This window comes from Thalia democratica, chromosome 4 (assembly GCF_965202585.1).
Source record: "Thalia democratica chromosome 4, ktThaDemo2.hap1.1, whole genome shotgun sequence".
NCBI lineage: Eukaryota > Metazoa > Chordata > Thaliacea > Salpida > Salpidae > Thalia > Thalia democratica.
Genome location: NC_139168.1, coordinates 35,733,922 through 35,806,010, shown reverse-complemented (window position 1 = coordinate 35,806,010; position 72,089 = coordinate 35,733,922). Strand labels below are relative to the sequence as shown.

Genomic DNA, 72,089 nt, shown 5'->3' with positions numbered 1-72,089 from the left:
CTTGCAATTCATTAAATGGCATAACTGTTTAATAGATTTATTTAGAAAGGTTATATCTAAAAATTACTACTTTTAATACATATAATAAAAATGTTAAAGTTTGCATATTGTTTATTTTAATTCCATTGTATAAAAAGGTCTGTGTATTTTGAAAAACAGTTTGTGCAAGATCTTATGCTGAAAATAGAAAATAACAGACTATAAAGTTATAATAGATTAGCCAAGAACTATACAACGTTTTCGTTAGACTTACAGCATAGCTTATAGACTGTAATATGAAGATCTTTGTATCTTAATATTACATTTTTAAACGTTTAGATTTAAAAAACTTTTTAAGTTTAATGTTAAAAATATTCTAATTATGTAAATTTCAAGAACATATAATATAGATATAGTTATTACAGCTTATTTAAAAGTTCTACTAAGCAAATTTTAAAAAAGTTGTCATTTAGTTTAGTGAATATGACAGTCATTTTAAAAAGGGTAAAGTTTAAGACATTTTTCTTGACTTAAAAATTTAAAAACACTACAATGTTTTTGTTCTTAAAGTATATTTTTACAAAATTTAATACCTAAATAATACAGCTATAATGAATTTTTTTTTAAATTGGGTTTAATGGGTCGGTCGGTGCAAAAGCCCATAGAAAAAGTGGAAAATTATAGCTTTTTTTTTTATTCTGCGTAGCAGATCTCAAAAATGCACATAATATTTTGCTAATTTTATTTATATTCTTAAGTGAAATTTTGATAGTCATTTTGTTTTCATTTAACTTAATATTTTTGGGATATTGACCATTTTTGTTTTATTTTAGTTTTTGTTTTTAATTAGAGCCTCCTTATTAAGTCGAATAAAAAATTAAGAAAATTTAAATTCACTGACTAGTAATCTCTTTAATATACAATACAGCAGTGATAACAACACCTCATTGCACATAATTTAACTAAATTTACACAAAAGTTAAAATAGACCAACTTTATAAATGTTATTACAATTTATTACAACTTTGTAAAATAGTTAAAAGTATACTTTTTAAATTTAAATCATCTGATGGTATTTGTTTAAAATAAAAATCACAAACAAAGTTTATTTCTCATAGGCCGACACGCTTTTTCTTGCATGTTTACAAAAATAAAGATCAAAAAACTAGCAGTAGTCTTAACATTTATTGGAGCATAGAAAAAACTTGTAAAATTGTTTAATTTTCCTTTAAGCGTTACGTATTTTTGTAAACTTTTTTTAGAAAAATCTGTCATAAGGTTATAGTACTGCGGTGCACTAATTAGTAGCGTAATTGTTGAGTCTAAACTCTTATGAAGTTAATGAAGTTATAAAATTTTTCCTTATGGAATTTTTCATCAACATCGGTGCGCACTTTCGCATCAAATCAGTATATTGGGTAATTTCCCTAACTTGTCACTAATTGGTATTCAAAATTTCGTTTAGCTTTTCGAATACTAGATAAACATACTTAAAAAAAGGCAAATTAAGCAGAAAAAATAAACAATAAAGTATAAAGATATTACATTCCTTTTTGGGTGGCACGCATGCGCCAGTGTCCCTCCCCACGCTACGCCCCTGGTACATACATTATTAACGCAACATAAAATGTACGGAGTAATAAACACTATCAGTATTAAGGTCAAAAGTTCAAAAATATACGGTAGGTGCAAACAACCAGCGTACATTTAACAGCTCTTAATACTATTCATTAAACGACAAAAAAAGCGATAAAATATATTTGATCTTAGACGTGGTGTGCAAAAACATTTCGGTTATCGACTCGTACTCTAATTGGATACAGTTTAATTTTCCAGGACAATAGAAATATTTTTTTTTCAGTAGAATTATTAGTAATTTATTATTTGTACTACAATTGTAGTTAATGCAAACTTAAAAAACAAATTATTAATTTTTAAAAATTACAAAAAAAAAACATCATTTATAAGTGAACATTCATAATCATTTTGTCCAAAAACCTTTGTATTCAGTTGGTAATTACAATTTTTGAGAAAATATATTAATATTATCACTTTAACTAAAAACACTGGAAACGGGTCACTTTTGCACGAAGCGTCACTTTTTCACGAGGACATTTTTGCACGACTGTCACTAAAGCACGAGGAAACACTTTTGCACATGGCTTCACTTTTGAACGAAAAGTCATTTTTGCATCAGTAGATACTTTTGCACGGCGACTCTTTTGTACGCAAGGTCACTTGTGCACAGCGTCACTTTTGCACGGCTTTTTTTTTTGCACGACGTCACATTATTACGGCGAAAATTTTGCACAGCAACTTTTTTGCACGGAAGGTCACTTTAAACGTAGTGATTCGCAGTACGTTGTTCTAGGTGAAACTTCAAATGAAAACAAAAACTTTACCTTAAGATTTAAAAAAAGCTATCACATTTTGTTTCAAAATAATTTGCGTTTAAAAGCGAATAATATTTAAATTAACTAAAAAAAGTTATACTTGATTTATTTAAATTTTGCTTTTAAAATTGAGAAACGTGCAAAACGGACGTTCGAGCAAAAGTGAAGCTCCGTTTAAAATTGGCCTACCGTTTCAAAGTGTCGCCGTGCATAAATATTTCCGTGAAAATATAACTCCATGCAAAAGTGACGTCGTGCAAAAATGTCGCAATGCAAATGTAACGTAGTTCAAAATTGTCGCCGATCAAAGATGTCATCAGCAAATGTAACGCCGTACAAAAGTGAACTTTCGTGAAAAAGTGACCCTGCGTGCAAAAGAGTCGCCGTGCAAAAGTTTCCCCTAGTAAAAAAGTGACGCTTCGTGTTAAAGTGACGCTCGTGCAAAATTGTCCTCGTGCAACAGTGACCCTTCATGCGAAAGTGACAACTACCCAAAAACACTATATAGGTTTTTTTTAGAACGGTTATTTTCGTTGAAAATTTATTTTAAACTAACAACGTTTTGCTGCTCATAAAATATACATAGCTCTAACTAATTACAAAGGCAAAATTAAAAAACATTAGAAACTTGAATCGGTAGATTTGTTTATGTTTACTAAGCAAAAAATCGTTGTTGGCTAATAAAGTATTTGCGTGCGGTAAAATATTGTTTATTTTTTTAAGAGCTTTACCTATTTGGATCTTCAAGCCTTAGGGTTTAAAGCGTTATTAGGTTAAACTTTTTAAATGTTTTTTGTAGTAATTTTATTTTAGCTCTAATCTTACATTTTAGCATTTTAAATTACAGTTTGAATATGTAAGCACTTTTAAAACTCTAGGTACATAACAAACAAACTGTTTTGGATGTTAAGATTTACAAGACTACTAGAGGGATAAACTATTGTAATTTTATTAATAATCGAAATTAAGTAATTAATGTTAATTAGATGTAGAATAACGGGTTTAGCTATTCTTAATAAAAACTATTCTACATTGATACTCGGTATTTCGTATTATGCTAAATACAATTATTTGTGTTGACTATGAAAAAGTGTACAATTTACTGGGTAAGGGGCTTGTTTAAAAGTAATCCAATTGCGAATTAACTATTCCATTTATTACCAGGTTTCAGTAAGAAAAAAATCCGACCTTATCAAGTACTAATAAAAAAATAAATATGTTAAACAAAAGTGTGAAAATAAAGTTTACTTTTAGTTAAGTTTTTATTAAGAGTAAGTTTACTTGAGTTATAAATGCATTATATATGCGTTATACTCGTTGATTGGTAAACAAATAACTAAAGAAATGCTTGTAATAAGAACTACCAGAACAAATTACTTTTAATTTACTTTGGAATTTTTGCCTAACTTGGCCTAAAATAGTACTAAGCTTCAAAGTATTAAATAAGTTAAAGCATACAAAAACTGTAGGTACATACAAAAGTATAACTAAGTTAAAAATTTAAATTATTAGAAAAGAAAACTGCACTAATGCAAAAATTAAACTTTGATATAAACTTTCATCAAAAGTTAGAAAAAGCAAAATGTAAAATTTAAGTTATTATAACAACTACTAATTATGGTATAAATATATACTTTTTGATATAAATAAATTTTGATTATATCATTTCGACAATCAGACAAAACTTTTCAGTAGACTGAGATCTGGGTTTCGTTCTTTTTGAAACTCATCAGTCAGTTTTAATATAAAAAAATCGGTTGATTTTAAAATAAAAAACGTTATATTATTTTACCATGAAACTACTGTTTGCTGTTATGATTATTAACGTAGCCTGATAAGCAACAACGTATAATACATTGTCAAACCTAGCAAGACAGCTGAAACTTTTGTTTGTGATAAAATCAGTTCGAAAAGTTCTAACTAAAAGAAAACACCGAGGAAAGTAATCAGAACCAAAGCCTAGAATTCTATGTGACGAAAGAAAATAAAATCGATACCTTGATCTCAGTCTACCGATAGACTTAGTCTGATGATCGAAGTAGTATTATTAAAGTTTGTTATATTCAAATTTTTGCTTGTCTCACAGCAAATGCAAATCCAAGTTTTGGCTGTAAAGACTTTCGCCGAGATTTTCTTTATGTCTAAAATAAACATTAAAGTACATTTAAGAAAGTGGTTATGAGAAGATAAATAACAGTTTTTAAAATTATTAAGTGCTGAAAAGTATATAAATTTATAACATATTACTTCTACTGATAAGTTTTCATTAAAATGCACAGATTTTTATTATTTTTTAAACTGCAAAGCATACTGGCCACTTGCAAACATACTAAAATTAGTTACGTAGTAATTTTATTTTTGAAGTAGGACTGTTATAAATAAGACTAGTTTAAATTTAGCGGATCTAAAACTATTATTTTGTATTTTAATTTATTATGAATAAATGCGTAGTAATCAAAATGTATGATAACTTAGCAATCACAGCCGCTAAGCTCACAAAAATTTTAAGTTTTGGCAACCCTGCTACTAAGAATAATTACAATTCTATTTATTCTAATACAAGTTATGAATTACAAATTGATAAAATGACAAAACTCTCATGCATTCTCAAATAACAAAATAAATTAACACTTAATAATTACTTAGTTTTCTTAAAGTTATCTAAACTATACTTACTTTTAGTATTATGATTAATAGTTTTAATATGGACGTTTCAAATTACGACAATTCAAATTTTGACAAATCAAATTCTGACAACTCGTATTCCGACAATTTAAACTTCGAAGATTTGAATTCCGTCAATTTCAATTCGGACCACTCAAATGCGACAAATCAAAAATTTTAAAACGATGATTAAATTCAGAGAAATTAATTTTCTACAATTCAAACTAAGCCAATTCATATTTAGATATTTCTCAAAAAAGTTTATAATATTTATTAAAATAAATATTAACTGTTTTTTCAACATTTAAAATAGTCGGTATAAAAATAAAATATAATAAACTTCTATTTATTAAAGTTTTTATATTGCGATATAAAAACTATTTTTATTTTATTTGGTGTATAACTTGTATTTAAAAAAAAAAGAATAGTAAGTACTCTTGGTATCAGGGTTGCCAAAACTTGAAATTTTTGTGAGCTTAGCGGCTGTGGTTGCCAAGTTATCATACATTTTGATTACTAGGCATTTATTTATAATAAATTAAAATACAAAATAATAGTTTTAGATCCGCTAAATTTAAACTAGTCTTATTTATAACAGTCCTTCTTCAAAAATAAAATTACTACGTGTTTAATTTAGTTTTTTTGCAAGTTGCCAGTATGCTTTGCAGTTTAAAAAATAATAAAAATCTGTGCATTTTAATGAAAACTTATCAGTAGAAGTTATATGTTATTAGTTTATATACTTTTCAGCACTTAATAATTTTAAAAACTGTTATTTATCGTCCCATAATCATATTAAAAATGTTCACTCCTTTTTGAAGTTTATAGCATGTCTTAAAAAGTTGTTTGTTGTTTTCACGCTTGTTAACAAATTAAAAAGCCAGTTAAATGCATGAGCTGATTTACTAACATATGTACATTTATACATAAACTTCTCTATACTATTAAAACTTTGTTATAGTACTTCTTTCGGATAGCACATTTAGTGATAAGTTACAAGCCTCAAACGACTATTAACATAAAGTATTAAGGCAAAAAGAGTATAAGCTGCTAAAAAAAATTATAAAAAAAGTGTTTAAACGAATTGTAAATTTAAGTTAAAAAACCAGTAAAAGTTTTATAAGAACAATTTCAACAAAGCGTAGACAGCGACAGCAGAAAACAGCCTTATGTTTTAGAAAAATTTTCCGACCTGTTGCAAAGGTCGCCTTCGCAGCAGAACTCGTCTCGCTAAACAAAAACTAAACAGGCAGCTACGTTCACTTCGTCCGTCAACTCAAACTTTCGGGGCGAAGCCCTTCTCGACAACTTCCTCGCCCCCAAAAATGGTCACCACTTTCATGCACATTTCAAGTCCCTCGTGGCAAACCTCTTTTGTCGCATTGTAGCATTTCAATGCGAACACCGATTTAAATAGGAACACGAGAGTAATTGTAAGAAGAGAAAATTTCATTGTTATGTATAAAGTAAACTTTAATGCACTGTTAATATAACAAGACAGTATGTTTTGCTCTTACAGGTAAACAGAACTGATTTTTAATTATCTTTATTTAAGATAAATAACAATTATAAAAACAAATAAAATGTTTAAAAACCTCATTGCTTTTAATAATAACGACTTTAAATTTATTACGACTTTTTATTATTACGTGGTGTACGACTCGATAACTGAAACGTTTTTTCGTACACCAGGTCCTTAGACAAACATTTTGGAGCTCTTTTTTTATCGTTCAATAAACAATGTTAAAAAACACTAAAATTCGAATATTTTCCTTTTATATGTTAATCTTTGTGGTTTAACAAAAACTTTGGAAAAACAAAAAAATCTTATTAAAAGTGACTAGAAAAAAAACTTTTGACTTGATTAACTAAATTAAATGAAGCTATAAAAGTTTGGTATTTACTTTTTTTAGTCGTCAAAATAATTTATAATATGATTTTTTACTAAAGTAATTGTTAATTTATCAATAGACATAAGAAAGCTACCAAAGTTACTGTCTAGTTTGTTAAAGTAATTTACAATAGAAAACTAATAGTTAACTGTTAATTTTTTAGAAAGTTGTTTTTGACAGAGGTAGTATAATATTTTCTACAGACTGTATATCAAAATCAAAACCAATCCTTATATAAACTATTAAAAGTATAATGCTAATTATTAGATTTACTCAAATTAAAACATTTAAAGTCAATGCTTCCCTAACTATTTTCAGCTCAATAAATTTTATAAAATATAAAGTGTAAACTTGATAATTAAATTAAAAAAATTTAAGTTTTCAAAGCTGAACAAGCTTAATTTTTAATTTATTGTATTTTAACGATGACGAGAATAAGCATTGATATTAATTTTTATATTAAGATTCAAATAATAAAAATTTCTGTTTAGTTTAAAGTTTATCTTTTTAGAATAAGTTATGTTTAGTTTAAATAGTTTTTATAAACATAATTTTGTTAATTCACAACTTTGTTATCATTAACTAACACATATTGTTACTATTTAGCAATACAGAAAAATTGATTATTCAAGTGTTTGAAAATTTTCCAAAAAGCCTAACTTTTCCGTAATAGTTATAAAGAATTAAATTGTTTTAGTAAAAACAAAAACTAAACAATATAAATACCTTTCAGAGTTTAGCTTATAAACTGTTGCAAAACTTTAATTAAGTTTTAATCTTTTTTAACTAACTGGTTTTAATAAACTAATATTGCTTTTTCCACAACACCTTTTGTACCTAAAATAACTGAAGTTATTAAAAGTAAAACACATACAAGTAAATTATGTTCTAGAATGTTCCGTGTAAAAATACAATAAACTTGCAATATCAAATATTCAAATTTATATTGCTAACAAATGTTTAGTAAGAAATTTATCTTTTTTGACAAAACTTTTTATTGTTTAAACTTTTACTACCATTGTAATTTTCAGTAGATGAATATTAAAAGTTCACAAATTTAAAAAACTTTAATTGCATTTGTACTAAGCTCAGTATAACAACAATAAATTTTTCCTCCTTCATTTATTTTATAGTTTGAATTTTTTTAAACTAGTCTTGGTTATAACAGTTTTGGTAAACTTAAACTTATTTAGTTTTTAAAAAACAAAAAGGTTTCAAATAATAGAAAACTAAACTTCATCACAAGTTAAAATAAATACATTTATTAGGTTTATAAATTTAAAAAGCAACTCTTAAAAAGTACTTTCTTGGATAATCTTGAAAATTTAACTTCAAACTTTGTTTAAAAGAACTAAAAATTTATATTATAAAATAATGAAACTTACGGAAAAAATAACTGAGTTGCTATTCATCGAAATTTTCACATACAGAATTGTCGCGCATGAAAATTAGAATTATATCTTTAGTAGTTTAAGTACTATATATTAATCTTTTTAAAATTTTGTTAATCAAAAAATTTCCTATAATTGATATACATACTAATTTTAATCTAATCTCTTGGACCTTGCATCTATGATATATGGTTGTTTGCTTCAGTTTTGTTAGCCTTTGTGCTCGCACTAAATATTTTATTTAACTTCTCAAACAACGGTATGTGTATTTTAGTCGTTGTTATAAAAAAAAGTTTTATTATTAACTTTATTTTACTTATATCTATATAAACTTTAGTTTAAATTTTAGTAATTGTTTAAAGACCAAGTCACCATATTTTTTTTAAGTTTTAGACATAAATAAATTTATTATAAGCTTAACTTAGAGAATTTTTGTGTATTATCTTGGCATATATTAGTTTTTTTATAAAGTAAGTTTTATCAAGATGTAAAAAGCTTTTCTATTCAAATATACGCATTTAAATTTATGTGTACAAGTTTTTAAACAAATTATCGACTAACCAAAAACAATTTTTAAAGTAACATGACTTTTAATGTTATAATTTTAATAATAATTTAGAAACTTTTGATTTTTCAACAAACTTTTTTAGTAACGTTTTGAAAATGATTGTTGTAAGATCCTATCTAACTGAAAAAAATTACCTAAGAGGATGTTATTCAGACTTTTTGAAACAAGAAGCAAGCAGAGTTCTTGCTCGATAAAGCAACTTAGTGCACTGGCGTTTGTCTCAGCAGAAGATTTAGCTAGAGCATACCTCTTGCTTAGACAACCTGATCAATTTGGTCAAAAAGCTGTGACCTTTTTTTCCATGTTTTGAAGATAATTGGGTTGAAGATCCCGGAAGCAAACTGCTCCACTTCATTATGATACGTGTTCCTTTAAACATTGTCAGAAGAGTACCAAATTAAAATGCTATTGAAGGCAACACAGAAGTTCTCAGAGTAAGTTTAATTGCTCAATTCCCGGTGTTTTTAAGTTGAGAATTGAGGAGAGAGCAAGGACTTACCTCTGCTAGAGATGTTGTGGAAGAGGTGAGATCCCTCTTCCTCGTACGAACATTCGCAGACAGGAAAGAATAAAAACAGTTGTGAAAAAATGTTTTAAATGTAAAAAAATGAACTACTAGAGTGGAATTGATAGAAAGTATAAACTTTGACCATGACGAAAAATTATGTATTCCAAACTTTATTTATTTTGTTTATAACAGTTTCAAGAGCTTAGAAATGCGTATGTGTAAACAGAGTTTTTTAATTGCTAAAGCTATGTAACTTATTACCTAAACCCAGTTAGATGCTTTCTTATCAGTTCTTATTTGATTATTTTAAATCTTAGTCAACGAAACTTTTTCTAGTCAATGCGTAGCACCAAAATAAACTTATTTTATACTTAAGTCTAAATAAAAAATAGAATTCTCCCACACTAGATTGATTGTTAAACGTTTTTCATTGACTACTTATTAAATTATACATTTCAAATATTAGGAAAGAAAGTCACATACATAGAAACTTATGCTGTAAAATAAGATTTAAAGATATGTTTACCGCTTTATTACACTGAGTAAATCAAATTAAAGGTTTTCCTTGCCTCCAAAAACTTAGAAATTTGATATATATTCAGGAGACATTTATATAAGGAAATTTGCATAGATAGAAACTTATGCTGTGTATTTAGAAACTTAAATCATATCTGGAGTTTAGTTACACAAGGTCGATCAATTTATGCTTTTTATTGCATCCGAATATTTAATAACCTGATTGTTTTGAATACTTTAATTTAGGAAATAGCGTAAAGTGAAAGTATGCTGTGTATACTTAGATATTGTTTACTTTTACATAAAACACTAAATTTAATTGACCTATAAATGCTTTACATCGGCTACATTACTTTAAGTTTGTTTAACAATAAACAAAATTGAGTGCTCAAAATGTTTGGTATAAAGATCTGGTGTACAAAAAAATTTTTCGGTTGTCGAGTCGTTCACCACGGATACAGTTTATGTCTTGTCAACGATTTTAAGGTTTGGAGAATGTTAAAAACATGTAGGTTCTTCTAAACTATTTTTCTCGAACTCTATACTATGTAACTCCTAACGTTAAAATTTCATAATTGTCGGATTTTAAGAATTATATTCTAAATTGTCCAAATTTGAGTTGTAAGAATTTTTGGAGTTTAAAAAGCCATGTAAACCTTTTAACAGCACCGAGACTAATGTATTACATTTATAAAACCCATTTTTGCATAGTCAGTCAACTGGTCTAACTTTAATACATTTTTAGTCACACTGACAAAGTTTTTTTGGCTTTTGTTTACCAGAGTAAGTTGTAGTAAATTTCATAGCTTTTTTGTTATTATCACAAAAATAAAGTTTGAGATTAAATGATATTTGCGAAACTCATGTAACAAGTAGTAAATTTTGGGCTTGACTTTAAATCAAAAATTTCAACATTTTAGAATTACTCGTTATTAGCATTTAGTAATGAATCACTTTTGCCAACACTTTTAATTGAAACTTTATTAAAGGCAACTTCGACTAATTTATTTTGACGTTGTAGAGTGTCGTTTTCTAGCAGTGAATTTAGAATATCTATAAAAATAATGGTTTTAAAAATTAATATGTTTAGTGTTAACTTAAGTTAATTACTTTTGGAATCGAAATTTAAAAATGAGTGATATTCTAATTGATTATTAGTAAGTACTGTATTATGTAAACAAAATAAATACAATTATTATTACTTTATAATCAGATATAATTAAAGCAGGAGACTTTAATGCAATCAATTATAGCGCATATAAATTGTATAATTATTGTAGCTGCTTCAACTTTGTAGTTAAGACTAAACCTCAGATACTAAAAAATTAATAAAGCTTGAAGGCACAAAAAAAGAAGCATATTATGTCTTTCAATAATCATATATAATTGTTATCAAGCAAATATAACTTAAGTTATAAAAAAAAATTTAAACGGATAAGTTATGTATTTCAGTTTTAATTTATTGATAATATAAATACTATTAAACACGCTAAAAAAAAATAAGTCAAAAAAGACATTTAATTTGGTAATTTTTTAGTAAAAAATGCTGCGAATATAAAGACAAGTATGAAAACTCTAAGTCACAGTAAATGAAAAAGACAGTGTATAAAAGTGAAATTAAAATTTACAACAATATAAAATTATAAATAATATGAACCATTTTAAAATCAATTTGTAAAAAGTATTTAGCTTAAATTTTGGCGTTACAATCACAGTGCTAAAAGCTTTCACAGCTCGGTATTTCATTATTATTGCAAGAATCAACAGTGTGTTCAAAAATAGTTTCTTACTTCTTTGTAGACATCATGTGTTAAACAACATTGTGATTCTTTCAAGTGAAGAACCACAGTTCTTCCTCCTCTTTCTTGGTGTCCTGGTTCTTCTTCTTGGTGCTGTTAGTCTTTCTCTGAGGCGGCTCAGAACGGAACACCAGTCGCTTTCCAACCTGGTTGGGTGATAGATACTTATACAATCTATTAAAATCATGAAACAAATAAGAATAATGGACTTAAAATTAGTTTACAAATTTGATACTAAACAATAATTTATAAAAAAAAAAACATCCTGTAGGGCTCTAAATTAAGTTATAACTAAATTAAGAATATTCTAAACAAAAGTAATGAAGACAAAATTTAGAAACTATAGTTATAAAAATAATAATAGCTAATAAAGACTAGCGAAAAACTTACAGCTAATTTGGGTAGGACTATACAGGAAATTTGTTAACAAGCTATATTAAAGGCTTGAATACTAGCAAATAAAAAATATTCTAGGTTGAATAAATATACAAAAACAACAAAGTTGTCTTACTAAAGAGAATCAGAAAAACTCTAACACTAACAGACATTTTAAAATTTTATATAAAAAATAAACTGTACGTTTTTTTTTTTAAGGAATTGTCTTAAATTTACAAACTATATTTAAAAGACTAATAAAGACTAAACGGGAGTTTAAATCTACCTCAGTTAAAAATATAAATACATTTGTAAACTAGTGTATTTCTTAAGCATACTTTAAATAAAACTGTAAATAAAATTTATTTATAAACTATAATAAAATTTTAGCTTTATTTAACATAAAAGCAGTTTGAGGTTATTTCAAGTGTTATAAATTAATTTAAAACAAATATTTTTATTAAAAAAAATTAAAACATTCAGTTTGAATAAAACAACATAATGATGTTATTATTGAGGAAAAGTTTACAAAAGTTAAGTTATTTAAAACAAAGTAACAAAAACGGCACCTTTTAAAATAAAACTAAAATAACTTTTAGCACCAGAAGCCAGGTAAGTAGAGCTTAGACAGAATAGAAATTATTTACAAAGTATAATAATGCCAAAGTCACAAGAAAAAAAAAATTGAGACATAGATTATTATTTAAAAACAAACAGACTCTATACTTTTAATTTGGGCGGATACAAATAAATTTTAAATAAAAAATGATAAAAACTGCAACAGGGTTTTTTTTATAAATCATAATAAAATACTCAGTATACTATTATTGTTAAATTAACTCCTTGAGCAGTTGCTAACTGCATTAATGCAAAAGTTTTTGTGATGAAAATAGTAGAGCTCTCGTGTCGCATTTAATTTGGACCATCTAAAATAGGCATGTTGAGCCCGTATATTGATATTCCAATACTTATAGCTTTTAAACTGAGTAAAAATAGCGTTTGTGTGATTTCGTTTTTATTTAGTTCGAATGAAACCAAAAAGCTTTAAATATCTCAATAAAAAACTACTTTCTAAACAAACCTGCATAAACGTTTAAAAACTATTTTTTTAATTTTAAACTTCAATTTAGCCCAACAAAATATCTATCAAAAATGGCCATTAAAATTACAAACATTTACCTTCAACTTGTTGTTTGCCTTGCTCCTCTCCATGGCCTTCCTGGCTCGCTCCTCCTGCACCAGCTTCTGCATCTTCAGCTTTTCCTCCCGCATCCGCATCCTCCTCTCCTTCTCCTTGCTCTTCTCCGCCTGCTCCACCAAGTTCGCCGGCATCTCCTCGATCTCCGAGAACAATTCCTCCAACCTGGCAAACAAGAAATAAAAAAGATACAAAATGAACAGAATTTGTCAGCAGTTAGTGCATATTGGTATCCTTAGAAAGTTTTTAAATCAAGTTGATTCAATTTCCTAAAATCAATAAATATGTTGTAATTTAATTAAATATTAAATAACCTTATAAGAAACAGTTTAAACGTATGTTAAACATTAATAATTATCAAAGCTCTTATTGTCAGAAGGTTTTAAGAATTTATTCACAAACAACACAACTTTAATTTGATTAAATATTACCTGTTTTCGATTGACGTGAGCATTTGAAGAGAATTGATGTAGTTTGCTGTGCTGTTGTTAGCGTCCTCTTCTATGCACGATCTGAAAAAATATTATATTATAATTTTTATTTATTTATAAACTTAAATAGTAACAAAAAAGCAAATAAACTATTCTATTTATCCCACCGAAGCTTGGTTATAAATAGAACTGTTTGTTTGCAATTTCGTTATTTTATACATAAGCTTTTTACTTTACAATAAATTGAGCAAATAAATGTTTTTAGTCAAGACAAACAAACATATTTATAAACTTACAAAATATCCTGCACTGAAATTTTTCTTTAAGTATGCTATAAACTTAACGATATAAATTAAAGCTATATTCTAAAACAAAAGTAATTTAAAAGTAACAACTGAAATAAAATTTTAAACTATTTGAATCACTATGTTTTTAAAAACTATTTGATCTTGCTAGAATACTTTTGAAACAGTTTAAGAATAGCCCATTATGTTTTCATAATTTTCCCAAAAAAAAACCTTTTCTCAAAAGCCTTTTTCCCATTTTTCAAAAATTAAATCATAAAGGGAAAACTTGACTTAAAGCAATATTTCACAACTAAAACTCATTTAGTTAACACTTGACTGCAGAAGACTACAAAGATAATTTCGTATCTAATAAACCACAAATCAAACTTGTACACGTGTTCGATCTTCTTGTTCAGCGATTCGAGCACCTTGTCCTCCTCACCCTGGTTGAACTCGCCCAAGTTGAACATGTTGCACTTCACCTCCAGCAACTCCGCCTTCTCCTCCTCACGCTCGATGTTGGCGGTGAGGAGGTCGATCTGCGACTCAAGCTGCTCCGTCTGCTTGCTCCTGTGTTGGCGAGTGAGCTTTTGACAAAAATTGTATGAAGTTTATTTAAATGTTTACTTAAATATTATAAAATATAACACCACTAAAACTATATATATATATATAATAATACTTCAATTAGTACAAGAGAGAATACTTTTTAATTTGTTTAACTGCGATAAATATTCAAATAGAACCTAGTTTGGAATTAATATCTAATCTGTTCAAAAGGGGTTAATACCTTTATAAATGAAATTTTTAATTTAGATAATAAAAATGAATTTGAAAAAAAAAGTTTAAATTATTGTGATAGTAAACAAAAACAGAGGAAATGCAAATTAATAAAAAAGTATATGTAAAGTAAACTTTTTTTAGATTTAATTAAAGCTTAAACAACAGTAAAACATTGTAAAAATGCTCCTACAATTTCTTGCTTGTTTGTTGTAAATTAATTTTGATTTCTTCCATAGCTTCTTCAGTTTCTTGGGAGTTTGTAATTAGTGATAAATTATTTTCTTCCAGCTCTTGAAAAACATCAAGTAGTTGTTGAGGATCCGTAAAATACATTTTGACTTCCTAATGAAAAATTGTTATTTATCAATTTATTCAAATGCAATATCAAATTTGAGAACTAAACTTTATAAAATATTATTCACGTATTTTTTATTAGCCTTTGTTGCAATATCATTATCTAGATTATTTTTCAAAACTTTAAAATACTTGATTTGTGAAATGGAACCTAAAAGGGAGCTTACCATACAAAAAAAAAAGGACGCTATAGTTGCTTTTACGAACTATAAAAATAACTTAAAAAATAAACACAACAAGAAATGAATTTGATGATAGAAGTTTTATACTTAAACAGGATGTTGAAAAAAACAATCCAAACAAATTGCGCTCATAAAACTCAATTCAAGAGAAAACAAACTGACTTCGTCATCGCTGTCTTCTTCATCAACAGAGAAGTCTCTGGATACGTTGCTGTCAACTTCCACCCTCACTCCGTGCCGGCTGCTGCTCACGCCCACATGATACCCGCTCCTCACCGAGTTGGCGCTCTTCTTCGGTCCATGTACGTTGCGGCTGTCTGTTCATTTCTATATGGTCATGAATGTCGCTTATTATGCTAGATGTGCAAGCAACACATGATGTTTACTCAGGAAAATAATTCTTTGTAAGATTTATTTTAAGCAGTCTAAAAAATGATGTCGTCATGCAGCAAATAGTCAATTAGGTTTTTTATATACTGAAACTTACAACATAGAAGCTTAGAAAAGAAAACCTTTCTTATATTGATTTATTAAAATTATCTATTATTGGTATCAGCTAAACCACATTAAAAACTAAGATAAAAAATTTTGATTTAAAGTTAATAATAACAAATTGTACAGTATTCTTTTTTTATTACACTAACTCATGTTTCTGTGTGTTAACGGATTAACACACTTCAACGGAGCTCTGTAAAAAAATAAATACTGTAAGGAAAGAGTAGAAGCTAAAGTAGGTGTATACATGTGTCTATTAAAAATAAAATATTTATATAGATTTAAAGTTATAATTATAAGAAGCATTCAGATAAAATAAATCAAAATTTAAGAGTTATCTTGAAAAACAACTTCGTTTTTTTTATCTATATAAAATAACAATAAACAGGGTTGCCACAGACCAAAGTGAGAAAAATTTCCTGACTTTTTACTAAAAATTTCCTGACTTTTTAAAATCAAACTCTTAATTTAAACTTATTCGAAAATACATAATCTAACACTTAAAATTATATAAAGCTTTCAATCTAATTTTAATTCAGGTTAGAACAACAGTTTTTTTTTTTTCTTGAATTCAATCATCAAACTTCCATTACATCACTTGAACCATCTGTGTACATTGATGTATTTGCAATAAACAGCTCTATCAGCAAAATACTTGTTTATTACCTTATGAAAACAGATTGTCTGAAAAAAGACACAATTTTTTAGCATTTTCTAACATAAATGTATTTAATACACGAAACCACAAATAAGGAACTTTTACAATTAAAACCTTAAATTAATAACAAACTTTCACAACTAAAACCTTAAACAATAACTAACTTTTACGATTAAAGCCTTAAAACAATAAAGAAATTAATCAAACACAGTTTTTTTACTATATGTACTTAAATTTATTTTCTCTGTTTCTTTATTAGCACTTTAGCCTATTCATCTAATGAGATATGGTTTCCTTTATCTGGTCCCCTCTCTTTTATAACTTATTTTACAAATCTAAACAACTTTAAAAAAACTATGGAGAGGTAAAGTATACACATCAACTTGTTACATAAAATACTAAACTAACTGCTTAAATATAAAGAACTCAATTATTTCCTTAAACAAAAACACTTGGATTTTAAAATTATGCTAGATAAACTTGTGTGTATATATCACAGTTTCACTATGAAAGTGTCCTTGCTACAGATCATCAATACTAATAAGTCTACAAAAATTGCTTGTTCAAGTAGGGTAGTTGTTCAATGTGTTAATAGAAAAATTTTGCAGTTTTATAAAGGCTATATTATTTTTTTATACCAGATGAAGGCATTAGAAATAAAATAACTTTGTAAATTTCTTAGAAAATTTTGCAATTTTAGTCTGACTTTAAAGGATTTTTAATTATTTTTTTTATTATTTAAAGGCATTAAAATTTTAGGAATTTTGTAAATTTAAACTGACAAAATCTGAGTTATTTTAAATTTTGTTAAATTTCCTGACTTTTTTTCAAAAACCCCCATTTTCTCCTGACTTTTGTCACTTTGAAAAATTTTTCTGACCTTGTGGCAACCCTGAATAAATGTTTTTCAATAAAAGTTTTTATATATTTTCACTGCAGCTCATCAGAAACTTACTGCAGACATTTGAAGTAAAACAATAGTTTTTTCAACTAAAAACAGTAAATTTAAGTAAATTACTTAAGTGTTTAATTAGATTGCTGTAAATAAACAATCAACAAAAATCAATATTTAAATTGAAAAACCAGATTTTAAAACAAACAAAGACACTTTTAAGTAAATGAAATAACCAAATAATTTTTTAATAAATTACCCAAAGACACTTTTAAACAAATAAAGAAACATTATAGTCAAACTTTTCCGCTTACATAGTTCAGGTTTATTTAAAAATATTGAGATTGCTTCTAATCTAACCAAATCGATGGAATTTGTATAATTGTTAATAACCTTAAATCTCGATAAATCATAGTTGTTTGCCCAATCGACGTTGTTAATCAGTTGTTCTGCTATCGAAGATCTTTTTGTCGCATTTATAACAGTTTTCGTCTTGTTATTAGTGTTTTCTTTTATAAACAGGGTTGCCAAATGTTTTTAGCAAAAAAACTAGACAATCTAAATAAATAAAGACAATAAACCTAGAATCTAAATTGGTTGATGAGTTATCTTTCCAAGTTCTTTACATAAGGTACATGGACGGTTGTCTAGTGATTTCACAAACAGAGAAAGTATATGAGACTTTGTTTTGTAAGTTAAACGTGTTACATGAAAAAAATTTATTCACTAAGGAAATAGAACTCAATAACCAAATTCCTTTTTTTTTGGATATACTTATTACAAAGATTAAAGCGAAATTCCTTACCAGTGTGTATAGAAAGGGCAATATTTGCATTTTCAGTCTTTTTGTACCAAAAAAAGAAAAATAAACCTGATAAGAACCTTATACCAACGGGTTTGTATGATTTGTTCTCCTGAACTGCTTCATACTGAAACACAAAAGATTAAGGAAATTCTAGTCGGAAATGGTTATTCATTAGAGCTGATAAAAAGAGTAATAAAATCACACGATGACACCGTAGGAAGCCTTAATTGTTTGGACTGGAGAAATTTCCTGCGGTTCTTAGGCTGCCATATTTGGTAACGTATCAAGTTTATTTGAGAAGAAAGTGCAAGAACTATTACAGTTGACTTATAACCAAGTAAAGCCTAGAGTAATATTTGTTTCTAAACCAGTTCTTAGATTGGAACTGAAAAACCCAATATCCTATCTTGATAAAAGTCGTACTATTCACAAATTTAATTGCTTCTGCGAGACAAGTTATATTGGACAAACATCTAGGCATCTAAAAACAAGAGTGAATAAACATATACCTAAATGTGTATTAAACTTCATAAAAGAAAAGACTAATAACAAGACGAAAACTGTTATAAATGCGACAAAAAGATCTTCGATAGCAGAACATCTGATTAATAACGTCGATTGTGCAAACAACTATGATTTATCGAGATTTAAGGTTATTAAAAATCATACAAATTCCATCGATTTGGTTAGATTAGAAGCAATCTCAATATTTTTAAATAAACCTGAACTATGTAAGCAAAAAAAGTTTGACTATAAGGTTTCTTTATCTATTTAAAAGTGTCTTTGGTTAATTTATTTAAAAAATTATTTGGTTATTTTATTTACTTAAAAGTGCCTTTGTTTGTTTAAAAAAAATTGTTTTGTAATTTAAAATGTTTGTTTTGCATTAGTTACTTTTTTACATTAATCTAGAAAAATTTAAAAAACTATTTTTGTTGATTGTTTTTTTATAGCAAGCTAATTAAACACTTAAGTAATTTACTAAAGTTTATTGTTTTTAGTTAAAAAATTATTGTTTTACTTCAATTGTCTGCAGTAAGTTTCTGATGAGTTGCAGTGAAAATATATTAAAACTTTTATTAAAAAACATTGATTGTTACTTATATAGGTAAAAAAACTATAGTAGGTTTATATTTTTGATATTAAAAAAGATTTATTATAACTTGGTTTTTATTAAGCTAAGTACAGATGAAATATAGCAGTTTGGATCAAAACTATTCTAATTAGCTGTAAATGAAATATTTATATCTTTTGATTTACAAATATTTCAATTATTTTATTTTTTAATTCATTGTAAAGTAATACTTAAAGTACTGATTTTATTCCGCTATAATATTTAATAAAATAAACTTAATTTGTAACAACAACTGACTAGTTTACCAAAATTTTTGTGCATTTTCAATCTATCATACGTTCAAGAATCATATCATATTACCGCAGTTATCATATCTAACTTTAAGCTTAGTTATAAAGATTATTTTAGTTTTATTTTGTTGTATGTAGCAACAGTTGTTGTAAAATTAAGAGTAAAATTTCAATTTTATAAAGTAGTCATCAGCGGTGGTTATCAAAAAACTGTGCCAAGTAGCACTTAAATAAATCATTGCAAACTTAATCATACCAACTATGTTAATTTATTAAAAACTTTTATATGGGTATATTGTAACATTGTACTGATTAAAATATCTTAATAACCATTTAAAACCGGTTAAAAAGTAGAGTTAAAAATAACATTTCATATTATATGTACTCTTAAGAAACATTTTTATTTCTCAAGAATTTTTTGTTGTGAATATAAAAACTTCGCTTTTTTTACTTTTTAAGCAACGCTGCTCTACATTTTTAACTAACTAACTTTTTTTGATGTGAATAGAGCTGGAAGTAGTTGTTCTTGAATGATGGTTTTTAGGTGTCTGAAATGAAATTTTGATATCAAAAACCAAAATAAAGTCATCACTGTGGTTTTTATGAAATATACTTAAAATTATTGAACTGTTTGTGAAACGTTGCATTTAAATATGGTATTTAAAACGAAACACACGTTTGTTTTGAAATTCCATTAAAAATTGCATAAATATAATATAGAACAAATTTATTAAAGTCTCATGTTATAAAATGATTTAAAAAGTCCTTGTACTTAATAAGTTTAAATAAAAAACGAGTAAAAAAAAGCAAGAAATGTCATAAAATATTATAAGTTCTAATGGGCTGTGTAAAAACCTCTGATAAATAAAAAAGTCTTAAACTCTTTTGGTCGTTTTGTAGGATTGTTTAAAAGTAGTGAGCAAATAATTTTAAAAAGTTAAGTAACTAACTGATTTATTTTAATATCATATAACATTAAAATATTCTAAACTTAATGTACTAAAATTGACTTGCCCTCCCCACTATGGCTATAATAATTGGAAAATAAAAGCTGTTTTATGAAAATTTAAAGTATGAATTATGAGGTGCATTTAGTACAACCTAAAAACTCTAATTTACATAAAAAAAAACAAGACTGAAAAGTTTTTTAATAGTAAATTTATTCAATTTTTTCTCTAAACTTTAAAATTATATCAAAAACCTGCATGATCTAAAGTAAAAAAAAAAAAAAATCTAGAATATAAATGTTTTTCAACTAAAAATTTAGTTAAGCATAAATTTAAAGAAAATTATATAATGTATATACATGTACATTTTTAATGTGTTGGAAAAAGTATATTTTTAGTTTAGATACACTTCAATTTACTACATAAAAATTACTTACATGACGATTTTTAGATTTAATTTTTTCTTCTTTAACTTTAATCTTTAATGATTTAGGCTTTAAATTTGCATCTTTCCATTCTTGGGGAGTTAACTTTTCTAAGAAATCTTTGTACATTGTGTATTCCTTAAAACCAAATAAAATGTATTGCCGTACACCATTAAATAATTAAAATAAAGTCGCAATAACTAATTAGTAGTAATCAAAACTAACTTTAAGTTGTTCTTCTTGTTTTGATATCTCACTTTTTATTGCCATCAGTTTTGCATTGCTTTTCTTTATTTCTTGTACTTTTTCTAACTTTGCTTTTGTTTCAGCTTCAGCTCTATTAAATGATAAAGAAAACAATATTATTTGGGTACTGTATATAAAGAAAAAAGTAAATTTACTACATTAGTTTTATTCAAATATATTTTATAAAAGTATGCAAATTAAAAATAGAAAACTTGGACTTTAAAGTTTATGTAGTTTACTAAAATGAATGATTTACTTCTTAAAATACTAAAACAATTAAGAAAAATATAACTCAATAAAAAATTGTTTACATTGAAAAAAAAGTATTAAAAATGATACTGTTAATATATATATAACTATTTTTCAAAAACTTATTTAGCACTAGAGGCGAATAAAAATTAAAACTAATTTGTTCTCCTTCCATTAATAAAACAGACCTTGAGTTGTTTTATAATAATCAGACCTAAAGTATAATAATACTTCTGTTAATATGATCAATTGAATTAACTTTTGAAGCTGTTACCATTTCTAAAAGCCATGAGAAGATTGAAGTTCTAGCATACAAAATAGTTGAAAATATATAGTACTGTTTAAAAAAAAACTTGATCAAAATTATGATACTTAGACTAGTGGTTCTCACGGTGTGCACCTGTACACAGTGGGTGGGTATCACTTTTGCACGAGGTGACACTTTTTCACAAGGAAATTTTTGCACGGCGACTCTTTTTCACGAAGGGACACTTTTGCACAGCGACTCTTTTGCACGAGGGGAAACTTTTGTACGGCATCAATATTGCACGCAGGGTCTTTTTTGCACAGGAGACACTTTTGCACGGAGGGTCACTTTTGCACGAGGGAACACTTTTGCACGGCGACTCTTTCGCACGGAGGGTCAATTTTGCACGGAGACATTTTTACACGTCGAAATTTTTGCATGGCGTCACTTATTGCACGACGTTACATTTGCATGGCAACATTTTTGCAAAGCGTTCGTTTTGCACGCTACAAATTTTATTTTATTAAATATAAATTCATTTTCATCAACTTAAATTAAATTTGCCTTTAAACGCAAATTATTTTGAATAATAAAGTGTGATAGTTTTTTAATGAAATTTTAATGTAAAGTTTTGTTTGAAGTTTTACTTAGAACAATATAATAATGTACTAAAATTTACTTTAATCATATTTATAATCTTAATTTAAATAAACTAGACAAGCACAGTTTTTTTTTAATCAAAACAATTTTGAATACTTAAAATAAAGATAAACTGAATTTTGTAAACTTTTAAACAGAAATATAAACTAAATCCAGTGGCAGTAGGGCTTTAAAACACTAATCTTGAGACTGATCTTTTACTTATATTCTCTGATATTTAAATTAGTTTTAAATAGTTGACTAAAAAAATATTTTAAAGTTGTTTAGATTTTAAACAATTGTTAAATTGAAAAAAAATATTTAGTTAATTTATGAAGTGTAAAGGTATTTCAGATTTTACTTGATGTTAATTTTTTAGTTTTATGGAAAGTTTTTTTTTTTAATTTTGCGTGAGAATAAAAAGAGCAATAAAAAGAGCGCATTTTTCATGACTTAAACTTGGATCATTTCATCACTATAATGTTGCATGATTATGAAATAAGCCAATGAGAGAGTAACACTTGGAAGTTTGAACTTGTGATCATCCAAAGTATCAAGATATATGCTGCAATATTTCTTATATGTCTTACCTTGATAGACTAACAAAACATATTAAATCATTATAATACAGGAGACTTGAATTTGACCTAATTATTTTTTCAAACTATTTAACGGTGAAACTACAATTAATATACAATAAATTTTGGAACATTATAGAACTAATTACTTACTGAGAGAAAAAAGCAAAAAAATTACATGTAAAAATCATTTTAATTTTGAGGCTTGGCATAATTAATTTTTTCATCGGTCAGTGAAATATGGAACAAACTTAAAATGAATAAGTTTCTTGCAAAAAAGTTAAAGAATTTCGGTTAAACTTAAAAAAGTTTGATTTGAATTAAATTTTTGTTAGTAAAATTAATAAGTAATTTTTATTAACTGTTGATTTATTTTTAAGATTTAGCTTAGTCTAGAGTCTAGACAATGTGTTTAATGATTATTTATTTGGACAGTCTATTGTTAATGTCCTGGGGGCGTTAAGTTTATATTTTTGTGTTAGTCAATGCATTTATATATTTGATATTGATCGTTCTACATCAAAACGTAAATAAGTATAAGTTTGTGATTAAAAACTTTTGCTTTTTATGTTAATCTACAAATTTTATAATAAGTTATGTTTTTATCTTTGTTTTAATAAATAAACTTTTAGTTTTACTTTTTTATTCTTTATGTGTCTTTCGGTTTAAGTGGCCTAGGTCCATCATATGGACAATAAACTTGTAATAGTAAAGAAAAAAATATAAAAAGGCATAGTTGTAAATTAATAAGTAAGAATTCAAAATAAACTAGAACGACTCATCTTACACTTTTAGTATTTTTTTATCTTAGTTTCTAAATAAATTTAATTTTATGTCTCTGGTATGAATCTTTAAAAAATATTTTTTTTATCTTTAAATTATTTTTGGTTTCTAACATTAATTTTTACTGTTTAAGATTTAAAATCTTTGATATTATATCTTTGATATGTGTCTGTTATAAAATTTTAGTTTTCAGTTTGTTTTTATGTTACATATGATTTAGTACTAGCTAAAAAACATTTAATCGGCCTGCATGCAAGATTTATGTTTTGTGCAAAAAAGTCATCGTGCCAAAATGTCGCTGTGCAAAAATGTCACCGTAAAAATGTGAGGTCGTACAAAAGTATCGTTGTGCAAAAATGCTGCCGATGTCGCCGTGCAAAAGTGACCCTCCGAGCAAAAGTATCCCCTCGTGATAAAGTTACACTTGTGCAAAAGCGTCCCCTCGTGCTAAAGTCACTCTCGTGCAAAAGTATCCCTTCGTGCAAAAATGACCCGTTCCCGTACAAAGTAGTGTGCATAGAAACTATTTCACTGTGCTCAGAAAGTTTGGTTTTTATTTTTCTTTTATTTTATAAATGATAATTATTTTGCTTGTTTTTTATTAGAAAAAGTTAATTATATTATAAATTAACAGTTCACAACAAGTTACAATCCAAGATAGTCAAAAAAAAATTCTTTAGTGCACAAAATAAAGTCGAAGTAATTTAACATAACGCAGTTTGAGAACCACTAACTAAACAACCAACATTTTCACAGCTTCAACCGAGTTGCGGTCGTTTTCCTTGAGAAACTCGTCGAATAAGGTGGCGTCGTCTTCCAGCAGCTGCTCGGCTTTTTCTAGTTTTTCCTCCTCCTTGCTGGCGAGCATGTCCAGCTTCTTCATCTCGTCCTTCTTCACTCGCAACGAGTACTGCACGTGAAACATCTCCCGCTTCTTGTTGATGTACTCGTTCAAATTTTCCCTGTCCACGTTGTAATCGTCTGTAATATTTTTTAAGGATTTTATCAGAGTGGTTAGTGTTGCTTGGTTATGATAGTTTGGCCATCAGTCTTTTTGGTTTTGTACTGGATTGCCGTAGGTTTTTTGATTTTTTTTTCAGGGATTATAAGTTTTTACCATTTTTTTGTAAATAGAAGTTTTTTAATCAACTTTTAGTACAAAATTTACTTCAAGGTAAAAAAAACTGTCTTAAACAGTATGAAAATATTTTTATAACAAATGAAGTTCTAAATGTAACAAAAAATATTCATTGTATATCATAGATTTTTTGTACCTTATCAAAATTTCACTATTTTAAATGTAAAAATTGTTAAAGACTCCAGGTAAGTTTTTTTTAATTTCTCAAACTTCAGTTTTTTCCAGGAGTTTAGGTTTTATAGCAACCCTGTTTTATCAAAAAAAAATTTTCAAACATACCAAGCTGTGTAAAAAAAAAAGAAATTGACTATACTATTGCCCTATTTAATTATAATCCACTTTATGCTTTTATTTTATATTTTTAAAATAATTGTTATGGTTCAAAATAGATAAATGAAATTAGTACTACTTATATATGGGAACGGGTCTAAATTGCGCGAAGACAAAAGTGCGCGAGGTTACTAAATTGCACGCGGGGACTAAATTGCACGAGAACAAAATTGCACGAGTGTACAAAATTGCACGAAGATACTTTTGCACGAAGACTAATTTGCACGCGGGCACAAAATTGCACGAGGGGACAAAATTGCACGAAGACTATTTTGCACGGAAGGTCAATTTTGCACGAGTTACAATTTTGCACGGAAGGTCAATTTTGCACGACAGACAGTTTTGCACGGAGGGTCAATTTTGCACAAAAAATATCAACTTAAAATAACTAAATAAAAAATATAATAAAACCTTTATGTTTTATAAAAAAAATATTAAGCATGTGCTAGTGTAGTTCATTCTAATTTAACCAGGTTTAAATTAATTTTATCTGATTTTATTTTTAAATATGTATAACCTTTTTTTAATTGAAACTAAATTAATGTGTTTAAAAACTATTATAAATTAAAATTTTATTTTAATAAAAATAAAACTAGAATTTTATCATACTTAAAATAATCCTTATTTAAAAATAGACATGTATTGATGTAAACATAAATTATATTATAATTATACTAAATTTAAATATGAAATAAAACAAGATTAAAAGATAAAAATAAAAAAAATTTTACATGGGTAGGTGTTAAAATTGCGCGAGTGTACAAAATTGCGCGAGTGTACAAAATTGCACGAGGGGACAAAATTGCACGAAGATACTTTTGTACAGAAAAAACGAGCATGCGAAATAGTGAAACAATTAAACAAATTTAGAAAAGAGAAAATCCGTCTTTTGAAATTTTTATTGTGCATTGTACAAAAAGTTCTGTTACGGCTTTGTACTTCCATAAATTATACTTAAAATTGTACTTTTTTGTTTTATATAAAAGTTTTAAACCTAATTTATATATCATTATTTTATATTTTTCTAAACTTTATCTTAGTTGCATCAGTATTTGCACGCGTTTTAGTAAATTAGCTCTGAAGTTTCTCCTGCTCTGTATTTTCTCTTTATCTAACCAAGACTTGCGAAAAAGCACTGTCAGAAGCAATTTTATTTTTACATTTTTAGAAGAAAAAGGAAATATAAGCTTTTTACTTAAATGAAACAAACAAAATAATACAACAGCTACAATTAGTTAATTTCTATTTTTAACAAAAAAAAAGTTTAAACAAAACTCTTTTTTTGGTAATTAAATTTTAATAACGGTTAGAATCTAATTTTATAATCTAGTTATTTTTATTTATATAAATTTTTTTGATAGATTTTTGTTTATTATTTAAATTGTTCATTTTGACTTTTATATTTATTATTATTTCATTTAAATTTATTTAGTTATTTATTTCATTTAATTTGACTTTTTATATTAATTTTATTAACTTTTGTTTTGGACTTTTGTTTAATGTATTTATTATTTAATTTTTAATTTTTGTAAATCTTAAATATTTTTTGATTTTTCAAAACTTATTTATTATTAAGTTAGTTGATTTTTTATATTCTAACTATTTTTATTATTTAAAAAAATCTAATTAACATTTAATTTTTTTTACTTGAAAATATTTTTTTTTACTTAAAAGTACTATATATCTTTTTTTATTTACTTAAATTTTTCACTATTTTATTTTTTATTTTTTACTTAATATTTTTTTCTTAATTTTTCGTTATTTAGTTATTAAATTTTATTATTCAGATTTTTTTATTTTTTTGAATATTATGTAATTTTGTTTTGTATTTTTTGTTATTAAGTTATAAAATTTTTAATTCTGTTTTTTCTTTTATTTTTTTAATTTTTCGTTATTTATTTATTAAATTTAATAATTTAGATTTTTTTATTTTTTTAAATAATATATAATTTTGTTTTGTATTTTTTATTAATAAATTATAACTTTTTTGATTCTGATTTTTATTTTTCGTTATTTAGTTATTAAATATTATAATTCAGATTTCTTTTTTGAATATTATATAGTTTTGTTTTGTATTTTATATTATTAAGTTATAATTTTTTTAATTCTGATTTTTTTATTTTTAAATATTATTAAAAAATTTCGTGCAAAAGAGTCTTCTCGTGCAATTTTGTCCCCTCGTGCAAAAATGTCTACGCGCAATTTTGACCCGTCCCTGGGAAGGAAACAAAACCCGTGCAAAATTGACCCTCCGTGCTAAGTTGTCACTCGTGCAAAAATGACCCTTCGTGCAAAAGTGTCTGCGTGCAAAATTGTCTGCTCGTGCAAAAATATACCCTCGTGCAAAAGTGTCTTCGTGCAAAAGTGAGCCTTCGTGCAATTTTGTCTGCGTGCAATTTTATCTTCGTGCAATTTTGTGCTCTCGTGCAAATTAGTCTTCGTGCAAAAGTATCTTCGTGCAATTTTGTGTTTTCGTGCAATTTTGTCCCCTCGTGCAATTTTGTACGCTCGCGCAATTTAGACACCTACCCCTTATATATAACTAGTAAAATACGTTATCTATAAGCAGAATATTTTATTGAATGTCATAGCTTTTAGTCGTTTAAAGTCTACAAACTTCTTGTTACATTCAACGTCCATTTTACATCGCCCTCTTTCTCATCTTCAACCGCCCTGTCTCCTGCGTTGTCATAGAACATGCTCTTTCTGGTAGCCGCTAAACTTTTGTTGCTTCTAGACTTGTAAGTGTGCTTGTCCCATACTGGTCTCTTGAGTTCTATTTGCCTGGCCTGTTTTTTAAAGTAAACAAACTACAATTCAAGATTTTAAAACTATAAAAGTTATTTGTTACTAATAGTAATTTAAAATGACAGCTTTTGTTGTGTACAACTGTTCTTGAATAATCATAAGGAACTTTTTTTAGGTTTTCTAAAAAAGATATTAGTCTATCAAAGAATAATTAATTACAGTAGACTACCACTTAAGTACGCAAATTGAACCCGACCAAAAAGTGCGTACTTAGCACGGGTAGTGCGTACTTTTTGACGACATAATATAATATGAAATTTAGTTGTTTGTTTTCTTTCTTACAACTAGCCACAAAATAATTAAGCCAAATAAACAAGTCTTTTTAATTTAAATAAAATAAAAAAGTAATACATTTATTTTAGTTTTCCATTAGCTAAAAAGTGTTTAAATTTTTTTATGAAAGAAAAACGTTTCAGGACTGTTTTTGTAAGAAAGTTTATATCAGTAGAAACATTTATAGTATAAGTGCATAATGATAAGATGCTCATTAAATTTGTTTTAACTTTACTTTTTTGTTGCTGTTGTTTCTTTTTATATGTTTATTTTGACTTTATAAAATTAGTAACTAGTTTTTATGGTTAACTAGTTTGATATTATGTCACATTAATATTAGCCTTTCCTTTGCAAATATTCTGAAAGTTTTTGAATAAAAAAAAATTAAGACAAGTTAGAAAAATTTAGAAAAATGGATGAAAAGCGTCAGAAAATGACTCTATTGAACAAGTCTAAGGATAAAGGTAAAGTCGCACCACCAAAGCCAACATATGTGATAATATGAGGGAGCTTCTTAGGGTTTTCAATGCTGAAATGAGAATGAATTCTCGATTTTGTCTTTCTGGATAAGTGCGTACTTAAGGCGGGGTGCGTACCAAAAAAAGTGCGTACTTAAGCGGTAGTCTACTGTAGTAATAAACTTAATTAAGTAACCTAGTACTAATAAAATAATCATAGTGAAAAACTTAAATGTATGTTTCACAATGACTTAGATATAGACTTGTGTATTTTTTTTAATATAACTTTATTTTAAATCTAGAAAGGTTTGCTAAGTGAAACTTTAGCATTTTTTTTTGAAAGTTATCTTCCTGAAATGACTACATCAAAAATATAAATTTTTAAATAATTATTGCTTTCATCATAAAAAGTTTATATAAAAAATTACAACTAGTTTTATATAAACATGCAATCAATTAAAAATAAAATTAGTATAGAACACGATAAAGAATTTGAAGTTAAGAATTTAGTCAAAGGACGTGGATGCAAAGAGATACCTATAGATATAGAATATTTACCACTTAACCACTTATTAACTCATCAATATTTTATGTGTCGTTATTTAATATCGAAATTTATAAAAACTTTACAAATTTTGCAGGACCATTATAAATAAGGTTCTATTCAGTCTAGTAGTTATAAAAACTTTTTTGCACTTTATCTGTTAAGACTTAATGCATGACATTATAAGTGTACGAAAGCACATAAACCTCAACTACTAGATTTACAAAAACCTTAATCATTATAAGTTATAGCAACCCTGGTAAAGACTATGTCAAACTTTCTATAAACATAATACTTGTTTTTCTCCAAGTATGATTATAAGATAAAATTCAAAAATACAAACATTAAATAGTATACTATTATTTTTTATAAATTTTTCGAAGTTATTTTTTTACCTTAGAAATTCATTAAAAAAAAAAAAGTTGAAAGATTTTATGTTTTAGAAGGTACTAAATTTATTGAAACTATGAAATCCCTCAATTAAAGATATTAAAGCTAATGTTAAAGATTTAAATTCTCAGAAAATGTTGGTAATTACAAAAATAAATATTTACAAATAACTTTTTTTTTGTTCAAAAAAAAACAAATTCAAATAAATAAGATAAACAATTTTCGAAAAAAGATGACAAAAAATTAGTACTATTCGAAGAAAAAAGTAACGACTGTATTAAAATTAGTTAGCTTAAATAACCAAATGTTAAAAACTTAACTTTAAAATATCATTATTGATAGAATATAGCAAAATATTATTAAAGTTAGTTTTAGTTGTGTGAGTATATTTACGAACTTTTTTTCTTTGAGTTCTTTCTTTGTCTCTTAACATGAAGATGTCTTGCTTTTTGGGAAAAACAAAAGGATTTGAAGTCGATTGTAATGAATCTTCATCTAAATTTAAGGCATCTAATTTGAGAGGTACATCATCACCTCTAGAATCAATTTGTAGCTTTATAGAAGATTGGTGCTCATTTTCTTGTTTTTTGCTAGTAACTGTTATAGAAATTTATTAATTGTAATACAGTTTTATCATAAGTAACAATAAACTATAAGAGTAAGTAAAAAAATTCATTATATATAACTTTCAGAGAGAACATGAATACAATAATTGTAAACTAAAACTTACTTTTTTTGTTAAATAATTCAAAACTTAAAAAATAAATTAACTCTAAAATATAGAAATACCCTGCAAACTAAAAATAACTCATATTTTTATATAAAATTTGATTAACAAGAACTACAATATTATTATTACTTTATTTATTAGTATTGGATAAAAGTATAATAATGTAAATGTAAAATGTGTTATTTGAAAGAAACAATATATGAACAAATAGAAAATCTAAGTAATAATCTAAAACTTCCTAACTATAGAAACTTTTATTTGTTGTCTTTAAAAGTTTGCAAGTAACTACAAATAATGTAACTACAAATAATTAAAAAAACAAATGTAGTATTCTGTAAATTAAATACTAAGTAGTACATAAATTTAGTTAATTTTTAAATACGAGAACAAGAATTTAAAAATATTTTCTTATAGTTTTAAATAAGTTTATTAATTATCATAGAAGCTTCAAAAATTTAAAACTAAAAAAAAAACTTCATGATCAGCAAAATAAACTTATTAAAGATATAAATTTTATAAAAACAAAAACTACTTATCTATCGCATAAAAATTTATTTAAAGTAGTTCTAGAAAACATAGTTGTAAGAAATTTCGTAAAATACTTTTATAAAAAATCTCAAGTTGTTTAATACCTACTATATATATTTTTTAAGATTAAACTTTTGATTGAACTATTATTTTTTATAAAACTTTTGTTCAAACTGAAAAAAGACATTATCAATATAACTATTAACTTAAACTTTCAGGTTTAATAAGAATTCATTAAATATAAATCAATAAGGTTTTTTTGAGCAAAGATTCGAAATTAACATTTAAAGAAAAAAAATCAAGAAGAGCATTTTTCTGAAAAAGTAATTTTTTTTAATTTAAAAAATTTAAAAATAGTTGAAAATAAAAAGTATAAAATCAGTAGAAAATAATACTTTATTTTAGAGAAGATTGCTAAAAAAACTGATATACAGACAAAGACTCAGTGAAGTGATCCTTGACTATAATTTAGTTTAAAACTTTTATTAGTGATGTATGAAAAAAAAATATATGAAAGAATCTGATAATAATTTTTAAAATAAAATAAAACCTGTAAACCTCTATTTTTTCTTTATATTCTATTTATATAACCTCTATAATTGGTCTGAAAACAGTATTCTTATTCAGAAAAAAAACATATACTAATTGTTGTTTATGAAGCTTTTTTATAAAAAAGTAGCTAACATAGTCTAATTAAATATTACTAATCAAAAGTACCTGTTTCAGTAATAATTGGGTCATGAATACTTCTAATATGTGAGTTTGGTACCTCTAAGGTTGTCATTGTGCTTTTTTTTAAATATGCAGTCTGAAAAATAAATATAAAAACCTTGAACAAGTTTTATTATAAAATATTATAACTAGTATAAAAATTGCAATTTTACATACATGAATATTTTTATACTGATATATATGCAATAAAAGTTTATAGTTTGTATATTCAAAAATATTGATTTTTTATTTGATTTATATTTAAACTTGGTCCAAAAACTTAACATTATTTCAAATAAGTAATCTAGTTATGGTGTAATTATATATAATTCTTTTAAGAAAACATACAAATTTGAATTTTAAAAAAATTCATAAGGTAAACAAAAAAGTTCAAGAAAGCATTTCTGATTTATTTTCTTCCAAGTACACACAATGGAGTCACAAACATCAATTTTTTTTATTCTAAAATAACAATAAAAAAAATTTTTGTAGACAAAAAATACAAATATAAGTTATAAATAACATATAAAGAAGTCATAAAACTGTTAAAGGTTTAAGAAATTACAAAGCTTAAAAATAAAGGAGTTGACACGGTAGTTATGAGCAAAGGTTTTAAAAAACATTAAATACTATTTTTAAATACTTAAAGTTAGTTTTTTAATCTATAGGTTTATCTGTAAAAATTATGTTTAAATTGCAACTTGAAATTAATCTAAAATTTCTGCAACATTTATTATATTAGTTATTTTAATAGCTCAACAAAATTTTTATGAATAGAAAGTTGAAGGTGTGCTTATATTGTTTTTTCATTGAATAGATTTCTATTTTAAAATTACTTGGTAATAGTTTGCTAATAAAGATCCTAACAAAACAAGTTCGTTTGAAATTTTTTTTAAAGAATAACAAAAATTTGCATAGTAATTGCTTTATCCAACTGATGCACATTTCTTTGAGTTAAACAATTTAACACAGTTCCACTGGAGTACTTATTTTTCAGAAAAAAATGAATAAAGAAAGTACTGTGCTAATTTTTGTTATTATTATTAATTCTAGTAGTTTTTGGAAAACCAAGATTTAATTTTATTGATTACTTTATAGTAGCCTTTAATATGACAATTGAGCCTTAACTGATAGTAAAGATAGTTTTATAAATTATTAACAATTTTACTATACTTTATTTTGATTAGTTTCAGTTCATAAAATAAAAATTTTTTATACTATTTATTATTAATTTTACTTTGGTTTTAGTTTTTAAGATCTTAAACTAATTTATTTTAAATACTGTTTCTTAATTATTTTGTAACTGATGAGTCCAAATAGCAAAACATATTATTTTAAATAAAATATTGTTAAATAAAAACTTATAAACTTGTTTCCATGTGTCTAACATAAGCTATGAACGATAATTCTTTTATTTAGGATTAAAAGTAAAACATTGTTTTTTAATTACTAAACAATTGTTACTATTTTTTTTTTCAACTTTAAAAGAAATATAATAAACAAAGTTTATCACACATCTGAATTTTAAGCTTTCTATAAACAAAAACAACATAACTGTATTTATAGCAGAACTTTTTGAAGTTATCTTTTATACTTACTTCTCTAAAACTACTTCTATTTTGCTCACTAATTATTTTAAAATAAAATCTTTATTATAACTATTTAAATATAAATTTAAGCATTTGCTAATAAAGATCCTAGCAAAACAAGTTAACTGGAATACATAATAATAACCAATTTAAACAGTATTCTTTTTTTATCACACTAACACATGTTTCTGTATGTTATCTTTAGTGTAGCAATAAGTTCCTAAAAGAGCTACCATTAATAAAAAAATTCTTTCATAAATACACATACAGAGAGGACACCCACAACTCTGGCACACACACATTTTCCACCCAAATCACTTCATAGTAAAAAATAAAAAAATACCGACGAAGGTTAGGAGCAACAATGATAGTAAAAACAATAATAATAATAAATAAATACCTTAATTCAAAAAGAAGTTTCAGGTAAGAATTGATCGGGTGAGAACTGATTTGGATGGGAATGGTGTGCTAATGGGAATTGAGAGTATACTACAGCTGAGTGCTTTTTCACACTAATACTGCAATGTGTCTTACATGACAGTTTTAGGGTTGAAATTCAAAATTGCTTAATCCACTAGATTTGAAAAAGCTTTTTTATTGCAGCTTTATTTTGAAAAAGGTTCAGCAGAAAACTAAATGGATACCTGTTGTCACTTATTCTTGCTAATACTTTAAGTAATGTTTTGGAACAATTATAAACCTTTAGAAAACGTTTTTATGACAACATAAGTTATATGAACTAAAGATTAAGTAGCATTTAAGACTTTGAAGATTGTTTACACAGCTTCAAAGGGAAGAAGTTTTAAAGATAGGCAATGCCTATCATAAATACTTTTTCTAAAACATCAATAAAAAACAATACAACTGCTCTTGTTGCGTGTGGTACTAGCTTTAAAGGTATGGGAAATAGCCAAGTATTTAATGTCAGTATAGGTTGTGTAATATTTTCGATTAGATTACCAACTTTTTAATTTAAATATTTATATTGTACAATTGTATTAAGTAAACTATTCTATCATGCTTTTGATAATAAAAAATATAAAGACAAAATATAAATATAAAAAGTAGCCACTTTTTAAAGAAAAAAAAAGTCAGCTTGAGTTGTAATAAAAGACTGTATTTAATTTTTTAAATGCAAAAGAATGCAATAACAACTAAATTTATTAGCAAAAATAAACATTTTTTGAAGTATTATAGACAAGTTTTTGTAAAAGTATATATTTAAGTTTATTGAAAAGGAGTAGCATTTTCAGGAATTTGTATTAAACAAACTTTTACTTTTTTAAAGTGCACAGTTTTTCATTTTCATTCACAAAAGAAAGTTATTATTATAAAAAATTTTGAGAGAAGTTATTTCACTTTTTCATTTGAACAAAAAAATTTTTCTCAGAATAAATTTGTTTTTTAAATAAGTTATTTCAATAATTTACATGAAAAAGAACTTGCTTGAGCAAGTTATTAGAGTAAACCAATTGTTTCACTCTTAAACTGGTTTATATGTACTTCTAGCCAGTTGTGGTAAAGTTGTAGTTAGTTATATTTATTGTTTGTGTTTTGTTATAAAATTTTTTAATGTTTGTATTATTTGTAGTTTTACTTAAGTTTTTTATTTAATTTAGCACTTCCTTTTACAGGATGGCTACTGGCTTTTTTGAAATTTCTTTCGGGCTTTTGAAATTTAAAATTTTTTAGTCTTTTTTTAGTAGAAAATTAAATTAAAGTTCAAAAATATTTTTAAAAGTATAAAATTACTGGAAAGATAATATTATGCTACTTACAATGTGTTCTTTGATATGTAAAAATATAAACTATAAATTATATTTTTTATTTTTTATTTATAATAATTGTTTCTCATCTAATCTAAACATCATTATTTAGTAATATATAAAAAAATTCAAAACTACAGGTTTTTCAAAGATCTTTAAAATTCTACTTTTCTCTATACTATTTTTGGCTGTATATCAAGGATAAAATCAATGGCCTACTTGATTTTAAGATATGCAACTTATAAACTAATTAAAAAAAAGATCTATGACATCAAAAAGAAGATCACTACTATGTAGAGCACAGAGTATTGGTTATCAACTCACAACCAGGTTCAGAGATAACAAATTCCCACCTTAGAAAGTCCAATACTGACCACCACAACCTTTTTAACCTTGTACTTACCAGATCTATTGATACATGTAGAGTGACTAAAAACAACTCTGAGTTTATTTAATTTTAAAAAAGGTAATTAGAGCTAAATATTATAATAACCCTGCAAATCAAGGTTGAATACTTGAAAATATCATTGTTATAAAATAAGAACTTAATATATACTAAGGTAAAAAAGAATTAAAAGTTATAAAAACTAGCCTTATATTTACAGGTAACCAAGTTTTTTTTTAATTCCTTCCAATTTTTCTGAATTTCTTCCAGGTTTTTGGTTTATTTTTAGTATAAAATTAAACTCAAGTTAACAATACTGTCTTAAATAATCTCACAACACTGGAAAGATACTGTAAAATTACTTTAAATTTGTTTTTTCAGTGAAAAAATAATTTAATGATTGAAGTTGTTTATTCTTCTGACAGATTTTTCATATCTAGCCAAAATTTTGTTATTTAACATGTATAGTTATTTGCCTGAACTAAAAAAAATATGCTCAATTTACTGGGATGTAAAGAGCTTTTTTAAATAGATTTATGCAAATTGTATATTTTATTCACTGTATATAAAAACACATTGTTATATGCAGTTTCATATTTTATTTTTTGCTTGAAAAGGTCGCAATCTCTTGCCACCAAAACTGGTCGTGAATAAAATATACAACTTGCATAAATCTATTTATTTAACATGTAAAAATAGTTCAAAATTCAAGGTTTTTTAGTGATTTTTATTAGAAATTCTAGGTTTTTTTTTCAAAATTTCTCTAACTCCAGGTTTTTTCAATTTTTTTGCCTAAATAGTTAAGTTTAAGGTTTTTTGGCAACCCTGTATTCATGAAAAATATCTAAACTCCCCTTAGTTTTTTCAAAAAAGTTTAAACTAGCCTGCATTAAAAAATATTTGGTAATTACCTAGGATGATGTTGCACCAACATCAAACTGAAATAATATTATATTTCATGACTTTTTTAACCATATTTTTCAGCTTAAATTCATATTTTAAAAATACACAAATAAAATTAAACTTAATATCATAAACTAATAAAACTTAAATATTTAATTGCTTTTATTTGACTATCTAAAGCAATTATATCAATACAATAATTTGTATCAATTACAATATTGTAAAATAATGTCAATTAAATACTTTAGTTTATCATAAATAAATTTAATTTGTACTATGTATTTATATAGCTTGCTTAAAACAAAGTATATTTATAGATTAAATATATTAGGCTTAAAACATTGATTTTTAGCCTATAACTATTGTTAAAAAAGACATTGATAATAATTTATATTCAGTTTGATATTGGTGCTACATCATCCTAGGTAGTTACCATATAATGTTTTATTATTTACATTATAATTTTAACAAACTCTGTAGAACAGTAGAACAAAATCTTATTACCTAAATAAATTAGTTGCTTACAAAAAACGGTTGTTATATGTACTATAAATTTAATATAACAAAATAATGTAAAGATCTTGGAGGGAAAACAACATGTTTAAGTTTATTGAACTAAGCAACTTACGGAAACACTTAAAAAGAAAGAAAATGAACATGGTGTGAAGATAGAACTTACCATACATTTAAAATTTCAATTTTTTAAGTTCACTACTACTTGATAGTGACCTATAGCTTGACAATTTCTCATAGCAACATGTTAACAAAAATGTACATTTTAAAATTAATAAAAGTAAGCTGGTCTTAGAATATAGGCCTATATTTTAACGAAACTCAACCCTTACCCCTTGCAACGATTAACGTTAACGTTTTCTAAGGTAACTAAGCAAAAGTAAATAAAACATAGTTTTTATCAATGCATATATGTTTCAAAATATTTATCAGTCAACAAAAATTTTCATTTTATAAAGATTATCTACTATAACACTTTTTATATTTACTTAAGTTAATTAAGAGATTTTTTAAAACTTACTTATTGAGGGTTTTATTTATTAATTATTAATATTTATTATGTTTAATATTTTATAGTTAAAGTTTTTATAGTTTATTTTTTTATTAAAATGTCGATCTTTTTCTTTATATAAAGTAAAAATAATAATTTCTAAATATTACAATACAAATTACAATACAAACAAAATTATTGTTAAAACAAAAATAAATCATAAAAAAAGAAAATTATTTGTTATCTACAGAAAGCTTATACAAGTATCACTGTTAAACTTAAAAACGATTAATAAATTTTAACTTCAAAAAGTTATTTACAGTTTAGATTTTTGTAAATACTTTTATATTACTTTTATTTATAAACAATATTTCGCTACGCATATTAGTATAAATAAATTTTAAAAACACACACCAATCATATTTAGGTAGTTACTAATGTTAGTATGCATTAGATATTCGATAAAACTTGACAATAAAAAAACAAAGTTCTAGGTTTAAAACAACAACTAAAAAAACGATAAAAATGTTATATGTTTAATTTTTATACACTTAGCTCATCATACATTTTACTAAAACTTAAATATTTTTATTGTCGTAAGGAATTTTAATATACTTAAATATAGTATTCGCAACTTAATATGACTATATATTTTATTTTAATAATTCTATTAATTTGAAGCTTTTCGAATCTTGTATTTGATTTTTTTCAAAAATTCAATAAAATATAAAAGTTTTCAAAATATTGATAAAGCTTTAAATTTAATATATTTATGACGTAATTATACAAACTTAAAAAAATGCTATTTAAAGTTTAATCAACATTTAAAATGTAATTAGTATTTTGTTAAAAGGGCTACCTTTCTATTTGCAGATACTTACGTTTTCGTTTTGGTTTTTATTTTTCGAGGAACATTTATCCTAAAATATAAAGTTTACCTCACGTATAATCTTAAGGACTTAGAAGTTTTTATCAATGTTGAATTTAGACACTATAAACAATGCTGCGTATGATCAAAAATAGCACTGCGTTTTTTCTTTTGTTTATTACCAACGTCCAACTTTTCTAAACATTTGAAACGATGTCTCTTCAAAATATGAGATGTTTTAGTCTACTCTACAGAGCAGGTAAACTTATAAATGACATTTGCATCACATACTTTGGAATACTTGATTTTAATGTTAAAATATTTAGACACTTTCTTAGTGGTATATGCTAGTAATTATTTTACAATTTTTTTTTTTTTAAACAGTTCTCTTTTGTTTTTGAAATCTTAACAAGCAATTTCTCAAGTAGATAGTTTTAAAAAATGAATATTGATCAGTTTTAAAGCTTTTACTAGTTTTTATTTTTTGCTCTTGTTTGAAAACTAAGTTGTTGATTTTTGGGTTTCAAGGAAATTGTTTATTTTAGTTCGTATAAGTTGTTTCGGATATTGATACTTTAACAGTATTTTCGCAATTTTAAACAGTTCTTCTTCAAAATCGAAAGGGCTCGTAGTTAAATTTAGTGTTCTATTTAAACAACAGTGTAACAGACTTAATTTTCATACTTTTGTTCATACACTTGTATTATGCTATTGTTTATTAAACGACAAAAAAAGCCCTCAAAACACTTGGTTTAAGGACCTTTCAGTTATTGAGTCGTACACCACAGATACCTTTTAATGTATTACCAAGTTGGCTTTCTATAAACATCTGTGTGAAGTTTATCAGAAACAAGTTTAACTTCTGTATTTATGAATATTATTTTATTATTGGTAAACATTAGAAGAGTAACTGTTAAAGTTAAATATATGAACTTCGTATGAATCATTATTATCTTTCAAGAGTACCTAATATCATCAACATACATAGTTTAAAAACTTGTTTGTTTTTAAATTAAATGTTAAGAGAGAGAGTTTTAGATCCAAACAAAGTAAACTATAACTTGTAACAAGACTAAATTTGAATAGATAAGCTTACTATGTCGTTTAACTACTTTCATTTTCTAAAGTGAAAAGAAGGTGTTTTTGACCTAAAAAAGCGTACTCAAAAGAAAGGTTACTATACAAAGTACAGTGTACACCAATAGCGTCGCGTGGTCTTTTTGTTAGGGGGTGTTACAGATCGACATTGTCAATTTAAAAAATCCCCTAGTCTAAAACACTTAGATTTTAAACATAAAGGTAGTACGAAAAAATAGAAAATTATTCAGAATTTTTTTAAACATATTTGTTTAATTTAATAATAAATAAATAAACAAATAAATGAATAAAAGCATATCTTATACCTTTGTATACCAACACCGTTTCTTAACAACTATAGCTACTTTTATTTTTATTTATGTCCATGTAAATTTCTGTATTTACACAATTATAAATTTACTAACTTAATTTTATGACTTGTTTAACTAATAATAAAAAACAAAAAAAAAACATGCAAGTAACTAAAAAAAAAACCAGGTTGCTCCTGCTCGAGTTTTTCCTGCTCGAGTTTTTCCTGCTCGAGTTGACCCTGCTCGAGTTTTCCCTGCACGTGTAGCTCCTGCTCGAACTTTCCCTGCTCGAGTTGCTCCTGCTCGAGTTTTCCCTAGTCAAGTTTTCCCTGCTCGAATTTTCCCTGCTCGAGTTGCCCCTGCTCGAGTTTTCCCTGGTCAAGTTTTCCCTGCTCGAGTTGCTCCTGCTCGAGTTTATTCCTTCTAGAGTTGTTCCTGCTCGAGTTGCCCCTGGTCGAGTTTATTCCTTCTCAAGTATTCCCTGCTCGAGATTATTATTTTTCGAGTTTTCTTTGCTCGAGTTGCCTCTGCTTGAGTATTCCCTCCTCGAGTTCAACTTGTCTTATTTTTCTCGCGTTGTAGTAAATTTTACAATGTTAATGATAAAATTCACATAGAGCTGCAAGTTTATGCAGCTCCAGAGTTCATTTTTTCAACATTTTTTGTATTGAAAACTTGTAAACATTTAAGATGCAGCTGACATAGATTAAGCTTGCAGCTCCAGTTTTACGAACATTTTGAACATCAAATATAAAAATTTGAAAAAAATCTAAATTAGCATGGAAATTAACGACGTTCATGTACACATTTAGCTGTATTTTTTTGTACAACTTCATGATAACAAAAACTTTATCATTTTCTTTGGTAATATAAAGAAATTTATAAAATTTTAAAGCTGAATTCCTCAACTGTAAAAAAAAGTTACTTTGACGAAGTTTGGGGTTGTACAGCAAAAGCAGGGGCCCATTTAAAGCAGCGTGTTTAACGGCTTAAACTCTAAAATTAAATAAATAAAAATTCATTTTTTTAGGTGGAGCTATAGCTCCAGTGTTTCACCCCAAGCGACGCACTTGGTGTACACTATAAACTAAAACAAAGTAAATTTAAATAAAACCTACAATCTATAAAAAGGAAGCTACTTTTATAACGGCTGTAAATTGAAACTTACTGATCTGCTACTCTATAGGTAGGAAATATTTCAGTTCGGCGGGCCAGGCTTTCAAAAAATATTAGTTAGCGTGCCTGAGTTCTTATAAAAAGTCTTCGAAGGAAGTATAATCTTGCCGAAAAAAAATTCAAAAGGTTATTTTAAAGTGTAAAAAAACACCTTATTATTAAATATACTCAATTTTTGTCGCTTTAGATCAAACGTAAGAAACAAAGTACTTTAGTTTAATATGAAAATACTCAAAAGTTACTTAAACAATTAAAAATTAAAATTAATTTACTAAAATTTTACTTAGCTTTAATTTTTCACATTACTTTGAAACTTTCTAACCAACTAGAAGAAACAAAATGAGGCTAAAAATTTATATAACATTAAGCTTAATTAACAATTCATTCCACTTACTAGAGCAAAATAGAATCATACCAGGATATACTACTAAGATAATTTATAATTATAATCTGAAGCAAACAACAATTTAAAATCTGGTAATAACTTTATTTATATACTTATTCTTCTTAACTTTATCTTTTTCAATAGTAAAAAATATTTGGGATAACTTAAGACAAATCACTAGACGTTTGTTACTAAAGTATTTTTAAAAGTCGAAAAAAGTTTTTAAAGTCAAATACTAATTTTTGTATGTCGTATAACAATGCTCTGAATTTGCTTTAAAACTTTGATTACACCTTCTAGATTATAGGACAACAAGATACTAGTAGGTAGACTGAGATCCATGTTTTGTTATTTAAGTCAGTCTTAAAGTAGTAAATTTACAACAGTCAGTTTACACATAACCACATATTAACCTTAAATTAACCAAATAGCCACTATCATTTTGTAAGACCAGTGGCATTGAGATTTGTTAAAACTCCGTGCAACGTTTAGTACAATGCTTTGTCCATTAATGTGAAAGTAAAAGTTAGCAAATTTTAGAAATACTTAAATTATCACTTTTAATTAGAGATCTACCGAATCCTGGGGTTCAAATATTCAAAATTTTTACTAAGATTCATATCAGAAAGGATCTTAACTATTAAAATACACCGGATTTAATTAGTTGTCGGGGACAAAAGTCAATACTTTTTGTAAAAATAAAAAATCTTAAATTTAAAAATTAATTATGTACACAAAGTTTAAACCAAAAACGTCTGAAAAGAAACAACTTTTATTAAAAATACACAACGACAGTATTAGATAATTTAACAAACAGTTATTAATCTATATTGTAACGTTTTTTACCATTTGTAAATTTTTTCTCGTTGTTATTGGAGTTGCAAAAATTTTTATTGAAAAAAAAACCTTTATCGTTATATGTTTTTCGTCATAAAAAAAAAAAAAAAACATGTTGAACAACTGATTAATAGTTATGTTTGTTCTTTCTTTTCATGACAGACTAACATTTACTTTTTGTTTTTATTTGTGCTGTTTGAATATTTAATGTATTTTTTTTATTCCTAAATCTATCTTTATATTATTTACTCTTTATTCAATAATAGAGGTGAGCAACTTTTTAGTCCTCGGGCTAAACTTCAAAGAAAAAAAAAGTTGAATGCCTGGCTGTCAAAAAAAAAATGCGGGCAGCTACGACTTGAAAAATTGAACTGAAAAATTTTAAAAACTTTTTAAGTTCAGAAAATATAAAATTGTCAGTTAATAAGTACTGCTGTGCTCTAGTATAAACTTTAGAGTACATTTGAAGATATTGTTATGAAGATGCTAAATTTGATTTACTTTACACAAGTTGTTTTTAAAGAAAAAGCCGCGGTTAAGATATTTCTAGATTGTGTGCCGTCTGCCGTACATTGCTCAGGAAGGCTCACAAAAATTTTATAACAAATGTATTTAGTTTAAGATTAATTAAACAAAATTAATGATAGGTAATAGACTAATATAACCTTTTTTTTAACAACTAAAAAAAAATATTTAACTAGATTTGCATTTTGATTTCAAAAATATATTCTTATCCGTCCGGATCTTAATTTTAAAATGAGATACCTTTTTGGCTGGATCCTAATTTGTGGATCAGGTAAATAATTAGTATTACTTAAATTCTTTTATTTTGTTAGCATTGGTTTTTTTTTCGTGCAAAATCAAAGAAATACCAAAATGTTTCCCCAAGTGATGCTGTTTGTAAACGTAAGTGTGACCAGAAGATGCTGCTGAAACCATTGCAGTTTCATTGTGATATCTATCTGATTATCAATTCCCAAATGAAGTGTTATTGTTTCAGTCAAAGTATTTTAAGATTTACTTCTAGCTTTATTAAAAATTTTGTTTGATAAGTTATTAAATAATTACATTTTGTTATTAAAAAAAAAAAACTGCAACATTGTACACATAAACAACATTTAAAAAAATTGTAGGTCATTTCTCAATAAAAAAAATTTATTAAGTACTTGTGTTTAATTTCTATTATATGAGGTTTTAAAAATTTTGCCATTTTAATTTGATTTAGTTTTCTTTATTTATCTGAAACTAGTTAAAAAAAAAACTAAAACATAGTATTATTTTGTTTAAAAAAAAGTAACTAAACTTGACATCAATTATTTTATTAGTGATATTATTTCCATGTTTCTCTCCTGATAAAATTACTTTCTAATTATTGTAAGTGGTGTAAGCACTTTTGTATGTCCATCATTTAAAATATGTTTGTGAGAAAGTTTTATGAATGTTAGTTTCAGTTCAAAAATGAAAAAATCTTAAAAATCTACTTATGGCAAAACTTCAAACTAAAATTTGATAATATATAAATGTTTATGTTTCTTGATTATTCTACTTGTTACTTTTTCTAATTCATTAAAACTAATACTTAAATATTTATATATGTTACTGATTTGTAAAAAACATAAATATAGTTGATTAAAAAACCAAATACAGTATAGAAATTAAGCAATTGTACTTCACATATTATTATAGTTGTTATTTATTGAAAAAACACAATGTATCCTAGAAATTTTATGTTTTTGTAAATATGTGTCTATTCATAATAAAATTCAAATGTTACAAACACCAGTGCCATTTATTGTAAAATCACAATAGCAAAAGTATCAAACTAAGTTACAATAACAGCTCTGTAAATGAACTTACTATCATTTTTTTACAAAACATTTGTATATATTCTTTTTTTTTTGCAATAATAATTTTAAAATTCCTTGTTTAATAGATATTGGTTGTATGTGTTTACTTGCTTAAAGTACTAAGTTAATGCTTAAAAGTATGTTAAAAGTAATGCATCATTTCAGCACTAAAATGAAAAATGACATTGACAATTAAGTAACAAAAACTTTGTTTCATGAATTAAAGTGTTTAATGTAGTTAACAGGGTTGCCACTTTTCCTGGAAACCTGGAAAAACCTGGAATTTGACAATTTAGGCTAATATAACCTGGAAAAACTAAAAATAGACCCAAACATGTGTACTTTTAAAATCCTGGAAGAAATTTGGAAAACCTGGAAAAATTTTTGAAAAAACGAGTGGCAACCCTGAGTTAAGGAAACTGATGTAGTTTTATAAAAACAAAGGTAGTTAATCTATATATAGAATTTTAAATGTAAGTTACTAATTAAAAATTTGTCTTTGTATCAAAATTTAAACAATATTTTAAAGTTAAGGTAAGTATTAATTAATTTTCAAGGTTATGGTTTTATTATTTTGGCTACATCCTAAACAAGTTTATTGTATGTTTATTTGCGTTTTTTTGTTTTTTAAGAAACTTAAAAAGCCTCAAATAAATTTTAGAGAGCTCTTTGGATAGTCCTAGCACAAATTATTGGATTGTTTTAACTTATCTTAGAGTTCTTGAAACTTTTGAAATTTTATGTTAATTTGTCTGTAAACTTTCTGATTTAGTTATTTGTTAAACTCATAATACCTTTGTATCACAATGTATTAAAAAATTTTAAACTAAATTTTATTATCTCAGATTCAACTGTTTTGTTTAATGTTTATAAAAAGTTTTGCTTTATTAATTTCTTATGTTTGTTGATTTAGAGCAAATTAAATTTTTAATTCTATTGATTTTAATATAATTTATTTCTTACTATTTTATTATTTAAAACTAGGATCATAAAAAGTGTACAATTCTGATAGTCTTCTTATTGGACTAAATTTAAAAGATTGATTTATTAGGACATCATAAATGCTGTTAATTGAATTGGGCCGTTATTCAGGTCATCAATATTATGTAATATATATAACAATTTTCATTGCTACACATGCAGTAGCTTTGCAAAACAAAACTTTTGGTTTTCAAGAAAAACTGTTCTCCAAGACTATAGAAGTATACATTTTTGTTTTATATAATTATCAAGCAGTACAAAAATAAATTTAAAGTAATTATAATTTTTTTTAACAAAATGTGTTTTAAGATTTCACTTATAGCTTAACTTCTGGTAAACATATCAGTTATTTTTAGTATCTTGAAATTTGTAAGTATAATTAATTGCAACCACTAGATTGCTCCACACGGTATTGTTGTTGATAGATGTTGGTGCAGTTTAATGCTTAATAGATAATGGCTACAACATCTTAGCTTTGCTGAACATAGCCAAAATATTGCTAGTAGTCAACAACAGTTAGTAGTATCTTAATGTCTGAATAAAAAATCCTTCATATTTGATTTAATAGTAATATTAAAGTTGTATATTTTATATTGTTTTAAGTTTTAATCTAGAAATAGAATTTTTTGATTATTTTATGTAGAACTTTATTACTACAGGTTTATTTTTATACATTATTTCACTAAATGATTCCCATTGAGCAAAAACTTCTATTACCTGGCTCAGAAGCAAATGAACACTCATATTGGAATGCATCATACCGAAAAAGATGGACTTTTAGTTTATTTATCCAAACCACTCTTCTTTTTGCTGCAAGAGTTGCAATGCCAGTTTGTGCTATGTCAATTTCCAAGCAGTTTGGCTGGGATAAGGCCAGCTTAGGCGCTGTGATGGGCTCCTTTTTTTGGGGATATATAACAACCCAAGTTATTGGGGGAACTATGGCTGACAAAGTTGGAGGAGACCAAGTTTTGTGGATGTCTGGATTTACATGGGGAGTTCTAACATTTTTAACTCCTTTCATAGCATATTTAAATTCTAATATTATGTACTCAGTAGTAGTATTAGCTTTAGTAAGAGTGTTTTTGGGAATTGCTCAAGGAGTTCATTACCCATCAATGATGAGTTTGCTAGGAAACAAAATAGAAAAGTCTGAGCGCTCTTTACCTAGCAGCATTGTGACATCAGCATCTAATTTCGGTACTTTAGTTTGTGGAGGTGTTGGATCTGTTATAATGGAGCACTATGGCTGGGAAAGAGTCTTTTATGTTGTAGGTTTTGTTACTTTAATATGTACTTACAAACTCTGGACCCTCTCTCGAGAGCAACCAAAAAAAGTATTGTCAATAGATAAAATGGGTTTTTCAAAATCTTCTACAAACATTAACTCACATCCAGGGGCCATTCCTTGGCGAAAAATCTTCTCACATGAAGCAGTATGGGCTATGAACTTTGCTCATTTTTGTAATAACAATGGTTTTTATGTTTTACTCTCGTGGTTACCAACTTATTTCCATGAAAACTTTCCAGATGAAAAAGGGTGGGTTTACAATGTTGTACCTTGGATATTTTCCATACCTGCTTGTGTTTTAGGTGGATATTTAAGCAGTTTTCTACTAAACAGGGGTTATGGGGTTACAAGTACCAGAAAGATTGTTGAGGTGATGTCTCTTACAGGTGTAGCTTTTTTTGGCATGATTCTACCATACAGCAGCAGTTTTACTGGGGCTTTAATGTGTGCTGGATTTTCAATTGCATCACAGACTTTTCATAACAGTGCGGTTCTTGTAGTACCACAAGACATTGCTCCATCCTATGCTGGTTCTGTGTTTGGTGTAATGAATGCAATTGGGGCAGTCCCAGGCTTTTTAGGAGTTTATGTGTCGGGTTACATTCTCAGCGTGACAGGAAGTTGGAAGTCTGTGTTTTTTCTGATGGGTTTTGTAAATGTTGTTGGTGCACTTGTGTTTGCAATTTGGGGTACAAGCGAAAAGATAGTATGATTATTTCTAAAAGATGGTATAAATAAAAAAATAGTTAATAATAGTTTTGGGTAGTCTTTTTTCTAACTTTCACAATAATACTTGCTGTTTTTGCTATAGAAATTATATGATATCCAATTAATGCAAGTAAATACATATTTCATTCTAAAAGCATTAAAAAAAAACTTAATGAATACCAGAGTTATAATAACTAAGCTATGTATAAAACTGAATATTTTAGTTTAAGGCGTAAGTGCTGTTTTTTCTTTAAATTTTATACTAAAGTTTTTGAGTACATTTTATATATTTAGAAGTTACATTGCCCTTATATGCCTACAATCTTTTATATTTCCCATATATGCACAACTTATTTTTTTATGTACTAAATAGTTGCTTACTGTTGTTTTGCAACTTTCGTGGTGTTTGCAATATTTAGTATTAATGTTTTTTTTTTCAATAATTTTTAGTTTAAGTTAAGTTTTGCTGAAACTTATATTTAATTTTGTTTCTAATAAAATTATAAAACTATAATTTTTTATTGCCAACTGCTTAAAATCTGTATATATAATCTTTCTGCCTTATAACTCAGTAATAAAACAAACATTCGTTTTTAAAGTTTTAAAAGTTTCGTTATGATTTGATACTAATAGAGAGTTCTATATGATATTGGTATGTTTTTTTTGCTTATATCCATCTATGACTTATTACCTGAATGTATGAATTTAAAAAGTGTTGTTTAGACATGATTATTAAAGTAGGTAATTGATATGTTTTTTTTTTATCTATTAAAACAAGTTAATGATTTAGTTTTATTTCCAATATTTTTTTAAGTATAAGGTTTAATTTTTTTAATATTTATAAACTTTTTGTAAAATCACTAAAAGTAAATTTAAAATCTTTCTAGAACTCAAAAATCTTTTTTTTTCAATTTTTTTTTCAATCATTGAAACCATACTGAATCTTTTATTATTTATTCCACATAACTGACACTTCCTTTAATTTAAAGCATTTTTTTAATCATTTTGGAATTAGTTTTACAAATAGTATTGTAAAAGCCTACGCACAAATACTAAATAGCATCCAATATTCTTCTAACACATTCAGTAAGATTATTTAAAATGTTTTAACTCGTAATTTATCAATTTTTCTATACTATTGCATAAATGTTTTCACATATCTTGAATCAATTTTATGATCAAAAGATAACAATATTTAGTATTCAGTATTACTATTTTTAACAATTTTTATTATTACCAATTTTGATATACCTTAAACAGATGTTAGCTAATTTTTCTATAAAGATTTCCTACAAATTCCCTACAGGGTTTCTAATCAATTTATTTTTTAAGTAATAATGTTTACACTACTGTTGTGTGCACCTAGTAGTTTTAACCCATAAAGTTAATGTTTTTGTATTTAAGCTGAGAATTATTTATTTGATACTAACAATTTTTGCACTAATGACTTAACTTATGGGTGATTTATCTTTCCGTTTTTTTAAATTTGCAAACCTTATAGACAAATTGGTTTTGTAGTATATGCAAACTATTTACTTAGAATGTTATGACTAATCACTAAAAAAATGGACTTTATTTTTCGAATATTTTTCTAATTTCGTTCTGTTATATGTACTTTACTTAGCTAAATAGCGCTGCTGAGACGGTATTGCTGTTTTATTATCTATAAGAAGCTTTTATTATCTGTTTAAGTGCCTCAAATTACTATTGTTTACTAATTTATTTAAGTAGTACATTTTACACTTACATAAATGTCTGACTATGAACCCTGAAGAAGACCCGTTAAACTCAATTTACAATGACTTGTATGCTCTTCACAAGGAAGCCAATCATGTAAAGGTTAAGAACATTTAATAAATTTTGATAATTTTTTAAAAGTAGTTAAACAATTTTGTCGTTAGTCTTATTGTTTGCTATAACAGTAAATTGTGGCCCTATAAAGGCTGCATAATAAAAGTTTTTGTTATTTATTTTTTTTAATGTAAAAGTATAAGTTCTTTCAAACCTATTAGTATGTTTTAATTTGTGTAAAAATAACTGTTTAGCTAGTTAAAAGTTTTATATTTAACAGTGTTTAGAAACTTACAAAATAAACATTTCAATTTTGTTCTTAAGAAGAAAAGAGTATGTTTTTGAAAGACCAATGTAATAATAATAGTTTTCATATAAAACGAACAGAATATACGTGTTAAGTTTGAGTTTAATGGAGAACGTCGTGTAGTACAAATGCCAAGGCCACTAAACTACTTGAACCTTTACAACACTGTTCTTCAGATATATCAGCGAAACTTAATGATGGTATACTCTGCTGGGGGTTCAAGAGATATGGTATGTGCTTTGAAACAGTGTATTTTTTAAAAGTTATAAAAATTAGTTGTGATGAATTTTGTTTTTCATTAGTGTCAATCAAAAGTTAAAGTAAGAATGAAAATTTATATATAAAAGTGATTATGTAAAACACGTTCATTGTAGTTGTCATACCTAAATAAAAAAATAGTCAAATAATAAGACATATATAAAATCTCTTAAGCTAGAAAATATGTATTAGTTTCGCAAATCTGATTATTTATATTTTTACCAAGTATGCTTTAAGAAATTACTATAAACATAAAGAATTTATAATGCATTAAAATGTTACAGCTTCTTTTTGATTAGTTTTTACAAAACATTGAAATCAAGGAATTTTATAGTTATATAGTCCCTTGAACTACGTTTATTTATAAAGATTTATTATTTTCAGTGTCAAATTTTGTTGAACACACAAAGTGATCTCGATAATGTAGTTAATTTAATGGACAACAACAAAAATATGAGGAATCTAAAATTATCTCTGGTTGAAAAAGTTAGTGAGCTTAATAAGTTATTTATTCTTTTTTTAGTTCAGCGAATTAATTATTTAAATTTACAAGGTACTCAAACATCTGGCATGTTTATAATTTTTCAAAAATTTAATTTGTAACTATCATAATTTAAATTTTGTAAGATTATATCAAAATATGGCTCTTAATTTTTCTAATAATATACCTTATCTATTAGGAAAAAGACCATACCCTTCTTAAGTATTTAAAAGAGTTTTTTTGAAGTCTTACATTAAATTAAACTTATTTTCCAGTACCTTTTGTTATGTCATATTTTATTAGTCAATTGCATGTTATTAAAATTTTTTTTTAAAGAATTTGAAATAAAAAGTTTTTTCTACTGTCATTTCTTGAGGACAAATAAAGATATTCGTTAATTTTATATTTTATATAATGTGATTTGAGACGGGTCAGTTTTGTACCAAGACACTTTTGATGAAAGAAGGGTTACTTCTCCACAAAGACACTTTTGCCTGAAGGGTCAATTTTGCATGATAATTAAGAAATAAAATATAAATTACCATCCAAGGATTAGGGTCAGGGGTAATGGTGATTGTAAAAATAAAATAAGTAAAAATAATTATAATAAGAAAAAAAAAGTTCCTGACCTAGGGTAAGCGGTAACAGTGATAATAATAAAAAATTATCTATGCAAAATTGTCTTCCTGCAAAATTGTCTCTTTGTTCATTTTTAACACATTTTGCTAAATTTAATTATAAAGTAGTTAAATTACTTAGTTCTTATAGTTCAATTGTCATGCTTTTCAAAAAATGCTTAATTGTAAGTATATCAAACTTTTTTTTTGAAACTTTATTAAAACATTGAATTACTGTCAGGTGTTACCAGGCAACCAGGAGATGACCGTAAACAACAACCCGATGGCGACATCTATGGTCACATCTACTTCAGTTCCCTCCTTCCTCAACAAATCCTCATTCACCGAACCTTCCCCGCCTCCTCACAACAATAAATATGTGAGCAATTTTTAAAATAATTTTTTTTTGTTATTATAAATGTCTTACTTCGTAGCAGGTAAAGAATTTCGTAGAAACTTTATTTTTTGAAGAGATTTTTTTGAACAAAGTTTAGAAATTTATAAAAACTTTTTATAAGTCATTAGTGTTTTCCGAACGGATAAAACGTTGCCATTAAGGTATTGAATTATTGAATTATTTCAAAACCGCCACTGTTTCGCTTTTCAACAGCATCAAAGGAGGCAGACTCTCGATTCAAGCCCGATGATAACAAGGACGCGGTACAGCCCTCCGCCGGGAACCATCCACAAGGACGAGGTGAAGCGGCACAGGGGCAGCAGGACGTCTCTGAACAGCGAAGGGGAGTTCATTCCGGACGTGCAGGTCGGCTGTTGTTTTGTTGTCGCTGACAAGTGGTTCTGTTTTATTTTAGAACATCAGCTTTTCTTTATCTTTCGGTCTCCTGTTGTTAAAATAGTTTAATATTAAAGTTCAATAGTAGTTTTGAAAATATTTACACTGCAGAGTTGTAGTTTGACACTGTTTGTCAAAAATAAAGAGTTTTAAAAATTTGATTTTTTTATTAAAATTACAGCAATTTGGTTCATCAGCAATTGGGTACAGTAGTTCAACTTCTATTGAAAGCAGTCTGCCGAGCCCTCAAGTTGGATCGTTAGTGTTTATCACTTATAAATAAGTTTTTTAAATGTTTTAAAGTTGTTACTTTCTACCTTTTTTGATGTTTTTGTTTTCAATTTGTTTTTAATTTTTGGCGTTTGACATTATGTCTTAATTAAAATTTTGTTGTGCTTGTTTTTGCCAAAAAAATACTTTGTACTATGTGAAGTACAAAGGTCTAATCTTTTAGCTAAAAACTAAAAGCCTTAAAATTTTCAGAGAGTCGTTTCTACCGTCTTCTTATCCTGAGGAAATGGAAGTGTCATATCCTCACATTTCTTCCAATGCCTCACAGAAAGGCGGAACTTACCCTAGAAGACTTCACCCTCCAAACCAAGTTCCCATTGAGGAAAGACGAAGTGAAAGTTAGAACAAATTAGACTTTTATGAATACTAGAATGCAAATATGTACAAGTTTATTATTGTTATTAATTTTAGTTAAAGTATAATTTTTCTACATAAAACTTAATTTAGTTCAGTTTTTGTACTAACTCATTTGTTGAAACTAAATGTTTAACAAAACGCATGACTGTAAAAGCGAATTAGAATAAAGAGTTTGTTGTTTGTTTAAATAATATGAAATAACTAAAAAATACACAACAGAGATTTTGATTAGACTCCCTGAATTGATTTCTTATGTTCTATCACATGGGTAGGTAGGTGTTTGGTAGTCACAGGCTAAATTAAAAAAAAATCTTTGCAGGCCGCAGTTATAGTTTTAGTTACAACTAGACATTTTTTAAATTTTGATATCTATTATACCAGTGAACTTAATATTTAAAATCCTATAGTATGTAGTTTGGGTTTTAAAAATTCCAAACTTCAAACTGTCTAGTGTAAATTTCAAATATTTACATGCTTGGCGGCCACAGTTTTATATTTCACAGACTGCATCCCATTTATAATAGAAACATGCTAGCAAGCCACACTTTTACCCTTCATGGGCTGCAGTTTACCAATCTCTATTCTATCTAAATTTTTAAACGTAGCAAATATAGTATTTATTCTACCTTATAGTATTCTACCTTCACACTGTTTTATAACTTTTCATCTTATTAGTTTATTACTTTAGTGATTAATAGTAGTATAAATAGATTCACAATTTTTTCTAGTTTCCCGAACGTTTCCAAGACAACGTCCCTCCGTTCAAAGTACAAGATTTAACCCTAGTAGCAGTTACTTTCCTAATAACAATATGTTAGTTTGACTTTATATTTTTCTCATAGTATCCATTGATAACATCCTAATAAAAAATATTTAAGAAAGTTTTTGATTTTAAAATAAAAAAGGCTCTGTTTCATGTGTCTTTTTTATATTGAAAAAGATATTTGGTTGAATATATATACATTCATTATATTATTATAAGGTACTGATAGCCTGCATTTTACAGGTCCTCAAATTGCAGTAGTTGCAGTAGTGGGTTAGATTATGATGATAGATCACGTAAGTTCAATTAGTTCGTTTGCTTTTCAATAAAATATTTTTAAGTTTCTAAAACTAATTTTTTAATCTTTACTCATTTGTTTTTTTTTTAAATTTTCCAATGCTTTATTTAACAATGGAGTATAACGTAAAATGTATAGAAATACTCGTATTTGAAATAAATAAAGGAGATAAAGTTGTTCGATATTTATTTTGTGCATCTAAATAATCTGATTTCTACAAACTCCAGCTAATATTTATTTTGTGCGTCTGAATAATCTGATTTCTACAAACTCCAGCTAGATATATTATGACATTTATGTTATTTTTTAATCTATGTTAAAGTTAGTTTTAATAATATTTTATGAGCTTAAAAACATTTTTAATAAAAAAAGTAAAACCAACAAAAAAAAAAAATTATTTGTTTAGATTGTTGTACTATTAATTAAATTTCTTCTTTTTTGGTGCAATTTATGTTTAAAATTGCAATACATTCTCTACGTGCTCTTCAAATAAATCATACGTTATCTTTTATATGGGTAGTTGAGTTAATGATTCTATCTTAAAAAATCAAATTTATTATTTCTTAAACTTTGAGCAACTAGAACTTTTATTTTGTTTTTAATTATTCGTTTTTTGGTGATGTATTTATGTTTCTACACTTTTTAGCTCGCCATCAGTCAATGAGGACCTGGCAGTCAAGGAGTACGAATGACGTGAACAAACAAGACGATAGCAGAATGGTCACTTCTCCAATAGCTAGAAAATGTTAGTTTTTCTCTTCCCTTTTGCTTTGTCTCTCAATCTGTTTTTAGCCAAACTTTTTTAAGTTTTCACTTTTAAACGTTTAAGTTTATTTAAATAATATTTATTGTAGCTCTCGATAAGATTTTTTAGGTTTTGTTGTGCGTAACTAATATTAAGTATAATTATTTTTTAAGTTTACCACTCAAACATTGTATTTAGTTAATTTAAAACTATATAGTCACTTTAAAAGTTAAGTTACAGCAACTTGTATAACTAGTAGATATTTTTGTGTTTAATTTGGCCGTTTTTTAGAGTCTTATAAATATAAATTTAAAACTTCTTTGGTAAGACTTTTAAAACTCTCATATTTTCTTGAGGAATATTAAACTAATTTTTATAAATTTCACTTAAATAACTTTCTCAAACTGTAACTTTTATATTTTTATTAGTTTTTTAAATTAAATACTCAGTTGTTAGTTTTAAGTATCTTATTATTATAATTATTAGATGAAATAGTTTATTTTTGTCAGTTGTTCAAAAGGGTTTAAAATAAAAACACGCAAACTAAGAACTGAAATTCCTCTTCTTTTTAATCTTTATACGAGCTTTTTACTCAAAGGTTTTAAAAGCATTGAAAAAAATATTTAAACTCAAGCAACCGAAACTGCCATCTGAAATATTTTTTCAACAAAACAGACGGCAAGTCGGCGCCGACGAACTGGAGGAAGGGCAAGATGCTGGGAAGCGGGGCGTTCGGCAAGGTGTACCTGGCTTACGACGCGGACACCGGCAGGGAGCTGGCGGTGAAGCAGGTGGAGCTCAACAACGACAACACCCAGCTCGTCACCAAAGTAAACTTTTGCAAAATGTGTTAAGGGCATTGGGGGTCCGCCTTGATTTTTACAAGTTGATCTTGTTTTGTAGATTTTATCTGAGCCATCAGAAATTTTTGACCGTTAAAAAATCAAAGTAACTTTTGAGATATAAGCGATCAAAGTCGGTCTGTTCAATAGGTTCCTAATGGAAGGCGCAAACCAAAAACGCGAAAAAAGACTATTTCATTGAAATTAAATCTCCTCCTTCATTTTTTAACCAATCTTCTTAAAATTTTCACAGAAAATGCATTACTAAATTTAAATAGATTTGTTGCAGCAATTTTTTTAATTCTAAAGAACAAATATTTAAAAAAAAAACCACCATTTTTTTGTTTTTTAATTTTAAGTTTTCGTTTTTAGTATTTTAAGAATCGCAACATTCAAATTCTTATAAACTATAAAAGATACGTTTCCTGAAATTTTGAGGTCTCTGTCTCGAAAAATGAAGGAAAAGATAGATTTTTAGTAATATTTTTAATTTCCGACAAAATTGACCGTGAAAAATGTGCAGTCCATACGTTTATATCGTAAACTATTTACAAAAATTACAATATCTCAAAAATTAAATAAAATTTTTAAATTCTAAAAAAACTGGCTTGTGGTTTGTATAATTGTCTTGCTCAATATATAGTGCTTTGTGTTATTTTCGTATTAAAAAAAATATTTGGAAAACTAATTTTGCTCAGAGGCTTATCAGTGCATTAAATAAGTGCACAGCTCATCACAAAAATAAATACTGAATTTCAATTGAAATATCTTGATCTACAATACTATTTGTGTTGTGTAAGTTTAATTCAATGTGAGGTTGTTAATAATAAATCATTACGTGTTGTAGGAGATCAAAGCTCTGAAGACGGAGATAGAAGTTCTGCAGGACTTGGACAACGACCGGATAGTCAAGTACTACGGATGTTGCGAGGACAACTTGCAACTGTCCATATTCATGGAGTACATGCCTGGGGTTGGTCTTTTGTGAAATTTTAAATTATGTATTTTTCACTTACAGATGTTGCTCAGTACAATTTTAAATAATAACTGTATTCAAATATACAAAGTTGTAACATAAGGAATCTAGAGCTTTTAGTTTAAATTTAAACTAATAATGGTAGTAAGAGCAACCAATAAATTTTTAAGTTTACAAAAAATATCGTACGTTTTACTAAATTTCGGTCAATAAAGTTTTTGAATATAAGTTTATTTAATTAAAGATTAAGAAATATGCAACTAGTTCAGTCGGTACTTAATAATTTTATTTTTTAATCTAAGTAGTCTGATACTAATAACAAAACATTCAGTTACCAAAAGTTTATTAGTCCGACTAAAGTTTCACTGCCTTATGGCAGATTTTCAGGTTCAATAGTTAAAAGACTAAAACACTTTATATACAGAGAGATAGAAAGGTAATTAAGGTGGTTGTTTAGCCGTATTTTAGTCGTATACTAATAAACGTTTGGTAACTGAATTTTTGTTGTTATTCTCGCTCACCTTAATATTTGAGCACTTTAATATTGTCCACTTAGAGACTTTTATAGTTTGACACTGAAATGAAAAGATAAATGTTCTCCTCAGTTAGTAATCAAATTTTTTTTGTTGACTTTAACTGTACGTAAGTTTGAGTTGGACTTTGTGCTTAACTCGAATGTTAGCAGTGAGCAAAAAGTCATTATAAACTGACTTGCGTTGTAGACTGACGGATGGGAAATTCTCTATTAAATATTTATACCATCAATTTTGGCCTTATGTTGCAAGCTGCATTGCCGCTGGATTGCTTGCAAAAAGTGTAACTGTTGAAAGCTTGTGCTGTTAATATTTTTTATCTTTAAAGGCCAACTGAATTATATGCAAAAATGTCTCAATTTTTGTTTGTTACAAGATATTTTTACTAAAATTTTATTTAACTTTAAAAATTATTAAAGAAATGTCCCATGGTTTACGTATATTCTCGTAAATACACAAGTTTTTGTTTACTTTACCATAATCGTACAATTGAAGTTATTTGCAAAAACACGTTAGCTGTCTAGTTTCAATATGTATCCTTGCAATATTCGTTTTAAATGTTAACTTTACACACTATTCAAACTTTTTTAAAAACACTGTGTGTGTTAAATGAGTAAAACATTTAATTGTAATTAAACTATCATGTTTATACTAATATAAAAATTAATTATTTGTACTCGTTTTCTTAAACTATTATGTAATTTTCGGGTTGAATTAGTTTTATGAGAGCATATGTACTTTCAGAATGTTCAAATGTTTGTTCAATAAACATGGTAGTTATCTAAGCAAAGTTCACTCAACTCAAACATGTATTTTCTCATGTAAATTATTTTTTTAACACTTTTTAACGCATTTTTACTTGTAATTTGCTGTAAAGGTATGCAACAAATTAAAACTAAACTTAATGTCTATTGGATAGTTTAAGTTCTTCAAAGACTGTATTTGAATCAAATAATATGTTTAAAAATCTCCAACGGCATAACAAGTTTGTATCGAAAAATAGATTATCTTGGGTGTTTGTTTACGCGAAAGTTTACTTTCTAGCTTTTTCAGTTTAATGTTTAATAGTTTAGATCAATGCGTTGTTTATGAAGTATTTATGTTAAAAAAGCCAATTATTTAATAAATTAAACAGTTATGATATAATGAATCTTTTTTCCTACAAATATAACTTTTTATTACCACTTATTTAACATAAAAAAACTAAAATATAAAAAGTATTTGTTACAACAAAATTTATTTTCGTACTACGTTTTAGTGCTAAAATACTCTAAAAAGTATATGCATTTATTCAAAAAAAAATTAGAACAATTGCTGATTTGATACTAATTTTTACATTTTAGACTAAAACTTCATTGAGAAAAATAAAACTTGCTGAAGGGTGTTAGAGGGAAAACAAATATTTTACTCATTATTACTTTTAAATTTTATTGTTGGCTGTAATTTAAAAAAAACAACAAAAGCATTATAGTAATAAACTGTAATTCGTTTAAGCAAGTAGTTTCATTGGTAATTTTAAACACTTTTTAATGGTTAAGGAGAACTTTTTTTTCGTGCACTGACTTTCAAAGGTATCAAAGGATAAGATGTTTAGCCTTTTGAAAATATAATTATTTAGTTTTTATTTTTAATTAAACCAAATTTACTGTGTACAGAAGTTTAGATTAAAGGTAAAAGCAAATTCAAAATATTTGTGTAGATGATTTAATTTTTAAACATTGGATAATTTACCCAACGAATGCATTTCAATCATAGTTTTTATCATCATAAGCAAGAAAAACTGAATGGTATTCATGCTTTTTAAGTTTAGGCTTTCTACACCTTATTTGCGATTGCGCATATTTCGTTGTTAAAAGCTTTATCATTCAAACGAAACGCAGGGTTCCATCAAAGACGAGCTGCGGGCGTACGGCCCGATAACCGAAGGCGTGGCGAGGAAGTACGCCTCGCAAATACTGGAGGGCCTCGTGTACCTGCACAGCTACCACTACGTGCACCGCGACATCAAAGGCGCCAACGTGCTCAGAGACTCCAGCGGCAACGTCAAATTGGGTGAGATTATAATTTACTACAATTAGTTGAAATCTTATGTTAAAACCGCTTTTAAAGTAAATACATGCGTTACAACTTAAAAACGTTCCAAAGTGAGTTGTGCAATTTTCCGCCACTCTATTGCTGCACAATTTTGATGACGACGCAGCTCTTTATCGATCCTCGCGTTCACTCTCCGCTGCATCTGTTGCTGTGATTTTCCGTTGCGCCGGATTTGTGTCGCTTGTGTCTACTTTTTCCAGACTATCCTTCCGCTTTGATGCGGCGCAATAGCTTGTTTGTGATTGCGTTTAATGTATATTGATTGCAAGCGTGTTTTTAGTTAATTTTTTTTAGAAAATAAATAAATGAACAATTTTTAGAGTCAGTTTTAAAACTTTGTTGTAGTTTATATTTAAAAAAGTTTGTAAAAAAGTTTTTTATATATGCAACTAAATTTACCGAAAGAACTCAATAACATCTTCACTTTTTTTTAAGCAAGTTGTAGTTAAAAGTGTATATTAAGAATAATGCAAGCTAGGTTTTTCCTGAATCAGTAAAATCAACCAGCAACTTCAAGTATTTTTACTACAACTTAAAGTTTTATAGAAATATTTTTCTGCTTAAAGAAAACAATGTTCACTAATTAAGCTGTGTTATTCTTACTATGCTAGCTTTAATCTACATCTATTATTTCTCTTAAGAAGTTTAAAGTAGTTAATTTTATCTTAATTGTTCTGTTTTAAATATTTCTTTAATTTCGTGTATCTTATTTAGACTGCTTTTTAATTATATAATTTTATACTTAAATGTTTATACTTTCTTTTTGAATTATGAGAGTCAAAATATTTTTTTTAAGGTTTGTTAGAATTGTATATTACTTATGTATAAATAAAAATGCCAACAACTTTTGTTCCAAGCTTCTGTGAAAAAAGTTTTTCAGAAAAAAATTAGACTTGCAATGGATTACAATATCTAGCTTTCCCTTTCATTTTTTATTAAAAAATAGAAATCTTTAGTTTCAGATAAATGTCTAAATCTTCAACTTTTTGCATAAAATTTGTCACGCAACAATCCTTAATACGTATGGGCAGTTGCATAATCGCTTAAACCTGGTAGTCAGACTTTAAAATAAAAACAGAAAAATTAATCGCGATAATCAAACATTAAAATTTTCTAATGAAAAAAATCTTAAAAAGTTTCAGTTACTCTTTTCTACAGTAAAGGTGGCAAAAACTTGTTTTGTAAGAAAAAATATACATAATTTAGTTTAATGTTTTAAACATAATTTAAACGAACAACAAGCTTTTGCTTTTTTTGTATGTTTTTATTCGTTTATCATAGAATCTTTTTTTCAACTATGATATAAATTACATTTAAGTTAATGTTAATTTCGTATTTGATGTTAAGACATTTACACTAATTTTTATAACACTTTGGTTAAGTTGAAATGATTTCACTAGTTTGATTGATAACCTTGTTTTACTTCTTTTGCAAACTAAATTTAGGTTTGTTATTACCTAAATACTATTTATTAAGCAGATAATAAAATCTATTGACCTTTATTTGTACAATTCTATTTTTTGTTTGTTTTACAAGATACAGCAACTTTTAAAAGTTGTAAAAAATACATTTCTATAACTATTCCTAAAAAATAAGCTGGCAAAAAAATTTTCAGTTTGACTCAATATTTGACTAAAGTTATTCAAATAATCTTTTTGATAACGAATTCTATTCTAATGATAAACTTGTGAAGTTTTCTAATAACTAATTTAACAACTGTGTGCTGTATGACAATTTTTAATTAGAGCAGGTAGTGTAATCTTTTATTCAATGTATTTTTAAAGTGTTTATAAATTTTATTATAATCTCAAATTCCATTTAATCATAGATTACCTAGCGACGACTATAAAGAATAAGACACTTATAGCTATTGTTCAAATATACAAATTTAAGTTAATTTACAGAGAAACAGCTTTCAATTAACAATTATAAAAAATTATCAATTGTACTATGTTAATTTTTATAAAATTTGTTTAGTTATATATAAATAAATTGTACTTTAATTTTTAAGGTTTATGTGTACTTTTTTAATACTTTTTATTTATTTAGGTGATTTTGGTGCTGCTAAACGTCTTCAAACTTTAGTCTTAAACTCTAATCAAACTCTTATTGGTTAGTTAACATTATTTATTGAATTATAAAACATACTAGTATTTGTAAATTTATTTGTAAAGTAAATATTTGTAAATATAACTTAAATATTCTATAAATATAAATTTAAAATGTTTTATAAAATTATTTTGTGTAAATCAGTACGAAAAGTATTTTAAACTTCATCGTTCTCTTAAATTGATAAATTAAAATAAAATAAGTTAGATTGATTATTTAGTTTTCCAGCTATTTAAACTTTTCCATTTCAAATTAATTAGACTCTGATTTTTAATATTTATTTAAAATTGTTTTATTTTTGTAATTAAATACTTTTGATTTTTTTCTTCTACTTTTTCAACATTACTTCATGTTTTAGTCTTTTAATTTATAGCCTAATAAAATCAATAGTTAATCACAAGAATATTCATATAAAAATCTGCAAACTTATTTTTGCACTTTGAAACTTTAAAGTACTTTCGAGTTAAATCTTTTTATTCAAGGACAACTTTAAAAAAACAACAAAGACAAAGTTAAAAAATATCAAAACAATCTAATAACAATTGTTAATTTTCAAACTAGATAAAGTATTAAATATTTTTCCACAAAAGGTACTCCTTATTGGATGTCTCCTGAAGTCATTGAAGGTAATGGTTATGGCCGAAGAGCTGACATTTGGTTAGTTTTTAATCAAATATCTCTTCATATTGCAATTTAGATTTGTTTAAATCAGTTAAAATAGCTTTGGTCTTGTTAAACCAAATTTGTTTTAATTTGCGCAAACTTTGATCTTTTAAACATTATATTAATGTGCACAGCACAAATAGGGTTGTTAATTAAATACTTTGTTATAGATGATCTTTTAAAAACTATTAAGACTGCTGAGCTCATCTATTTATTTCTTTTTAAAGAGAATATACGATTCAGTGCACTTAAATACACTTAGATCCTTTACTTTTGATTTTAAATGTTTGGAGCTTTGTCCAATTTCCTTCATTCGCAGTAGCATTCGTGTTTGTAAACGACAAATTTTTTATCTTGCAATGCCATTTGAGTGTTTTTCCATTTAATTAATGTGCTCAAGTTTTAACTTTATAACATAATGAAGTTGCAATATATATATATATTTATTGCAACATTAAAAATTTTTAATACAAATATAAGTAACTATTTTTGTGTTGAAATTTCAAAACTAAGCATTTATTATCAATAAAAACAACTTAATGTTTTAGTAAGTTTTGTTCAAATGGCTTAAACTTAAAGTTTACCCTTAATGAATTAAAAATATTTTTGTTTTTTAAATAACCTTGAGTAAACCTAAAAATTTTTGAAAGGTTAACAAATAAAAACCTAAAAGTATCCATCAGTCCTGCTAATAGAAATCATATATAATTTTTTTTTTTTAAGCGTATACATAGTTATCAATGCCAATGAAATGACTCATCTTACCTGCAATACCTTATAAAATATAGATAACCACCGCTTGTAGGTATACAAGTAAAAATTAAATATAGAGAAAAGGCTAAAGACTTACTGTTATCAAGTTAAAATTATTGTTACTTATTACCTTATATTGTTACAATTTTTGCTTATATTATACTTTTTTGTTTATTTGTCAATACTTATAGAATTATGCGTACACAGTTCTTATACATTAAGAAACTTTTTACAGGAGTTTAGGATGCACCGTTGTTGAAATGTTGACCACGAAGCCTCCGTGGTACAATCTTGAACCGATGGCTGCCCTGTTTAAAATTGCCACTGACAAAACCAAGCCAAACTTACCAGATCATATATCGATGGAGTGTAGGGTTTGTATGCGGCTATTTTTAATAAAAGTAGTAGAATTTTTATTTTTTATAAGATTAGTTTGTTAGGTTTATTTAGCGTTTTTTTTAATAAACAGCTAACTTTGACATATATTCTATTTACTTGGCTCCCTAAATTACTTTTTCTAAAACAATAAAAAATTATACCAGATACTTATTTTACAAACTTTTAACATAGATAATAAAATAAAGCTCAACGCATCTTATAGTTATAACAGTATTAGGCCGTAAAAAATATTTTGGGTTAAAATAAAAGTTTACTTAGCCACTTGTTTGATAACTAAATTTGAAAAAAAATCATTAAAAGTGTTTAAATGTTCTTAAAATTCTTAAATTTCTAAATTGGAAAAGTTTTAATTTTTAACTTATTCTTCTTGTTTATAACTCATTCGAAATGATCAAGAGTTTCGGAATAAATTAAAATAAATTATTATTAAAACATAATTAATTAAAAGACTATTATATATGTTTTTTATTTGCAGTAAGTTACGACAAGTAATTAAATTTTATTAAGTCCTTCTTTCAATGAAATCGAAGCATTAAACAAAGATGAATTTTTAAATTATAATTTTGTTATATTAAACTAAACTTAGTTTTGTAAAACTTTATTTTATGGTACAAAAATATTATTGATGGATTTTTTTATTTAAAATTTACATATTAATTATTTTAAATAGTTTTTTGAAAGTTATATATCGTTTAAATGATCTTTCAGAACTTTCTGAGCCTGGTGTTTGTACACAAAGACGACAGACCATACGCCAACCAAATGATCAACCACAAATGGTTCAACAACGGAAATTATTTTTAAATGGTTACGACTGGTGTTCGGGAAAAAATTGAACGCAACAGGATGTGAAAATTGGAGTAGAAGAGAAAAATGATCGAAAACTTTTGGTTTTGCAATAAAAAAGCTGTTGCCACCTGAAAAGTTCTTGTTCTAAGAAGTGTTTTTTGCAAGTTATATATGTTTGATCATTAAAAGTTTTCAAATTTTTTCAAAGTTAAGAAAATTTTTTTAGTTTGTGTAATTTCTAATTATATAATTTGTGTTGGATATTTTTTAGTTTTTTATGCTTTGTTTAAATAAAACTAGTAATATAATTGTATTAACTCATTTGAACTGTTTTTAAGATTCTTTAAAATTAATATATTTGTAATCATACGTAACTACTACATCCGTTTTGTAATTCCTATTTTATCAAGCACAATTTTTTTTAAACCGACTTTTTAAAATTCTAAATTTTTTTATTAATCAGTTATTTTAATTTCTGTTTGTTTTTTAAGCTTGCATCATTTGATCTATCATTGTACAATTCATATTTTTATTTTTTATTTTGCAAATAGTGCTTTTTCACATTTTGATAAACAAATTACACTGTCAAACTGTAAGTTGTTTTATGTTTAAGTTACTTTTAATCGTTTTACCCTTGCCACTCACTCAGGCCAGTTTGAAACTTTTTCAGACTATTTGAAAAACTTGTTTGCTGTTTCTCGCAATACTCAGGCTAGTTTAGACTTTTTCACAAATTGCAGGCTAATTTTTATAACTTTAACTTCAGTTTTCCTTACTTTAAAACCTTGTTATTTTTCTAAATTTTAATTCCTGTTGTGATTGTTTTAATTTTTTAAGTATTCAAGTTTAATTGACAGTAAATTTTTTCAGTCCTTTTGCAGTTCGATTAAAATTAAACGAATGATAACATAGTTTTAGTATTACTAGTGCAAATGCGATGCTGTAGTTATTTGAAAAAGTCAAAAAACTCTAAAATTAGCTAGTATAGACCGTTTTTTTGTTAAAGTAGATATTAGCTGTCATCTATAAGAAATTGGTAACATTTGTTTTAAAGGTGAAAAGTACGCATTTTCCGCAAGGTACACTCTTTTGTCTGGGTAAAAGTAGCTTACTTTATTTATTTCCCTGCTGTGCATGTTTGTGCTTGGCTTATTTTAAAACTCCAAATCAGGATTTTAAGCAATAAATTTACAACATAGCCGTTGCTTTTTCAGAAGTTAAGAAAAAAAAAAACACTGAAACGGTAAGAAAAAAGACTTTCAGCTTATAAAAAAGTTTTTTAAAATTAAAAAAAGCTTAAATAAAAAATGATAAACATTTTTTATATAAATAATATAACTATTTTTAATTATTTTTTGAAATTACTACTATTTAACTACTATTGAAGAAAAAAGATGTCTAGAATATACAGCGATAAAGTAGTTGAAAATTTTTCCTAATTTTCTGTTTGTACTTCAAATTAACTGTTAGACTCTACTCTGTATATTGCACAAATCTAAAGTAGTTTAATATCTTGACTTTACAAAAAATATTATGGATTTTTTTTTAGTTTTAATGAAGTAAACATTTTAATTGTTAAAATTTTTTTGTAATAATTAAACTTTATTACATTTAACAAGCTTCTTTAGTACGTAAAACAAGTTTTCAAAACCTAAGTAATTAAATGTGAATTTTGAGTTAAAATAATAAGTCATACTTTTCAATTTAAATTCCTTAACCAGTTTAACACTTGGTTTTGTATTTGTATCTTGTTATAAAAGTCAACGTAATTCATAAAGTTGAGCATAGATAAGTTTTATAACAACAAATTAACTAATGATAAAGGTATTTAATCAGTTATGTTAAAAAAAACAATATCAGTATTTTTCTAATTAAAATTATAATATTCCTTGGTATATGATAAAAATTTTAAGCAATCAATCAACAGTTTTTGGTTTATTCTAGTTACAATAATTTAGGACTTTTGTTTTAAGCTGTAAATTTAGTAAATGGTCAACAAATGCCGAAGGTTTTAGACAGTACAACTGATATTACTATTTGATTTTTTAAGTTAAAATTTTTACAGTTCACTAAAAACTGACCTTGTTATTTTAACTACTCGATCATGAAAATAATATAGTGACATAAAAGATTAAAAAGATATTGAATTTTACTAAGATGCCAAGTTTGACGTTCAAAAGTATCTTCGTGTAATTTTATCCCCTCGTGCAAAAGTATCTTCAAGCAATTTTGTACGCTAGTGCAATTTAGACAGCTATCCATTTTTCGTTGCTTTAAAAAAATGTGTATCAATTTACTGCCCATTAAGTTATTTAAAAAATTAAACTATTGTAACTAAAAATTGATAAAATGAAATTTAACAATTTAGTGTAAGTTTGTAATATTGTTTTAGAAATTGTGCGTCGTTTTAACTTGTCTACAGATTCTAGTATGTATTTTAAATAAAAGTTCAAAGCAAATTAAAAATAAACGAGTGAAAGGTATTCTTTTTTATACAGGTACTCGTTGATTATAAAACTATTTTGATATCATAATAACTTTCTAGTGGAAAACTAACTAAAGCTGTTTTCGAAGTGTTCTCAATGTTTTGTTCTACTTTATATTGAAGTTTTTACATTATGCAAACTCAACTTTCTTGGGCTACTTTTTAAAAGTATTTGTAAAATGTTCAACATTCATTTTTTTAAAACTGTTAAGAGAGCAGTAGCAAAAATAATTACATACGAAAAGATACTGATTTAAAACAGTATACGCTTAATTTTGTTTCTGATTTTACAGTGGTAGCACAGGTTAAGTCCTGTTATGAATGTTTTTAATTAGCAGTTGAAACTGTATAAATTACATATTGAAAAAATATCTGGCTGTAAGGTAACTTTACACTTTACATAACTAAGGAAAGACTGAACTAATGACTGGAAACAAATAAAAAACTTTAAAATACCCAATGATCTTATTGTTATGATCTTATTGAGTTTTCTAAGAAACAAAATTTCATACACAAGGATTTTAACTGAAAAATTGAAGTTTGTTAACATATGTAGTTTCAATTCTTACAAACCCTTTTATTTTCAAAAAGAAACTATTTAAAACTATTTAGTTAATAAAGTAAGTTAGTTTATTTTTTGTTTCTAATTTAACTAAACTACAGCTTAAATTTGAATAGTTAAATCCTTTAAAAAACTTAGTCTGCATTAGAAAAACGTGTATAAAGAATCTATATGTACATTTTTTTAAAAACAACTCTATCTAAAACTTATTTTTTGAACTAAAACTAGCATAGTATTCCTACAAAGTTCGTGAATATGTCATTGACTCATTTATATCATAAACTACAACAAGGTACTAGCTATTTAATTTACAACAAATTAATAAAATCAAGACATTTTTATAACTTATTTTTCTTATAACTTTGCTTAATAACTAATAATATGTTAATAAAATATAAACTGTTAAACGAAATTAAAACAAGTTCTGGGAATCAAAACTAAACATCCTTTGTATTCATATTGTATTGGCAGGGTTTAAAACTTAAATAATGTTTTTAAGTTTTAGCTTGTATCGGTGAGATAAAAATCGTTTAAAATATAAATACATTATATGATATTTATAATGTTTTTATTTATCTACATTAAAATATCTAACCAATTTAATTAAAATCGTCTTGAAAGACTTAAAAATTTTTATATGTACCAGTTTCAACAAAGCTTTTAAATGGAACTTTTAAGTTTGAAAAACTACCAGGGCCAAAAATTATATAAACTGCATAAACAGATTTTAAGAATTGTATTAACAGTTATTTCATTTTAGATTTATAGTGGTTATTTTTTTAACTTTTGTAGACCTTTTACTTAAGTCTAACATTTGTACCCTAACCCAAAGGCCTTTATCATTTTCAAAAGCTGTGCACAGTAAAATACTTTTAAAAAAAGCTGTGCACACTAGACAATAAATATAGATTTTATTATTCAAAAAATACTTTATTTGTTTTAGTGACTTGTTACATAAAAATATGTCAAAAACTGCTAGTTTACGTTGTAATTAGCTTATTCTGAAAGAAAAAACAAGACGAACGTCATTAAAAACATATTTCAACTTTACTTAATCTTCTATGCACAATAAAATAAATTCTATGCAAAAAAGTGTGAACACTGCACAGGTGTTCGTCTTGAAGACCAAGCTGATTATTTGTTATTAAATTGGTTTAATTATAGCTCATGGGTCGGCAGGAATTTGGTGATCGCAGGCCAAATTTCGAAAATTAAGACATTTGCGGGCTGCGGTCGTAGTCTAGTTTTTACTCTTTATAGTAGAATAATGAATATCTAAAGTAAGTTTTGCATTTCCCATAAATTTTACCTACGAACTTTTTTATTTATTTTTCACTTCTTACCTCAAAATATCTGGTGTAAGTTTCAATTTTTTTCATTTGCGGGTCACATTTACATGCTCGCGGGCTGTAGGTAGTACCTTTCATGGGCCGCATATTATTTAAAATAAAAATGGCTTGCGGGTTGCAATACTACCCTTCATGAGCCGCAGTTTTCCAACCCTTGTCAAAGCTATTAACTTGTTAAAAAACTGGTTTAATGATAATGCATAAGAAATTTTTGTTAAACATCATTTAAATTATAGGTGAGATAGGTTAGCAAGTTGCGAAGTATTAGAGTATTGGTAAAGATCGGCACACTGTAGCCTACAATGTAAAATTCTACTACCCGCGATATACTTCTGGTTAAAAACAAACTTTTTAAAAATAACTAAAAAACTTTTGTGGTTAAAACTTACATTAAGGCTCTTAATTTGAATTTTTGTTTACCTGTGCCTTAATAATGCTTACATTAGATATTTGGTATAGATTAGTATGTTGTATTGGTTAACCCAAATATAAAATAAATAAAATTCGGCTTGCATAAGAATTTTTCTTTTCAGTCCGGCAAACAAAACTTTTTTTTACGAAAACTGGCCGGCGACTAATTTAATGCTGCCGACCCATGTTACTAAACAGAACGAACAATATTTTATATATTAGAAAATTTGCTAAATAAAATTTTTTCTAGCTAATTGTTACGTCATTTGCGGATGTACAACTTGGTATAGTGTTTTTAAAGTTTGTAGATTTGAATTTATAATTAAAATAAACTAATGGAGGGGAATAATTTCAGAAAAGTTCAATCACGTAAGAAAGTGTTTTGATATGTCCGATGCTATTTATATTAAAAGTACATTAACTTGTATTTGTAAGTATAAAAAAAAAAAAAAACTTTTTAGAACGTCTTTTTTTTCCTTATTAACTTCAGGGTAAACAAAAGAGTGTTTTTCCTTCAGAACATATTGCAATACCAGGCTTCATACAAAATGCTTATTATTTATATTAATTTATAATATAATAATTTATTTCTTAGTATACATCAGGTCGAAAGCTTTAATTGTTTTGCTTCAAAATAAAAATCTCTATACTTTAGAAAACACGTATCTAATGTTTTTTAAACTTTTAAGTTATAAAATAAAAAACAACAGTTTTAGATCTGTAAAACTAAGTGTTAATTTTTTTACAATAAGTATATTTTGGTTATCTAATTTATAAAGTTTCAATTGTAAATGTATAAATACTGATTAAAAAATCTTAAAGTTAATTAGATTTCTACTAACTTTGTTATTTAATGTTATTATTTTATATTAAGTTTCAAACCTGAATTTACATTAAGAAAAGTTATACTTTGGCTATCAAGATTTTTAGTTCTTTAACTCTACGTTTATTGTATGACTTGGTATTCAAACTAAATCGTAAAAACGATGAAAAATGTCATAGAAAATTTTTCTTTACCAGTATCAAAAAATATTTTAAGTTCTTTAAATAAACTTATTTGTCAAATTAAAAAAAAAATACGAAGGCTAAAGAAACGATCAACAAGTTAAGATAGCGTATTATAAAAATACTTATTATTACTTCATAACTTCTTAAAGTTTAAGTATTGTAACTACTGTACTTTCATAGAAATTATACTTTAAACAAACCGAGTTAATTTGAAAATGGTAAAAAGTCAAAAGAAGGCAAACCAACAAAGTACAAGCAAAGCTGTGAAACAAAGTCCACCAAAACTGACTGCCCCTACCGCACAAAACAAAACAAAAACAGACAAGTGTCCGTTGACGCAGCTCTTCAAAACAAAAAACGTGAAAACATACAACTACGAGCTTCCCATTTGCAAAGAAACCGTCAAAAAGCAAACGGTTAACTTGAGAGCTCACCTGCTAAAAAGCGTTCCAAAGTTTCAGCTGATGGGCATAAACAAAAAGACGTTCATCAAGCTGCACGAGCTATATTTCAAAGTAGTTTTAACCGAGAAGGGAAGGAAACACATTTACATAAAAGACTCGAAAAACTACCCTGGAACCACAGCTTACCACCTGATTCAGCACGTGCTGGAAAAGACAAACAAAACGGAGATAAAGCGAGAGAAAAAGTTAGACGCCATACAGACGATAATAAACAAGCTAGCCAAGCATTTCTACAACTTGAACAAGTTCGTTCACTCCAACGATAAGAAAGGGTTCGAGGAAGCTTTGAAAAAAATGTTCAAATGCTCGCACGGCCATCGGTGGGAAGATGAGAAGAAAGGGCGCGATTTCAAGCACGCTTTTCTTCACTTTTTCAATTACACCAGGCTCCAGCATTACCAAACTTTCAGAGGATTCTTTTATGACAATTTCAAGGAAAGTTTTGAGTCCATCGACAAAAACCTAGTTATTGCTACTCTTAAAGACGCTTACGGAATTAGTTTTGTATAGACTTCTGTTACTTACATGCCTTTTTTAAAGAAATATTAGAGCTTTTAAATATTAGCCTTACCTAAGGTTGTATAGTTTTTTTTCTGAAACAAGCATAAAAAAAAAATGCAAATATATTTAAATCTTAACCTTTATTCGTAATTCACAAAAACCTTACAATAAAGTTTTAAAACGAGATTATACGCTAAATCTTATCTAACTAAACTGTCCATATAATTTAAACTTAGATCTGTTTGTAAAATATTTATACAAAAATAGTTTTATACAGGTAGTGTAGTTTCAAGTACTTTTATTAAAAATTACCTACTAAAACATAAACTTTCAGATGTTTATCAGAAGCTTTAGAAGAGTAAATAAAAGTACTAAAATTTTATTAATGATTATACTTTAGCATAAGTGACTAATTTAAGGTTGGTTTGTTGTTTTGTTTTAATGTACAAACTCTATTTATAAGCATTGAAAATTATAAATCAATGATGTTTTTTTATAAAAGATTTTTTGAAAACAAGCTCATTAAAAATTTATAACAACGATTTTAAAAGTACATAACTTAATTAAATTTATTATTTTTATTTTAGTAAGCAATATGACAGACCGCGTTTTAATGATCAAAATCGAATCCCGCTGGATGATTCCTCATTTAGTTGATATTCATTAGATTTAGTTTTCATCCAAACTATTCCCAACCAAATAATTGAGGCAATTAAACTTAAATCACACTTTGATATATAATTCTACTATTCATAAGTCCAGTTACCTCTCGCGAATCCACGCACATTGTGTTCACAGCAAAAGTGCGTAAATAAACGAGAAAAGGTAACTAAACGAGAGGTAGCAAATGTACCCACTATATTGGCTGTTTTCTTATATTTGATTAAGAAATACTAATTTTACAACTGATAATTGCTTCTGACTCTATTTATTCTGTTGTGTTTGTTCTTTGCATTGTGGGGTCACGACTTGCTTAAGTTTTTAATACTTGAACCAGTTGTGCATGTTATTCGAAAGAGGTAAAATAAAAGTTGTTCAAACTTCTTTTTTTTTTTGCTAAGCTTATCTGCTTACTATAGAATAATAACGCAATGTTACCTCTTTTTACGCATTTAGGATAAGACGAAAGCTTTTAATTTATACTAAATGATACATAGTAAATAGTTTTGGATTAGAAGAAAAATAATTCATCTGAAATTATAAAATTGAACTACTTAACAAAGGATCAGTTTTATTATTAAATGCGTTGATTATAATTCGTTTTAATAAATACTTTAACTACATAGATGTATATACAAGCTAAAATTTTCTTCACAAATCGCATACCTTATATGAACTTCATATCTTGTAGTTTTTAGAATTTTTTTTGATTTTGCACCAAATATACAATATTAAATATTCTTAAATGCATAACAAGTATAAAACACTCTCCCAAGTTTTTCTGTAATAGTTTAATACGTATTTCACTACTTTCTATCAAAACCTAGCAGTAGAACAAAATATAAAATTATGAATAGTTTTTTAGTAAAAACACAAAAAGTTAAAACTAACAAAGTAATTAGCGCAATAAACAACCAGTATATAGTAATAATTAATTAAATTCAAATGCTACTACGGAAACAAAATGGATAATCTAACTAAATAAAGACACTTTGTAATCAAATTCATTTTGTTTGTACAATTCTGATTTAATTAATTGATTATACTTTTCTCACGAAATCAAATACACTATTGCAATAATGGATTATTTTAAATCTAGATATGTCATATTTCTTACCACAATCTCTACTATTTATTAGATTTTCTGCAGCTGAAGATCTTTTGGCTGCCGTTGTCTTAATTTCAGGTTCTTTTTCAATGAACTTCAACACACAAGAAGGTAAATGTTATTTTGCCCTAGTTTAAAAATGCCTCGAAGTCGGCAATAAAAGTAGTGGATACGTATTAAACTATCACAGAAAAACTTAAGAAAGTGTTTTATATTTGTTATGGATTTAAAAGCTAATAATGTTTGAAACTTTTTTATTATTAAAAACTACAAGGTGCGTAACTAAACGAGTTCGTAGATTTGTGAGAGGTGACTGTAACTTTGCATGTATTAACTTTTAGTATTTTTTACTATTATTGTAATAGTAGTTGAATTTATTAAATTTCAACAGTTAAACTGCAACTACTTATAAGCTACTAATTATAGGCTCGTACAATAAATTTTTAGTGAAGATATACAAAATTAGTTTCTCAAAATGGGCAATATCGCTCCTTTAATGGCGATAGTTAGAAAAGACGTGAAGTTTAAATTGGTAACTAACTAGTATATGTGCGAGATGTAATAAATGGAGGCGATTATTTTTTAAGTATATGCAGAGGGGACGTTTGTGAAAACAAGTTCAGGAAACTCAGGTTTAGACTGTACTTTATAACAAAAGTTAGTTAACGTTTAAAACATAAGTTGACATACATAAAAGTAGTTTTAAGCATAGTTCAAGTAGCTAATTTTAAATATGAAAATTGAACATTCAATTACTTAATATATTTACCACAAAAATACTTGAAACTTTACGTGTGTTAGTCGTTTTTATAAAGATGCCGTATTATATAAAATAGTTCAGTAAGACTAGGAAGGAGAGATTTTTTTTTGTTTATATAGTCTAAAAAGTACAGTAATCAAAATCTTCAACTATTTATTTTGTAGTTAATCATTTTAGAAATTGGTTTGTAGAACTTAAAGTAAACTTATTTATTTTGAATTTAGTTTGATAAAAAA

General features: G+C 26.2%; 3 protein-coding genes across 3 annotated transcripts; 2 read left to right on the top strand and 1 right to left on the bottom strand.

Moving 5' to 3' along the window:
- Positions 1-11,442: 11,442 nt before the first annotated feature.
- LOC145834127 (cilia- and flagella-associated protein 100-like) lies at positions 11,443-31,652 on the bottom strand. Its single transcript, XM_082941482.1, has 13 exons — positions 31,566-31,652; positions 29,988-30,187; positions 27,735-27,906; positions 24,396-24,630; positions 21,133-21,244; positions 20,920-21,045; positions 20,026-20,083; positions 15,483-15,637; positions 14,975-15,126; positions 14,389-14,571; positions 13,715-13,795; positions 13,265-13,448; positions 11,443-11,856 (listed from the first exon to the last, which is right to left on the bottom strand). The coding sequence occupies exons 1-13, from the start codon at positions 31,630-31,632 to the stop codon at positions 11,743-11,745; spliced, it is 1,839 nt and encodes a 612-aa protein (XP_082797608.1). The 5' UTR covers positions 31,633-31,652; the 3' UTR covers positions 11,443-11,742.
- A 13,702-nt stretch (positions 31,653-45,354) lies between these two features.
- LOC145833729 (voltage-gated purine nucleotide uniporter SLC17A9-like) lies at positions 45,355-46,988 on the top strand. The gene has a single exon (XM_082940884.1). The coding sequence runs from the start codon at positions 45,374-45,376 to the stop codon at positions 46,688-46,690; it is 1,317 nt and encodes a 438-aa protein (XP_082797010.1). The 5' UTR covers positions 45,355-45,373; the 3' UTR covers positions 46,691-46,988.
- Positions 46,989-48,417: 1,429 nt separating this feature from the next.
- LOC145835266 (mitogen-activated protein kinase kinase kinase 2-like) lies at positions 48,418-63,050 on the top strand. The gene is made up of 17 exons (XM_082942838.1): positions 48,418-48,525; positions 48,865-49,014; positions 49,427-49,528; positions 50,382-50,519; positions 50,751-50,903; positions 51,115-51,191; positions 51,417-51,562; positions 52,310-52,394; positions 52,588-52,640; positions 53,289-53,387; positions 54,063-54,217; positions 55,077-55,202; positions 57,619-57,790; positions 59,882-59,944; positions 60,532-60,598; positions 61,593-61,731; positions 62,465-63,050. Exons 1-17 carry the CDS (start codon positions 48,448-48,450, stop codon positions 62,558-62,560), a joined length of 1,899 nt encoding a protein of 632 aa, XP_082798964.1. The 5' UTR covers positions 48,418-48,447; the 3' UTR covers positions 62,561-63,050.
- The last annotated feature ends 9,039 nt before the right edge of the window (positions 63,051-72,089 follow it).

Excerpts from the sequence above, each read along its gene's own strand:
- LOC145834127 (XM_082941482.1), bottom strand. The coding sequence starts at position 31,632 with ATGACAACCTTAGAGGTACCAAACTCACATATTAGAAGTATTCATGAC. Across the intron at positions 30,188-31,565 it reads CCCAATTATTACTGAAACAG|TTACTAGCAAAAAACAAGAA; the intron begins GTACTTTTGATT and ends TTTCTATAACAG. Across the intron at positions 15,127-15,482 it reads AAGAAGACAGCGATGACGAA|GAAGTCAAAATGTATTTTAC; the intron begins GTCAGTTTGTTT and ends ATTTTTCATTAG.
- LOC145833729 (XM_082940884.1), top strand. The coding sequence starts at position 45,374 with ATGATTCCCATTGAGCAAAAACTTCTATTACCTGGCTCAGAAGCAAAT.
- LOC145835266 (XM_082942838.1), top strand. The coding sequence starts at position 48,448 with ATGAACCCTGAAGAAGACCCGTTAAACTCAATTTACAATGACTTGTAT. Across the intron at positions 50,520-50,750 it reads CTCCTCACAACAATAAATAT|CATCAAAGGAGGCAGACTCT; the intron begins GTGAGCAATTTT and ends GCTTTTCAACAG. Across the intron at positions 52,395-52,587 it reads TACTTTCCTAATAACAATAT|GTCCTCAAATTGCAGTAGTT; the intron begins GTTAGTTTGACT and ends TGCATTTTACAG.